This window comes from Eleutherodactylus coqui, chromosome 3, assembly GCF_035609145.1.
Source record: "Eleutherodactylus coqui strain aEleCoq1 chromosome 3, aEleCoq1.hap1, whole genome shotgun sequence".
In the NCBI taxonomy this organism is placed as follows: domain Eukaryota; kingdom Metazoa; phylum Chordata; class Amphibia; order Anura; family Eleutherodactylidae; genus Eleutherodactylus; species Eleutherodactylus coqui.
Window position 1 is genome coordinate 204,281,394 of NC_089839.1, and position 72,089 is coordinate 204,353,482.

Below are 72,089 nucleotides of genomic sequence, written 5' to 3' on the forward strand. Positions count from 1 at the left end.
GAATGCTTGTGCCAAATTTCACATTTGCACAACACCGGTAAGTTAGACAATGAGTGGCAAGTCAGTCAATCAGTCAGTCAGTGAGGGCTTTCACCCTTATATATATAGATGTAGAGCCCCCTATCTTATTTCCAGGGTTGCACAGAGCAAGCTCTTACACCATGTGCGTTACCGCTATTTCCTTTTATTCCGTAAGCTCTTGCCAGCTGGCCCTCATTCCTATTGTTGATACTGTATGTTGTATCTTATTTTGTGTGTGTTGTCTCTGACTTGTAAAATGTTGTGGATTACAATGGCGCTATATAAATAAATCATATTACTCTTGGCCACCCGGCCTGTGGGAAAAGGTTGGGGTGGCCTGGCCGTTTCACAGTCCTCAAGCCCGTTTCACCGTCCTCAAGCATCAGGCGAAGCGCTGCTAGTCAGACCTTATGTGCCCACCCAATGATAACATAGATCTCTGCTGTATTTATGTGCCACTAGATGCAGAGGCTTTGACCTTAGGGAGACGCATGTTTTATACTTACCAGAGGAGAATGGAAAAATATCTAAAATATCTACACAGAATGACTCACTCGCTGCTGAAGAGCCGAATCCCATAGAAAGGGCGAACTAAAATGAATTGTTAGGCGAATTTGATTGACAAGAAATTGCTGTTGGCACCAGCTCATTTGCATAGATTACTGAGCGAGTGCTGTGATTGGCCGACACTGTAGCTTAACGGTTAGTGCAGCACTTCCCATGAGGAGCCTTGTTATAGACATCTCAACATAGTCATAGAGTCCTTCCCTTCTTCCCCTCTGCTCTCTAGCCAGATTTTACCATTTCAACAAGGGAAGGGACACTACTATCAAAAATTACTTTATAACATCTCAACAAGCCTTGTCTAACAAGTAGTCAAAATAAATATATAATTCCTATGACATTGCCTGTTCTGTACAAGATTATACCCAGACCCAGAACAGACCGACATGACTGCTCATCTTCACCCCTTCGAGAGCTGAGCTCAGGGAGATGAAGCCTGCATTTATCACTAGTTTCCCCTCTGTGGGCTCCAAGTCATATAATGGCCAGATCTACTGTAATTACTCGTGCACACAGGATGGCATAGTGTATGACCGCTTTGGCAACATAATAACTAGTTTCTTCGTATGCCATCAGAAAATCTGCCAGCATGTATTGGAAATATCTATCTCTGTAAACCATCTCATAGACAATCATATGGGCTTTTATTTGGAGGAAGAGAGAAAATCATTACACTCCTCAAGCAGTTTGCAGATGTTGCAAAGTTGCGATTCATGGCCGATCTTAGACAGAGTGCGGAGATGGGCAAAATTATAAATGGGGCCCCAAATGCTCAATTATATTATCAACAACACTGTGATATACAGTTAATATAGAAGGTGGTACGATCAGATCGGTAGCACTAATTTCCAGCGCTTCCAGAAGTACTGAGGTTTAGTGGTACTGAATAAAGACCGCTGTGCAATGACAAATATTACCCTCATAAAGTGACCATGTAGCAGTAGATACCAGCTCTGACAGGTGCTCTGTAGACAGTCTAAGTGATTACAGTACCGCTATGTATTCAGAGATCGCAGGTGACGTCTGCAAACCCCAGATAGAGAACTGTGGATGAGTCGAGCTGCTTGGTTCATTCTAAGTTATCCTCCTATGACGTTGGACGCCTTTGAATTGTACAATCGTCACCACGTTGTGGGCTTTGACAGTGAACTGCGAAAAGCCAACAGATCAGGGTTGCATCTAGAATGGAGTTGCTCTTGCAGCGCCAACATATAAAATACAATCCCATAATGAAAAATACAGTCCCTTGTAAAAACCTCAATTCCCCTCCCTTTAGCTCTTTTATCATATCATCCCATGAAAAACTTTAGAGTCCTCTCTTGTTTCCCTCCAGGAGTCCCATTCCAGACACAAGGCAGTACTCCAGCAGTAGGTCACCCTGCCTATACTCTTCCATTGTAATATGGTGTTCATCAGCTGACTGCTCACTAGCTTCAATGAACAGGCAGCGGAATACCTGAAGTAGGAGCTTGGGGCAACTGCCCAGTTTACCCCCCCAACGCCCGGCCCTGGGTGGGATTCAGACCCACAACTCCAATGCTGTGCCAACTGCTGAGTTCCCACTCCCGGCTGCAAGATTTTTCCAGAGCTGCACCAGTTCTGTGCAATGTGCTAACCCAGAGAATCAGGTTTATTCCCAGCACCGAGCATACCCTAAAAACACATCTTTTTAGGGAGGCCTTCCGTCTTCCCCAATTTAACTCTTCTCCATTTACGTTACTTATTCACGCTCCTTTGGAAAGCTGACCCCCTTCCTCCCACTCTATCCCCCACACACCCTATTGCACCTCTCACCTGTATATACAGAGATATGGCTGGTGACTGCTTCATACAGCTTTATGTAGACACTAGCTGATATAGCCGGCTTTGCCCAAGTTAACTTATTACAGGTGTTTACGTCTTGTTCGCCCAGAAAATGTTATGAAGTCGTGATTACTTCAGAGGAACCAAGAATAAAATATGTATACGCACAGTGGAGCTTTAGATTCTCCTCAGGCTGCATGTACCGATGTCCCTCTGCAGAATGTGCCATCCCTCTCACTCTGCTCACTTTTTACCCTTAAATGTTAAGCCGCTTTTTATTCAGATTTAACCCCAGACTGGGGATTGCAGCCCTTTCTTAGCCTAAGAAGCCATGCTCCATCTATGCAGTCCGTGGCTGCTTCCCTAAATACTTTACAGCCTTTTAACATGCACACAGAGGTCAGTTAGATTGTCCTCAGTATATACAAATAGAGGAGAGATAGATTCTCCTCAGCATACAAATCATTTCCATAGGCTTTACGGTTTCTGAGAAAGCAACTATCCCATGTATAGCAGATTTTTGCAGTTTCTCACGCTTTGAATTGAATATTGAAGTTGTGACCCCTTTACTTTTCCTATTTAGGATGTAAAGAATGGTTGTGGCAAATTTCATGTTTGTGCGGTTCAGATGTGTGTTATTAGTTACATAACATAGGGGGTCACTTACTTCTGTACTAAGAATTGAACAAACAATTACAAACCTTTACTTTTCCTACGTGGCAACTAAAGAATGGTCATGCCAAATTTCAAGTTTGTACGACCCCAGGAAGTTAGAGATTTAGATTAGGTACATAAAATAGGGGGTCGCTCACTTTTGCTCTTAGAATCGAATGATCAAGTTGCGACCCCTTTACTTTTCCTAGTCAGTATTTAAAGAAAGGTCGTGCTAACTTTCACGTTTTTATGACACTGGGAAGTTACATAACACAGGGGGTCACTTAATTTTGCACATAGTATTGAATAGTCAAATTGTGACTGCTTTACTTTTCCTATTTACAACCTAAAGAATGCTCATACCAAATGTCACGTTTGTGCGGTACAGATGTGTGGTATTATTTACATTACATAGGGAGTCACATACGTTTGCAATTACAATTGAATAATCAAGTTGCAACCCTTTTACTTTTGCTCTGTGGGACCTTAAGATTGAGCGTGCCAAATTTCAAGTTTGTACGACACCAGGAAATTAGAGAATTAGATTAGGTACATAACATAGGGGTTCTCTTACTTTTGCACTTAGAATTGATAAATCATGTTGTGACCCCTTTACTTTTCCTATGTAGGACATAAAGAAAGCTTGTGCCGAATTCCACGTTTGTACGACACCGGGAAATTACATAACATAAGAGGTCACTTTTGCACTTAGAATTGAATATTGAAGTTGCGACCCCTTTACTCTTCCTATATAGGACCTTAAGAATGCTTGTGCCAAATTTCACATTTGCACAACACCGGTAAGTTAGACAATGAGTGGCAAGTCAGTCAATCAGTCAGTCAGTGAGGGCTTTCACCTTTATATATATATAGATGTAGAGCCCCCTATCTTATTTCCAGGGTTGCACAGAACAAGCTCTTACACCATGTGCGTTACCGCTATTTCCTTTTATTCCGTAAGCTCTTGCCAGCTGGCCCTCATTCCTATTGTTGATACGGTATGTTGTATCTTATTTTGTGTGTGTTGTCTCTGACTTGTAAAGTGTTGTGGATTACAATGGCGCTATATAAATAAATCATATTACTCTTGGCCACCCGGCCTGTGGGAAAAGGTTGGGGTGGCCTGGCTGTTTCACAGTACTCAAGCCCGTTTCACCATCCTCAAGCACCAGGCGAAGCGCTGCTAGTCAGACCTTATGTGCCCACCCAATGATAACATAGATCTCTGCTGTATTTATGCGCCACTAGATGCAGAGACTTTGACCTTAGGGAGACGCATGTTTTATACTTACCAGAGGAGAATGGAAAAATATCTAAAATATCTACACAGAATGACTCACTCGCTGCTGAAGAGCCAAATCCCATAGAAAGGGCGAACTAAAATGAATTGTTAGGCGAATTTGATTGACAAGAAATTGCTGTTGGCACCAGCTCATTTGCATAGATTACTGAGCGAGTGCTGTGATTGGCCGACACTGTAGCTTAACGGTTAGTGCAGCACTTCCCATGAGGAGCCTTGTTATAGACATCTCAACATAGTCATAGAGTCCTTCCCTTCTTCCCCTCTGCTCTCTAGCCAGATTTTACCATTTCAACAAGGGAAGGGACACTACTATCAAAAATTACTTTATAACATCTCAACAAGCCTTGTCTAACAAGTAGTCAAAATAAATATATAATTCCTATGACATTGCCTGTTCTGTACAAGATTATACCCAGACCCAGAACAGACCTACATGACTGCTCATCTTCACCCCTTCGAGAGCTGAGCTCAGGGAGATGAAGCCTGCATTTATCACTAGTTTCCCCTCTGTGGGCTCCAAGTCATATAATGGCCAGATCTACTGTAATTACTCGTGCACACAGGATGGCATAGTGTATGACCGCTTTGGCAACATAATAACTAGTTTCTTCGTATGCCATCAGAAAATCTGCCAGCATGTATTGGAAATATCTATCTCTGTAAACCATCTCATAGACAATCATATGGGCTTTTATTTGGAGGAAGAGAGAAAATCATTACACTCCTCAAGCAGTTTGCAGATGTTGCAAAGTTGCGATTCATGGCCGATCTTAGACAGAGTGCGGCGATGGGCAAAATTATAAATGGGGCCCCAAATGCTCAATTATATTATCAACAACACTGTGATATACAGTTAATATAGAAGGTGGTACGATCAGATCTGTAGCACTAATTTCCAGCGCTTCCAGAAGCACTGAGGTTTAGTGGTACTGAATAAAGACCGCTGTGCAATGACAAATATTACCCTCATAAAGTGACCATGTAGCAGTAGATACCAGCTCTGACAGGTGCTCTGTAGACAGTCTAAGTGATTACAGTACCGCTATGTATTCAGAGATCGCAGGTGACGTCTGCAAACCCCAGATAGAGAACTGTGGATGAGTCGGGCTGCTTGGTTCATTCTAAGTTATCCTCCTATGACGTTGGACGCCTTTGAATTGTACAATCGTCACCACGTTGTGGGCTTTGACAGTGAACTGCGAAAAGCCAACAGATCAGGGTTGCATCTAGAATGGAGTTGCTCTTGCAGCGCCAACATATAAAATACAATCCCATAACGAAAAATACAGTCCCTTGTAAAAACCTCAATTCCCCTCCCTTTAGCTCTTTTATCATATCATCCCATGAAAAACTTTAGAGTCCTCTCTTGTTTCCCTCCAGGAGTCCCATTCCAGACACGAGGCAGTACTCCAGCAGTAGGTCACCCTGCCTATACTCTTCCATTGTAATATGGTGTTCATCAGCTGACTGCTCACTAGCTTCAATGAACAGGCAGCGGAATACCTGAAGTAGGAGCTTGGGGCAACTGCCCAGTTTACCCCCCCAACGCCCGGCCCTGGGTGGGATTCAGACCCACAACTCCAATGCTGTGCCAACTGCTGAGTTCCCACTCCCGGCTGCAAGATTTTTCCAGAGCTGCACCAGTTCTGTGCAATGTGCTAACCCAGAGAATCAGGTTTATTCCCAGCACCCAGCATACCCTAAAAACACATCTTTTTAGGGAGGCCTTCCGTCTTCCCCAATTTAACTCTTCTCCATTTACGTTACTTATTCACGCTCCTTTGGAAAGCTGACCCCCTTCCTCCCACTCTATCCCCCACACACCCTATTGCACCTCTCACCTGTATATACAGAGATATGGCTGGTGACTGCTTCATACAGCTTTATGTAGACACTAGCTGATATAGCCGGCTTTGCCCAAGTTAACTTATTACAGGTGTTTACGTCTTGTTCGCCCAGAAAATGTTATGAAGTCGTGATTACTTCAGAGGAACCAAGAATAAAATATGTATACGCACAGTGGAGCTTTAGATTCTCCTCAGGCTGCATGTACCGATGTCCCTCTGCAGAATGTGCCATCCCTCTCACTCTGCTCACTTTTTACCCTTAAATGTTAAGCCGCTTTTTATTCAGATTTAACCCCAGACTGGGGATTGCAGCCCTTTCTTAGCCTAAGAAGCCATGCTCCATCTATGCAGTCCGTGGCTGCTTCCCTAAATACTTTACAGCCTTTTAACATGCACACAGAGGTCAGTTAGATTGTCCTCAGTATATACAAATAGAGGAGAGATAGATTCTCCTCAGCATACAAATCATTTCCATAGGCTTTACGGTTTCTGAGAAAGCAACTATCCCATGTATAGCAGATTTTTGCAGTTTCTCACGCTTTGAATTGAATATTGAAGTTGTGACCCCTTTACTTTTCCTATTTAGGATGTAAAGAATGGTTGTGGCAAATTTCATGTTTGTGCGGTTCAGATGTGTGTTATTAGTTACATAACATAGGGGGTCACTTACTTCTGTACTAAGAATTGAACAAACAATTACAAACCTTTACTTTTCCTATGTGGCAACTAAAGAATGGTCATGCCAAATTTCAAGTTTGTACGACCCCAGGAAGTTAGAGATTTAGATTAGGTACATAAAATAGGGGGTCGCTCACTTTTGCTCTTAGAATCGAATGATCAAGTTGCGACCCCTTTACTTTTCCTAGTCAGTATTTAAAGAAAGGTCGTGCTAACTTTCACGTTTTTATGACACTGGGAAGTTACATAACACAGGGGATCACTTAATTTTGCACATAGTATTGAATAGTCAAATTGTGACTGCTTTACTTTTCCTATTTACAACCTAAAGAATGCTCATACCAAATGTCACGTTTGTGCGGTACAGATGTGTGGTATTATTTACATTACACAGGGAGTCACATACGTTTGCAATTACAATTGAATAATCAAGTTGTAACCCTTTTACTTTTGCTCTGTGGGACCTAAAGATTGAGCGTGCCAAATTTCAAGTTTGTACGACACCAGGAAATTAGAGAATTAGATTAGGTACATAACATAGGGGTTCTCTTACTTTTGCACTTAGAATTGATAAATCATGTTGTGACCCCTTTACTTTTCCTATGTAGGACATAAAGAAAGCTTGTGCCGAATTCCACGTTTGTACGACACCAGGAAATTACATAACATAAGAGGTCACTTTTGCACTTAGAATTGAATATTGAAGTTGCGACCCCTTTACTCTTCCTATATAGGACCTTAAGAATGCTTGTGCCAAATTTCACATTTGCACAACACCGGTAAGTTAGACAATGAGTGGCAAGTCAGTCAATCAGTCAGTCAGTGAGGGCTTTCACCTTTATATATATAGATGTAGAGCCCCCTATCTTATTTCCAGGGTTGCACAGAACAAGCTCTTACACCATGTGCGTTACCGCTATTTCCTTTTATTCCGTAAGCTCTTGCCAGCTGGCCCTCATTCCTATTGTTGATACTGTATGTTGTATCTTATTTTGTGTGTGTTGTCTCTGACTTGTAAAATGTTGTGGATTACAATGGCGCTATATAAATAAATCATATTACTCTTGGCCACCCGGCCTGTGGGAAAAGGTTGGGGTGGCCTGGCCGTTTCACAGTCCTCAAGCCCGTTTCACCGTCCTCAAGCACCAGGCGAAGCGCTGCTAGTCAGACCTTATGTGCCCACCCAATGATAACATAGATCTCTGCTGTATTTATGCGCCACTAGATGCAGAGACTTTGACCTTAGGGAGACGCATGTTTTATACTTACCAGAGGAGAATGGAAAAATATCTAAAATATCTACACAGAATGACTCACTCGCTGCTGAAGAGCCGAATCCCATAGAAAGGGCGAACTAAAATGAATTGTTAGGCGAATTTGATTGACAAGAAATTGCTGTTGGCACCAGCTCATTTGCATAGATTACTGAGCGAGCGCTGTGATTGGCCGACACTGTAGCTTAACGGTTAGTGCAGCACTTCCCATGAGGAGCCTTGTTATAGACATCTCAACATAGTCATAGAGTCCTTCCCTTCTTCCCCTCTGCTCTCTAGCCAGATTTTACCATTTCAACAAGGGAAGGGACACTACTATCAAAAATTACTTTATAACATCTCAACAAGCCTTGTCTAACAAGTAGTCAAAATAAATATATAATTCCTATGACATTGCCTGTTCTGTACAAGATTATACCCAGACCCAGAACAGACCGACATGACTGCTCATCTTCACCCCTTCGAGAGCTGAGCTCAGGGAGATGAAGCCTGCATTTATCACTAGTTTCCCCTCTGTGGGCTCCAAGTCATATAATGGCCAGATCTACTGTAATTACTCGTGCACACAGGATGGCATAGTGTATGACCGCTTTGGCAACATAATAACTAGTTTCTTCGTATGCCATCAGAAAATCTGCCAGCATGTATTGGAAATATCTATCTCTGTAAACCATCTCATAGACAATCATATGGGCTTTTATTTGGAGGAAGAGAGAAAATCATTACACTCCTCAAGCAGTTTGCAGATGTTGCAAAGTTGCGATTCATGGCCGATCTTAGACAGAGTGCGGCGATGGGCAAAATTATAAATGGGGCCCCAAATGCTCAATTATATTATCAACAACACTGTGATATACAGTTAATATAGAAGGTGGTACGATCAGATCAGTAGCACTAATTTCCAGCGCTTCCAGAAGTACTGAGGTTTAGTGGTACTGAATAAAGACCGCTGTGCAATGACAAATATTACCCTCATAAAGTGACCATGTGGCAGTAGATACCAGCTCTGACAGGTGCTCTGTAGACAGTCTAAGTGATTACAGTACCGCTATGTATTCAGAGATCGCAGGTGACGTCTGCAAACCCCAGATAGAGAACTGTGGATGAGTCGGGCTGCTTGGTTCATTCTAAGTTATCCTCCTATGACGTTGGACGCCTTTGAATTGTACAATCGTCACCACGTTGTGGGCTTTGACAGTGAACTGCGAAAAGCCAACAGATCAGGGTTGCATCTAGAATGGAGTTGCTCTTGCAGCGCCAACATATAAAATACAATCCCATAACGAAAAATACAGTCCCTTGTAAAAACCTCAATTCCCCTCCCTTTAGCTCTTTTATCATATCATCCCATGAAAAACTTTAGAGTCCTCTCTTGTTTCCCTCCAGGAGTCCCATTCCAGACACAAGGCAGTACTCCAGCAGTAGGTCACCCTGCCTATACTCTTCCATTGTAATATGGTGTTCATCAGCTGACTGCTCACTAGCTTCAATGAACAGGCAGCGGAATACCTGAAGTAGGAGCTTGGGGCAACTGCCCAGTTTACCCCCCCAACGCCCGGCCCTGGGTAGGATTCAGACCCACAACTCCAATGCTGTGCCAACTGCTGAGTTCCCACTCCCGGCTGCAAGATTTTTCCAGAGCTGCACCAGTTCTGTGCAATGTGCTAACCCAGAGAATCAGGTTTATTCCCAGCACCCAGCATACCCTAAAAACACATCTTTTTAGGGAGGCCTTCCGTCTTCCCCAATTTAACTCTTCTCCATTTACGTTACTTATTCACGCTCCTTTGGAAAGCTGACCCCCTTCCTCCCACTCTATCCCCCACACACCCTATTGCACCTCTCACCTGTATATACAGAGATATGGCTGGTGACTGCTTCATACAGCTTTATGTAGACACTAGCTGATATAGCCGGCTTTGCCCAAGTTAACTTATTACAGGTGTTTACGTCTTGTTCGCACAGAAAATGTTATGAAGTCGTGATTACTTCAGAGGAACCAAGAATAAAATATGTATACGCACAGTGGAGCTTTAGATTCTCCTCAGGCTGCATGTACCGATGTCCCTCTGCAGAATGTGCCATCCCTCTCACTCTGCTCACTTTTTACCCTTAAATGTTAAGCCGCTTTTTATTCAGATTTAACCCCAGACTGGGGATTGCAGCCCTTTCTTAGCCTAAGAAGCCATGTTCCATCCATGCAGTCAGTGGCTGCTTCCCTAAATACTTTACAGCCTTTTAACATGCACACAGAGGTCAGTTAGATTGTCCTCAGTATATACAAATAGAGGAGAGATAGATTCTCCTCAGCATACAAATCATTTCCATAGGCTTTACGGTTTCTGAGAAAGCAACTATCCCATGTATAGCAGATTTTTGCAGTTTCTCACGCTTTGAATTGAATATTGAAGTTGTGACCCCTTTACTTTTCCTATTTAGGATGTAAAGAATGGTTGTGGCAAATTTCATGTTTGTGCGGTTCAGATGTGTGTTATTAGTTACATAACATAGGGGGTCACTTACTTCTGTACTAAGAATTGAACAAACAATTACAAACCTTTACTTTTCCTACGTGGCAACTAAAGAATGGTCATGCCAAATTTCAAGTTTGTACGACCCCAGGAAGTTAGAGATTTAGATTAGGTACATAAAATAGGGGGTCGCTCACTTTTGCTCTTAGAATCGAATGATCAAGTTGCGACCCCTTTACTTTTCCTAGTCAGTATTTAAAGAAAGGTCGTGCTAACTTTCACGTTTTTATGACACTGGGAAGTTACATAACACAGGGGGTCACTTAATTTTGCACATAGTATTGAATAGTCAAATTGTGACTGCTTTACTTTTCCTATTTACAACCTAAAGAATGCTCATACCAAATGTCACGTTTGTGCGGTACAGATGTGTGGTATTATTTACATTACATAGGGAGTCACATACGTTTGCAATTACAATTGAATAATCAAGTTGCAACCCTTTTACTTTTGCTCTGTGGGACCTTAAGATTGAGCGTGCCAAATTTCAAGTTTGTACGACACCAGGAAATTAGAGAATTAGATTAGGTACATAACATAGGGGTTCTCTTACTTTTGCACTTAGAATTGATAAATCATGTTGTGACCCCTTTACTTTTCCTATGTAGGACATAAAGAAAGCTTGTGCCGAATTCCACGTTTGTACGACACCGGGAAATTACATAACATAAGAGGTCACTTTTGCACTTAGAATTGAATATTGAAGTTGCGACCCCTTTACTCTTCCTATATAGGACCTTAAGAATGCTTGTGCCAAATTTCACATTTGCACAACACCGGTAAGTTAGACAATGAGTGGCAAGTCAGTCAATCAGTCAGTCAGTGAGGGCTTTCACCTTTATATATATATAGATGTAGAGCCCCCTATCTTATTTCCAGGGTTGCACAGAACAAGCTCTTACACCATGTGCGTTACCGCTATTTCCTTTTATTCCGTAAGCTCTTGCCAGCTGGCCCTCATTCCTATTGTTGATACTGTATGTTGTATCTTATTTTGTGTATGTTGTCTCTGACTTGTAAAGTGTTGTGGATTACAATGGCGCTATATAAATAAATCATATTACTCTTGGCCACCCGGCCTGTGGGAAAAGGTTGGGGTGGCCTGGCTGTTTCACAGTACTCAAGCCCGTTTCACCATCCTCAAGCACCAGGCGAAGCGCTGCTAGTCAGACCTTATGTGCCCACCCAATGATAACATAGATCTCTGCTGTATTTATGCGCCACTAGATGCAGAGACTTTGACCTTAGGGAGACGCATGTTTTATACTTACCAGAGGAGAATGGAAAAATATCTAAAATATCTACACAGAATGACTCACTCGCTGCTGAAGAGCCAAATCCCATAGAAAGGGCGAACTAAAATGAATTGTTAGGCGAATTTGATTGACAAGAAATTGCTGTTGGCACCAGCTCATTTGCATAGATTACTGAGCGAGTGCTGTGATTGGCCGACACTGTAGCTTAACGGTTAGTGCAGCACTTCCCATGAGGAGCCTTGTTATAGACATCTCAACATAGTCATAGAGTCCTTCCCTTCTTCCCCTCTGCTCTCTAGCCAGATTTTACCATTTCAACAAGGGAAGGGACACTACTATCAAAAATTACTTTATAACATCTCAACAAGCCTTGTCTAACAAGTAGTCAAAATAAATATATAATTCCTATGACATTGCCTGTTCTGTACAAGATTATACCCAGACCCAGAACAGACCGACATGACTGCTCATCTTCACCCCTTCGAGAGCTGAGCTCAGGGAGATGAAGCCTGCATTTATCACTAGTTTCCCCTCTGTGGGCTCCAAGTCATATAATGGCCAGATCTACTGTAATTACTCGTGCACACAGGATGGCATAGTGTATGACCGCTTTGGCAACATAATAACTAGTTTCTTCGTATGCCATCAGAAAATCTGCCAGCATGTATTGGAAATATCTATCTCTGTAAACCATCTCATAGACAATCATATGGGCTTTTATTTGGAGGAAGAGAGAAAATCATTACACTCCTCAAGCAGTTTGCAGATGTTGCAAAGTTGCGATTCATGGCCGATCTTAGACAGAGTGCGGCGATGGGCAAAATTATAAATGGGGCCCCAAATGCTCAATTATAGTATCAACAACACTGTGATATACAGTTAATATAGAAGGTGGTACGATCAGATCTGTAGCACTAATTTCCAGCGCTTCCAGAAGCACTGAGGTTTAGTGGTACTGAATAAAGACCGCTGTGCAATGACAAATATTACCCTCATAAAGTGACCATGTAGCAGTAGATACCAGCTCTGACAGGTGCTCTGTAGACAGTCTAAGTGATTACAGTACCGCTATGTATTCAGAGATCGCAGGTGACGTCTGCAAACCCCAGATAGAGAACTGTGGATGAGTCGGGCTGCTTGGTTCATTCTAAGTTATCCTCCTATGACGTTGGACGCCTTTGAATTGTACAATCGTCACCACGTTGTGGGCTTTGACAGTGAACTGCGAAAAGCCAACAGATCAGGGTTGCATCTAGAATGGAGTTGCTCTTGCAGCGCCAACATATAAAATACAATCCCATAACGAAAAATACAGTCCCTTGTAAAAACCTCAATTCCCCTCCCTTTAGCTCTTTTATCATATCATCCCATGAAAAACTTTAGAGTCCTCTCTTGTTTCCCTCCAGGAGTCCCATTCCAGACACGAGGCAGTACTCCAGCAGTAGGTCACCCTGCCTATACTCTTCCATTGTAATATGGTGTTCATCAGCTGACTGCTCACTAGCTTCAATGAACAGGCAGCGGAATACCTGAAGTAGGAGCTTGGGGCAACTGCCCAGTTTACCCCCCCAACGCCCGGCCCTGGGTGGGATTCAGACCCACAACTCCAATGCTGTGCCAACTGCTGAGTTCCCACTCCCGGCTGCAAGATTTTTCCAGAGCTGCACCAGTTCTGTGCAATGTGCTAACCCAGAGAATCAGGTTTATTCCCAGCACCCAGCATACCCTAAAAACACATCTTTTTAGGGAGGCCTTCCGTCTTCCCCAATTTAACTCTTCTCCATTTACGTTACTTATTCACGCTCCTTTGGAAAGCTGACCCCCTTCCTCCCACTCTATCCCCCACACACCCTATTGCACCTCTCACCTGTATATACAGAGATATGGCTGGTGACTGCTTCATACAGCTTTATGTAGACACTAGCTGATATAGCCGGCTTTGCCCAAGTTAACTTATTACAGGTGTTTACGTCTTGTTCGCCCAGAAAATGTTATGAAGTCGTGATTACTTCAGAGGAACCAAGAATAAAATATGTATACGCACAGTGGAGCTTTAGATTCTCCTCAGGCTGCATGTACCGATGTCGCTCTGCAGAATGTGCCATCCCTCTCACTCTGCTCACTTTTTACCCTTAAATGTTAAGCCGCTTTTTATTCAGATTTAACCCCAGACTGGGGATTGCAGCCCTTTCTTAGCCTAAGAAGCCATGCTCCATCTATGCAGTCCGTGGCTGCTTCCCTAAATACTTTACAGCCTTTTAACATGCACACAGAGGTCAGTTAGATTGTCCTCAGTATATACAAATAGAGGAGAGATAGATTCTCCTCAGCATACAAATCATTTCCATAGGCTTTACGGTTTCTGAGAAAGCAACTATCCCATGTATAGCAGATTTTTGCAGTTTCTCACGCTTTGAATTGAATATTGAAGTTGTGACCCCTTTACTTTTCCTATTTAGGATGTAAAGAATGGTTGTGGCAAATTTCATGTTTGTGCGGTTCAGATGTGTGTTATTAGTTACATAACATAGGGGGTCACTTACTTCTGTACTAAGAATTGAACAAACAATTACAAACCTTTACTTTTCCTACGTGGCAACTAAAGAATGGTCATGCCAAATTTCAAGTTTGTACGACCCCAGGAAGTTAGAGATTTAGATTAGGTACATAAAATAGGGGGTCGCTCACTTTTGCTCTTAGAATCGAATGATCAAGTTGCGACCCCTTTACTTTTCCTAGTCAGTATTTAAAGAAAGGTCGTGCTAACTTTCACGTTTTTATGACACTGGGAAGTTACATAACACAGGGGGTCACTTAATTTTGCACATAGTATTGAATAGTCAAATTGTGACTGCTTTACTTTTCCTATTTACAACCTAAAGAATGCTCATACCAAATGTCACGTTTGTGCGGTACAGATGTGTGGTATTATTTACATTACATAGGGAGTCACATACGTTTGCAATTACAATTGAATAATCAAGTTGCAACCCTTTTACTTTTGCTCTGTGGGACCTTAAGATTGAGCGTGCCAAATTTCAAGTTTGTACGACACCAGGAAATTAGAGAATTAGATTAGGTACATAACATAGGGGTTCTCTTACTTTTGCACTTAGAATTGATAAATCATGTTGTGACCCCTTTACTTTTCCTATGTAGGACATAAAGAAAGCTTGTGCCGAATTCCACGTTTGTACGACACCGGGAAATTACATAACATAAGAGGTCACTTTTGCACTTAGAATTGAATATTGAAGTTGCGACCCCTTTACTCTTCCTATATAGGACCTTAAGAATGCTTGTGCCAAATTTCACATTTGCACAACACCGGTAAGTTAGACAATGAGTGGCAAGTCAGTCAATCAGTCAGTCAGTGAGGGCTTTCACCTTTATATATATATAGATGTAGAGCCCCCTATCTTATTTCCAGGGTTGCACAGAACAAGCTCTTACACCATGTGCGTTACCGCTATTTCCTTTTATTCCGTAAGCTCTTGCCAGCTGGCCCTCATTCCTATTGTTGATACTGTATGTTGTATCTTATTTTGTGTATGTTGTCTCTGACTTGTAAAGTGTTGTGGATTACAATGGCGCTATATAAATAAATCATATTACTCTTGGCCACCCGGCCTGTGGGAAAAGGTTGGGGTGGCCTGGCTGTTTCACAGTACTCAAGCCCGTTTCACCATCCTCAAGCACCAGGCGAAGCGCTGCTAGTCAGACCTTATGTGCCCACCCAATGATAACATAGATCTCTGCTGTATTTATGCGCCACTAGATGCAGAGACTTTGACCTTAGGGAGACGCATGTTTTATACTTACCAGAGGAGAATGGAAAAATATCTAAAATATCTACACAGAATGACTCACTCGCTGCTGAAGAGCCAAATCCCATAGAAAGGGCGAACTAAAATGAATTGTTAGGCGAATTTGATTGACAAGAAATTGCTGTTGGCACCAGCTCATTTGCATAGATTACTGAGCGAGTGCTGTGATTGGCCGACACTGTAGCTTAACGGTTAGTGCAGCACTTCCCATGAGGAGCCTTGTTATAGACATCTCAACATAGTCATAGAGTCCTTCCCTTCTTCCCCTCTGCTCTCTAGCCAGATTTTACCATTTCAACAAGGGAAGGGACACTACTATCAAAAATTACTTTATAACATCTCAACAAGCCTTGTCTAACAAGTAGTCAAAATAAATATATAATTCCTATGACATTGCCTGTTCTGTACAAGATTATACCCAGACCCAGAACAGACCGACATGACTGCTCATCTTCACCCCTTCGAGAGCTGAGCTCAGGGAGATGAAGCCTGCATTTATCACTAGTTTCCCCTCTGTGGGCTCCAAGTCATATAATGGCCAGATCTACTGTAATTACTCGTGCACACAGGATGGCATAGTGTATGACCGCTTTGGCAACATAATAACTAGTTTCTTCGTATGCCATCAGAAAATCTGCCAGCATGTATTGGAAATATCTATCTCTGTAAACCATCTCATAGACAATCATATGGGCTTTTATTTGGAGGAAGAGAGAAAATCATTACACTCCTCAAGCAGTTTGCAGATGTTGCAAAGTTGCGATTCATGGCCGATCTTAGACAGAGTGCGGCGATGGGCAAAATTATAAATGGGGCCCCAAATGCTCAATTATAGTATCAACAACACTGTGATATACAGTTAATATAGAAGGTGGTACGATCAGATCTGTAGCACTAATTTCCAGCGCTTCCAGAAGCACTGAGGTTTAGTGGTACTGAATAAAGACCGCTGTGCAATGACAAATATTACCCTCATAAAGTGACCATGTAGCAGTAGATACCAGCTCTGACAGGTGCTCTGTAGACAGTCTAAGTGATTACAGTACCGCTATGTATTCAGAGATCGCAGGTGACGTCTGCAAACCCCAGATAGAGAACTGTGGATGAGTCGGGCTGCTTGGTTCATTCTAAGTTATCCTCCTATGACGTTGGACGCCTTTGAATTGTACAATCGTCACCACGTTGTGGGCTTTGACAGTGAACTGCGAAAAGCCAACAGATCAGGGTTGCATCTAGAATGGAGTTGCTCTTGCAGCGCCAACATATAAAATACAATCCCATAACGAAAAATACAGTCCCTTGTAAAAACCTCAATTCCCCTCCCTTTAGCTCTTTTATCATATCATCCCATGAAAAACTTTAGAGTCCTCTCTTGTTTCCCTCCAGGAGTCCCATTCCAGACACGAGGCAGTACTCCAGCAGTAGGTCACCCTGCCTATACTCTTCCATTGTAATATGGTGTTCATCAGCTGACTGCTCACTAGCTTCAATGAACAGGCAGCGGAATACCTGAAGTAGGAGCTTGGGGCAACTGCCCAGTTTACCCCCCCAACGCCCGGCCCTGGGTGGGATTCAGACCCACAACTCCAATGCTGTGCCAACTGCTGAGTTCCCACTCCCGGCTGCAAGATTTTTCCAGAGCTGCACCAGTTCTGTGCAATGTGCTAACCCAGAGAATCAGGTTTATTCCCAGCACCCAGCATACCCTAAAAACACATCTTTTTAGGGAGGCCTTCCGTCTTCCCCAATTTAACTCTTCTCCATTTACGTTACTTATTCACGCTCCTTTGGAAAGCTGACCCCCTTCCTCCCACTCTATCCCCCACACACCCTATTGCACCTCTCACCTGTATATACAGAGATATGGCTGGTGACTGCTTCATACAGCTTTATGTAGACACTAGCTGATATAGCCGGCTTTGCCCAAGTTAACTTATTACAGGTGTTTACGTCTTGTTCGCCCAGAAAATGTTATGAAGTCGTGATTACTTCAGAGGAACCAAGAATAAAATATGTATACGCACAGTGGAGCTTTAGATTCTCCTCAGGCTGCATGTACCGATGTCGCTCTGCAGAATGTGCCATCCCTCTCACTCTGCTCACTTTTTACCCTTAAATGTTAAGCCGCTTTTTATTCAGATTTAACCCCAGACTGGGGATTGCAGCCCTTTCTTAGCCTAAGAAGCCATGCTCCATCTATGCAGTCCGTGGCTGCTTCCCTAAATACTTTACAGCCTTTTAACATGCACACAGAGGTCAGTTAGATTGTCCTCAGTATATACAAATAGAGGAGAGATAGATTCTCCTCAGCATACAAATCATTTCCATAGGCTTTACGGTTTCTGAGAAAGCAACTATCCCATGTATAGCAGATTTTTGCAGTTTCTCACGCTTTGAATTGAATATTGAAGTTGTGACCCCTTTACTTTTCCTATTTAGGATGTAAAGAATGGTTGTGGCAAATTTCATGTTTGTGCGGTTCAGATGTGTGTTATTAGTTACATAACATAGGGGGTCACTTACTTCTGTACTAAGAATTGAACAAACAATTACAAACCTTTACTTTTCCTATGTGGCAACTAAAGAATGGTCATGCCAAATTTCAAGTTTGTACGACCCCAGGAAGTTAGAGATTTAGATTAGGTACATAAAATAGGGGGTCGCTCACTTTTGCTCTTAGAATCGAATGATCAAGTTGCGACCCCTTTACTTTTCCTAGTCAGTATTTAAAGAAAGGTCGTGCTAACTTTCACGTTTTTATGACACTGGGAAGTTACATAACACAGGGGGTCACTTAATTTTGCACATAGTATTGAATAGTCAAATTGTGACTGCTTTACTTTTCCTATTTACAACCTAAAGAATGCTCATACCAAATGTCACGTTTGTGCGGTACAGATGTGTGGTATTATTTACATTACACAGGGAGTCACATACGTTTGCAATTACAATTGAATAATCAAGTTGTAACCCTTTTACTTTTGCTCTGTGGGACCTAAAGATTGAGCGTGCCAAATTTCAAGTTTGTACGACACCAGGAAATTAGAGAATTAGATTAGGTACATAACATAGGGGTTCTCTTACTTTTGCACTTAGAATTGATAAATCATGTTGTGACCCCTTTACTTTTCCTATGTAGGACATAAAGAAAGCTTGTGCCGAATTCCACGTTTGTACGACACCGGGAAATTACATAACATAAGAGGTCACTTTTGCACTTAGAATTGAATATTGAAGTTGCGACCCCTTTACTCTTCCTATATAGGACCTTAAGAATGCTTGTGCCAAATTTCACATTTGCACAACACCGGTAAGTTAGACAATGAGTGGCAAGTCAGTCAATCAGTCAGTCAGTGAGGGCTTTCACCTTTATATATATAGATGTAGAGCCCCCTATCTTATTTCCAGGGTTGCACAGAACAAGCTCTTACACCATGTGCGTTACCGCTATTTCCTTTTATTCCGTAAGCTCTTGCCAGCTGGCCCTCATTCCTATTGTTGATACTGTATGTTGTATCTTATTTTGTGTGTGTTGTCTCTGACTTGTAAAATGTTGTGGATTACAATGGCGCTATATAAATAAATCATATTACTCTTGGCCACCCGGCCTGTGGGAAAAGGTTGGGGTGGCCTGGCCGTTTCACAGTCCTCAAGCCCGTTTCACCGTCCTCAAGCACCAGGCGAAGCGCTGCTAGTCAGACCTTATGTGCCCACCCAATGATAACATAGATCTCTGCTGTATTTATGCGCCACTAGATGCAGAGACTTTGACCTTAGGGAGACGCATGTTTTATACTTACCAGAGGAGAATGGAAAAATATCTAAAATATCTACACAGAATGACTCACTCGCTGCTGAAGAGCCGAATCCCATAGAAAGGGCGAACTAAAATGAATTGTTAGGCGAATTTGATTGACAAGAAATTGCTGTTGGCACCAGCTCATTTGCATAGATTACTGAGCGAGCGCTGTGATTGGCCGACACTGTAGCTTAACGGTTAGTGCAGCACTTCCCATGAGGAGCCTTGTTATAGACATCTCAACATAGTCATAGAGTCCTTCCCTTCTTCCCCTCTGCTCTCTAGCCAGATTTTACCATTTCAACAAGGGAAGGGACACTACTATCAAAAATTACTTTATAACATCTCAACAAGCCTTGTCTAACAAGTAGTCAAAATAAATATATAATTCCTATGACATTGCCTGTTCTGTACAAGATTATACCCAGACCCAGAACAGACCGACATGACTGCTCATCTTCACCCCTTCGAGAGCTGAGCTCAGGGAGATGAAGCCTGCATTTATCACTAGTTTCCCCTCTGTGGGCTCCAAGTCATATAATGGCCAGATCTACTGTAATTACTCGTGCACACAGGATGGCATAGTGTATGACCGCTTTGGCAACATAATAACTAGTTTCTTCGTATGCCATCAGAAAATCTGCCAGCATGTATTGGAAATATCTATCTCTGTAAACCATCTCATAGACAATCATATGGGCTTTTATTTGGAGGAAGAGAGAAAATCATTACACTCCTCAAGCAGTTTGCAGATGTTGCAAAGTTGCGATTCATGGCCGATCTTAGACAGAGTGCGGCGATGGGCAAAATTATAAATGGGGCCCCAAATGCTCAATTATATTATCAACAACACTGTGATATACAGTTAATATAGAAGGTGGTACGATCAGATCGGTAGCACTAATTTCCAGCGCTTCCAGAAGTACTGAGGTTTAGTGGTACTGAATAAAGACCGCTGTGCAATGACAAATATTACCCTCATAAAGTGACCATGTAGCAGTAGATACCAGCTCTGACAGGTGCTCTGTAGACAGTCTAAGTGATTACAGTACCGCTATGTATTCAGAGATCGCAGGTGACGTCTGCAAACCCCAGATAGAGAACTGTGGATGAGTCGGGCTGCTTGGTTCATTCTAAGTTATCCTCCTATGACGTTGGACGCCTTTGAATTGTACAATCGTCACCACGTTGTGGGCTTTGACAGTGAACTGCGAAAAGCCAACAGATCAGGGTTGCATCTAGAATGGAGTTGCTCTTGCAGCGCCAACATATAAAATACAATCCCATAACGAAAAATACAGTCCCTTGTAAAAACCTCAATTCCCCTCCCTTTAGCTCTTTTATCATATCATCCCATGAAAAACTTTAGAGTCCTCTCTTGTTTCCCTCCAGGAGTCCCATTCCAGACACAAGGCAGTACTCCAGCAGTAGGTCACCCTGCCTATACTCTTCCATTGTAATATGGTGTTCATCAGCTGACTGCTCACTAGCTTCAATGAACAGGCAGCGGAATACCTGAAGTAGGAGCTTGGGGCAACTGCCCAGTTTACCCCCCCAACGCCCGGCCCTGGGTGGGATTCAGACCCACAACTCCAATGCTGTGCCAACTGCTGAGTTCCCACTCCCGGCTGCAAGATTTTTCCAGAGCTGCACCAGTTCTGTGCAATGTGCTAACCCAGATAATCAGGTTTATTCCCAGCACCCAGCATACCCTAAAAACACATCTTTTTAGGGAGGCCTTCCGTCTTCCCCAATTTAACTCTTCTCCATTTACGTTACTTATTCACGCTCCTTTGGAAAGCTGACCCCCTTCCTCCCACTCTATCCCCCACACACCCTATTGCACCTCTCACCTGTATATACAGAGATATGGCTGGTGACTGCTTCATACAGCTTTATGTAGACACTAGCTGATATAGCCGGCTTTGCCCAAGTTAACTTATTACAGGTGTTTACGTCTTGTTCGCCCAGAAAATGTTATGAAGTCGTGATTACTTCAGAGGAACCAAGAATAAAATATGTATACGCACAGTGGAGCTTTAGATTCTCCTCAGGCTGCATGTACCGATGTCCCTCTGCAGAATGTGCCATCCCTCTCACTCTGCTCACTTTTTACCCTTAAATGTTAAGCCGCTTTTTATTCAGATTTAACCCCAGACTGGGGATTGCAGCCCTTTCTTAGCCTAAGAAGCCATGCTCCATCTATGCAGTCCGTGGCTGCTTCCCTAAATACTTTACAGCCTTTTAACATGCACACAGAGGTCAGTTAGATTGTCCTCAGTATATACAAATAGAGGAGAGATAGATTCTCCTCAGCATACAAATCATTTCCATAGGCTTTACGGTTTCTGAGAAAGCAACTATCCCATGTATAGCAGATTTTTGCAGTTTCTCACGCTTTGAATTGAATATTGAAGTTGTGACCCCTTTACTTTTCCTATTTAGGATGTAAAGAATGGTTGTGGCAAATTTCATGTTTGTGCGGTTCAGATGTGTGTTATTAGTTACATAACATAGGGGGTCACTTACTTCTGTACTAAGAATTGAACAAACAATTACAAACCTTTACTTTTCCTATGTGGCAACTAAAGAATGGTCATGCCAAATTTCAAGTTTGTACGACCCCAGGAAGTTAGAGATTTAGATTAGGTACATAAAATAGGGGGTCGCTCACTTTTGCTCTTAGAATCGAATGATCAACTTGCGACCCCTTTACTTTTCCTAGTCAGTATTTAAAGAAAGGTCGTGCTAACTTTCACGTTTTTATGACACTGGGAAGTTACATAACACTGGGGGTCACTTAATTTTGCACATAGTATTGAATAGTCAAATTGTGACTGCTTTACTTTTCCTATTTACAACCTAAAGAATGCTCATACCAAATGTCATGTTTGTGCGGTACAGATGTGTGGTATTATTTACATTACATAGGGAGTCACATACGTTTGCAATTACAATTGAATAATCAAGTTGCAACCCTTTTACTTTTGCTCTGTGGGACCTAAAGATTGAGCGTGCCAAATTTCAAGTTTGTACGACACCAGGAAATTAGAGAATTAGATAAGGTACATAACATAGGGGTTCTCTTACTTTTGCACTTAGAATTGATAACCCATGTTGTGACCCCTTTACTTTTCCTATGTAGGACATAAAGAAAGCTTGTGCCGAATTCCACGTTTGTACGACACCGGGAAATTACATAACATAAGAGGTCACTTTTGCACTTAGAATTGAATATTGAAGTTGCGACCCCTTTACTCTTCCTATATAGGACCTTAAGAAGGCTTGTGCCAAATTTCACATTTGCACAACACCAGTAAGTTAGACAATGAGTGGCAAGTCAGTCAATCAGTCAGTCAGTGAGGGCTTTCACCTTTATATATATAGATGTAGAGCCCCCTATCTTATTTCCAGGGTTGCACAGAACAAGCTCTTACACCATGTGCGTTACCGCTATTTCCTTTTATTCCGTAAGCTCTTGCCAGCTGGCCCTCATTCCTATTGTTGATACTGTATGTTGTATCTTATTTTGTGTATGTTGTCTCTGACTTGTAAAGTGTTGTGGATTACAATGGCGCTATATAAATAAATCATATTACTCTTGGCCACCCGGCCTGTGGGAAAAGGTTGGGGTGGCCTGGCCGTTTCACAGTCCTCAAGCCCGTTTCACCGTCCTCAAGCACCAGGCGAAGCGCTGCTAGTCAGACCTTATGTGCCCACCCAATGATAACATAGATCTCTGCTGTATTTATGCGCCACTAGATGCAGAGACTTTGACCTTAGGGAGACGCATGTTTTATACTTACCAGAGGAGAATGGAAAAATATCTAAAATATCTACACAGAATGACTCACTCGCTGCTGAAGAGCCGAATCCCATAGAAAGGGCGAATTAAAATGAATTGTTAGGCGAATTTGATTGACAAGAAATTGCTGTTGGCACCAGCTCATTTGCATAGATTACTGAGCGAGTGCTGTGATTGGCCGACACTGTAGCTTAACGGTTAGTGCAGCACTTCCCATGAGGAGCCTTGTTATAGACATCTCAACATAGTCATTATGCGCCACTAGATGCAGAGACTTTGACCTTAGGGAGACGCATGTTTTATACTTACCAGAGGAGAATGGAAATATATCTAAAACTAGCGTACCCGTCGCGCGTTTCTGCGAAGACAGACATACATACATACATTCGTTTTTATATATCTAGCCGTTGTATGGAACATCCAATTCATCCGGCTGCTGTGGCTTCTTGGGAAGATAGCCTAGTACATGTTTGTCCACTTCCAACTCCAATGGAGACTGACTGTAAATGGCTGGCGTGCTCTAGTATTTATGGTTTCAAGCTGTACGTGTCATTGCATACAGTCTATCTATCTATCTATCTATCTATCTATCTATCTATCTATCTATCTAGGTTATTGCATACAGTCTATCTATCTATGACATCAGGAAATGAGAGAATTAGATTCCGTACATAAAATTTGAATGCTAATTCTTTGGCGTTTTGAATTGAATAATCGAGTTGGGACCCATTAACTTTTCCTATTTATGACATAATCAATGCTCGTGCCAAATTTCAAGTTTCTATGACATTGGGAAGTGAGAGAATTAAATTCCGTACATAAAATTTGGACGCTAATTCTTTTGCGCTTAGAATTGAATAATCGAGTTGGGATGAGACATAAGGCCTTGCCCATAAGCATTCCCCAACTTCCAAGAACTGAACCTACCTACCTGAATGAGATTTTGTAGGCCGCTGCTTCACCCTTGCGGGCTGCAGCGATTGTCCTTGTGCTCTGTTGATGGTCATTGCAAAAGCGAGTCGCACCGGAAACGGTAAACGTTTGAATTCAAATGGCATATCTGTTGAGATAATTGGAATCCGTGGCAACAGGACATCTTCCCCTTGAATTTCCCATTCAGAATTGTAGCTTCGATGACATTGTTCATCATCTTTTTCACTGAAAGTCTTGTACCGTTGCAAAGTCGTGGTGGATGGATGTTTCGGAGAAGAATGATAGGCACGCCTATTTTCAATGTTAAAATATGCGGTGGCATACCTGGAAAATCGAGTGAATTCAAGAATTCCGTTGGGTAATTGACAGCTTCATCTTGATTCATCACAGTATCGATGGACTTATACGTTGTCGCTTCGCCTGGTATTCCGTTTTGAATGCTGAAATTGATGGCATTGACATCGTTGTTGGTAGCTGCTAATATAGCTCGTGCGCTGAGCCACTGATGATTTTGGTAATTCCACGCAATATTTGGGAACACCTTTTGGATCAATTCGTCTTTGGTTGATGTCATCTTTCCAAAGTTTGTTGGCAATGTGATACATTGTGTAGATCTGTCGATAGGCATTTTCCCATTTCCAATATCCAGCAATTGTTTTGCGAAGCGTTCGGCGGATGCATCATTTTGTAGTTGAACACGCATATTGGTTTTCAAAGTCAATTTCTTTACATGTCGCCATAGAACTGACAGCCTTAATGACATCACAATGCAGCTTTATAGAACATGTTGGGGCATGTTCAAGGGCGTCTGATGTTGATGACATCAGTGATGACATCACAATAGCAGGTGGCTTACTTATTCGATCTACGTGGGGGGGTGGTAACTTTCGACGACGCTCGCGCGCGCGCCATTTGTCGTAGGATAGTTTTACTATGCCTATAATCTTCCCAGGAGTGTACTCAACAACTTCCCAAAGTTTCATGGCGATCGGATGAATGGTGTAGTAGCGCATAAAGGACAAACAGACAGACACGCAGACAGACAGACACGCACGCACGCAGACAGACATACATTCAATTTTATATATATAGACTAGCGTACCCGTCGCGCGTTGCTGCGAAGACAGCTTCCCCCTTGCGGGCTGAATAAAATAGCCGTTGGGTGGAACATACAATTTATCCGGCTGCTGCGGCTTCTTAGGAAGATATCCTAGTACTTGTTTACCCACTTCCAACTCCAATGGTAATTGGCTGGCGTGCTCTAGTGGTTCCAAGCTGTACGTGTCATAATAGAGCCTTAATGACATCACAGTGCAGCTTTATAGAACATGTTGGGGCATGTTCAAGGGCGTCCGATGTTGATGACATCAGTGATGACATCACAATAGCAGGTGGCTTACTTATTCGATCTACGTGGGGGGGGGCGTAACTTTCGACGACGCTCGCGCGCCATTTATCGTAGGATATTTGTACTATGCCTATAATCTTCCCAGGAGTGTACTTAACAACTTCCCAAAGTTTCATGGCGATCGGATGAATGGTGTAGTAGCGCATAAAGGACAAACAGACACGCACGCAGACACGCAGACACGCACGCACGCACGCAGACAGACATACATTCAATTTTATATATATAGATATCTACACAGAATGACTCACTCGCTGCTGAAGAGCCGAATCCCATAGAAAGGGCGAACTAAAATGAATTGTTAGGCGAATTTGATTGACAAGAAATTGCTGTTGGCACCAGCTCATTTGCATAGATTACTGAGCGAGTGCTGTGATTGGCCGACACTGTAGCTTAACGGTTAGTGCAGCACTTCCCATGAGGAGCCTTGTTATAGACATCTCAACATAGTCATAGAGTCCTTCCCTTCTTCCCCTCTGCTCTCTAGCCAGATTTTACCATTTCAACAAGGGAAGGGACACTACTATCAAAAATTATTTTATAACATCTCAACAAGCCTTGTCTAACAAGTAGTCAAAATAAATATATAATTCCTATGACATTGCCTGTTCTGTACAAGATTATACCCAGACCCAGAACAGACCGACATGACTGCTCATCTTCACCCCTTCGAGAGCTGAGCTCAGGGAGATGAAGCCTGCATTTATCACTAGTTTCCCCTCTGTGGGCTCCAAGTCATATAATGGCCAGATCTACTGTAATTACTCGTGCACACAGGATGGCATAGTGTATGACCGCTTTGGCAACATAATAACTAGTTTCTTCGTATGCCATCAGAAAATCTGCCAGCATGTATTGGAAATATCTATCTCTGTAAACCATCTCATAGACAATCATATGGGCTTTTATTTGGAGGAAGAGAGAAAATCATTACACTCCTCAAGCAGTTTGCAGATGTTGCAAAGTTGCGATTCATGGCCGATCTTAGACAGAGTGCGGCGATGGGCAAAATTATAAATGGGGCCCCAAATGCTCAATTATATTATCAACAACACTGTGATATACAGTTAATATAGAAGGTGGTACGATCAGATCTGTAGCACTAATTTCCAGCGCTTCCAGAAGTACTGAGGTTTAGTGGTACTGAATAAAGACCGCTGTGCAATGACAAATATTACCCTCATAAAGTGACCATGTAGCAGTAGATAACAGCTCTGACAGGTGCTCTGTAGACAGTCTAAGTGATTACAGTACCGCTATGTATTCAGAGATCGCAGGTGACGTCTGCAAACCCCAGATAGAGAACTGTGGATGAGTCGGGCTGCTTAGTTCATTCTAAGTTATCCTCCTATGACGTTGGACGCCTTTGAATTGTACAATCGTCACCACGTTGTGGGCTTTGACAGTGAACTGCGAAAAGCCAACAGATCAGGGTTGCATCTAGAATGGAGTTGCTCTTGCAGCGCCAACATATAAAATACAATCCCATAACGAAAAATACAGTCCCTTGTAAAAACCTCAATTCCCCTCCCTTTAGCTCTTTTATCATATCATCCCATGAAAAACTTTAGAGTCCTCTCTTGTTTCCCTCCAGGAGTCCCATTCCAGACACAAGGCAGTACTCCAGCAGTAGGTCACCCTGCCTATACTCTTCCATTGTAATATGGTGTTCATCAGCTGACTGCTCACTAGCTTCAATGAACAGGCAGCGGAATACCTGAAGTAGGAGCTTGGGGCAACTGCCCAGTTTACCCCCCCAACGCCCGGCCCTGGTTGGGATTCAGACCCACAACTCCAATGCTGTGCCAACTGCTGAATTCCCACTCCCGGCTGCAAGATTTTTCCAGAGCTGCACCAGTTCTGTGCAATGTGCTAACCCAGAGAATCAGGTTTATTCCCAGCACCCAGCATACCCTAAAAACACATCTTTTTAGGGAGGCCTTCCGTCTTCCCCAATTTAACTCTTCTCCATTTACGTTACTTATTCACGCTCCTTTGGAAAGCTGACCCCCTTCTTCTCACTCTATCCCCCACACACCCTATTGCACCTCTCACCTGTATATACAGAGATATGGCTGGTGACTGCTTCATACAGCTTTATGTAGACACTAGCTGATATAGCCGGCTTTGCCCAAGTTAACTTATTACAGGTGTTTACGTCTTGTTCGCCCAGAAAATGTTATGAAGTTGTGATTACTTCAGAGGAACCAAGAATAAAATATGTATACACACAGTGGAGCTTTAGATTCTCCTCAGGCTGCATGTACCGATGTCCCTCTGCAGAATGTGCCATCCCTCTCACTCTGCTCACTTTTTACCCTTAAATGTTAAGCCGCTTTTTATTCAGATTTAACCCCAGACTGGGGATTGCAGCCCTTTCTTAGCCTAAGAAGCCATGCTCCATCCATGCAGTCCGTGGCTGCTTCCCTAAATACTTTACAGCCTTTTAACATGCACACAGAGGTCAGTTAGATTGTCCTCAGTATATACAAATAGAGGAGAGATAGATTCTCCTCAGCATACAAATCATTTCCATAGGCTTTACGGTTTCTGAGAAAGCAACTATCCCATGTATAGCAGATTTTTGCAGTTTCTCACGCTTTGAATTGAATATTGAAGTTGTGACCCCTTTACTTTTCCTATTTAGGATGTAAAGAATGGTTGTGGCAAATTTCATGTTTGTGCGGTTCAGATGTGTGTTATTAGTTACATAACATAGGGGGTCACTTACTTCTGTACTAAGAATTGAACAAACAATTACAAACCTTTACTTTTCCTATGTGGCAACTAAAGAATGGTCATGCCAAATTTCAAGTTTGTACGACCCCAGGAAGTTAGAGATTTAGATTAGGTACATAAAATAGGGGGTCGCTCACTTTTGCTCTTAGAATCGAATGATCAAGTTGCGACCCCTTTACTTTTCCTAGTCAGTATTTAAAGAAAGGTCGTGCTAACTTTCACGTTTTTATGACACTGGGAAGTTACATAACACAGGGGGTCACTTAATTTTGCACATAGTATTGAATAGTCAAATTGTGACTGCTTTACTTTTCCTATTTACAACCTAAAGAATGCTCATACCAAATGTCACGTTTGTGCGGTACAGATGTGTGGTATTATTTACATTACATAGGGAGTCACATACGTTTGCAATTACAATTGAATAATCAAGTTGCGGGCGGAGCCTGGACGCCGAGCGTGATGGCTGCTTGAGAGAAGCGCTCCTCTGATCAAGCACCCACGCTGGCCCCAAACAGCTTCTATCAGACGGAATAATGGGCAAACAGACAGGAGAGAGGAACGCTGACCTGCAGGGAGCACCTCGGGCGGTTAAAAGGCAAGTGGATATGCAGCGCTTCTTTAGAGAAAGACCGGCCTGGTCCCCGCGCCCCCCCTCTAAGATGGCGCCGGCAAGGGAACTCATTGCTGCTCACAGCAAGGGGGAAGAGGAGGAGACATGTTCCGAGGATAAAGGTGAAGAGATTATCTCCAAATCCTTCATGAGGGATCTAATTACACATGCCCTGCGTCCCATAAGCGCTGATCTTGCTGAGATTAAGGGTGACTTGAGACAAATGGGACACAGGGTAGAAGAGCTGGAGACTGCAGTGTCGGCCACTACTTCCCACTCCCTACAGCTAGAGCGGGCCTTAAAGGAGCAGCACACCTATCTTAACAGAACCCTCCTAATGCAGGAGGATCTCGAAAATAGGAACCGCCGCAATAATGTGCGCATCAAGGGACTGCCCGAATCCCACACCGCTGAGAATCTACAGAAGGTCGCTAAAGAAATCTTCGCCTCACTTTTGGGGACTGACAGAGCCAGTTCTATCCGTGTCGAGAGGATCCACAGAGCACTTAGACCTCCGCCAAGTGAGGCTGAGCCGCCCCGCGATGTCATCTGCAAGGTGCTCTCCTTTCCCGACGCGGCCGCCATTTTGAGAGCCGCAAGATCCATCAGAGAGGTACACTTCGCCGAATCCTCAATACAAATCTATCAGGACCTTGCCCCCTCAACCTTGGCGAAGCGTCGTGCTCTCCGCCCGCTCCTGGAAACGCTCAAATCCATGGACATAAAATACTCGTGGCTCTTCCCGTTTGGGTTGAGCTGCTCCCACAAGGGCAGGAGAATTAACGTCCGCACTAACGAGGACCTGCAAAATCTGTGGAAAACCCTGGAGATTGATCCAATTGAGTTGCCTAATTGGCAGCCCCTACCGGACCCTCCCCAATTCCACCAGCTGGAGGTCCCTGAGGCATGGCTGGTCGCAGGTAGCTCTAAATCCCCAAGAGGGGGAAAGAAAAAGAAGCCAAAGGATGATGCGACCTGATTGCCCACTGAAGAGCATCCTGAATCTCCTATAGATTTACGAACTCATCTAACAATCGGTCGATTAAGGTTACCAGTGCCTCGTTCTTTATTTCTCGTTCTTCCTTATTCCTCCTCTTGTCTCGGCTAGGAACACCGCAGCGAAAGAACTGGCGTGTTATCGTTTTGTCTCTCGACTCAGGAGCAATATATCGGATGGTGTTCCACGAGAGAAATGAGACGTCATTCATTATCAGACTGAGTATTACCACTGTTTTTCTGATAACCATCGGCTGTTTGTAACTGTGTTTACAGAAATGTTTTTGTTCGTAGTTTAAAATTCCGTCGAATATGATATCTTTAATTATAATGTACTGGTCTGTTGACCCAGTGACTAATCCTATCAACCTATCTCTTTAGGGGCCATGGGTTGCTGGTCCGTCCAGGCTGTACTTAATTCTCTGAACTCTCGTTGTGGTTTCGACCCTACGAGACTTCAGTAGCCGCCCAATTGTGAGCCAGAGGATTGGGTGACCTTGGTTACCCCCCCTCTCCGCCTACTTTAAAGCTTTAAGTCAATTACATAAGGTTTTATTGTATTTTGCGCTATATTCACAACACTCTATTGTTGTGTGTTGTTCTCCCATCCCGTCCCTCTTTGACCTTCCTGCCTATCCTCCCCCCTCATTCCTCGTATATCTTTCCTGCCTCCCCCCTCCCAGTCTGGGGCCTCGGACATCTGGACATCCGCCCCATTGGACTCTCTCAAAGGGCCGAGCCGCCGCCGTCCTCTCCGCCTCTTGGTGCCTGCTCGGGTCCCCTATCTGTCTATTTGTTTCTCATTTGTCTTCTTTCTCCTGCTATAGCCTGAAACCGTAGTCATGGTAGGACTCCACATTACCTCCTTCAATATCAGAGGCCTCAACGCCCCCTTCAAGAGACATAACCTCGCTCTCCTCATCAAAAGGTACGACAGTAAAATACTTTTCCTACAAGAAACACACTACAAGGGTCCCAAATGCTTCTCTCTCCCAGGCAAACATTTTCCACAAGCGTTCCACAGCACTCATCCCTCCTCGGCCTCAAAGGGGGTCTCGACCCTTTTTCATAAGACAATCAATTTTGTTGAAGAGGCCCAATACAGAGACAGCAAGGGAAGAGTCCTGTACATAAGGGGTACATTAAACAATGTCAAAATGACTTTCGCCAACATATACGCCCCTAATGTAGACCAAGTGTCCTGGCTACTACAGCAATTAAACATTTTAAAACAATTCGCAGTGGGACAGATAGTCCTGGCAGGGGACTTTAATGTTACGTTCAATCCGTCCTTGGACTCCTCCTCTGGTAGATCTCAGATCTCCCAAAAGAGACTGAGAAAACTAAGCAAATGCTTACAGGAGCTAGGAGTGATAGACTCCTGGCGTACTCTGAACCCCTCTACCAGGGACTATTCGCATTTCTCGTCAATCCACAAGTCATACCAGAGACTTGACTATGTCTTGGTCTCCTCCGACCTCCTCACTTCTATGATCCATGCCGAAATTGACTCCGTGACAATCTCTGACCATGCCCCCGTTCATTTGATTTTAAGAGATCCTCACTCAGTTGCAAGGGAGTGGAGGTGGACTCTCAATGCGTCATTACTAGATCCCATTGAAGAGAGAGATCAACTCTCCAAAGCTTTGGAGGAATACTTTAATATCAACTCCTCTGGTGACCCAAAAATCCCAATTGTGTGGGAGGCACATAAGGCGTTCATCCGGGGTCTTTTAATAGCCTTGGGCGCCCGCGTCAAAAAACGCGCACAAAACGAAATAGACGAGAAGCTCTCACAGATAGCAAAGGTGGAGCTAGCTGCGAAACTTTCCCAGTCGAAACAAAACCTAGACAACCTCATCTCTTTAAGGGCAGACCTGAAACACATGTTGGAATCTAAATTTAACAAAAAACAACTTCATTGAAAACATCTGGTCTACGCCCAAGGTAACAGAGGAAGTAGATTTATGTCCGCATTAATCAAAAAAGCACGGACAAAAAATCATATTAACGCCATAAAAACCTCTACCAACGAAACTTGTACTTCGACTCCCGAGATAGCAAAGGAGTTCCAGAGGTACTACTCCAAACTCTATAATTTGAGAGACCCCCTCACCTCCGACCTACCCCTGGACCCATCGGTCGCGATAAATAACTTCCTTAACCAACTGGACATCCCTAGAATTAACCCTACAGACGCCTTGACCCTGTTGGCTCCGGTTACTGAGTCGGAGGTTGAGGAATTGATTGCGTCATGCCCACCCAACAAAAGCCCGGGTCCTGATGGACTACCAATTCTATATTACAAATACTTCCTCCCCATCTTAAAACCCAAACTAACAGAGCTGTTCAACAGCTTGATGAGGGGGGACCCCCTGCCGAGACAGTCCCAAGAGGCCCATATTACTTTGATCCATAAGGATGGCAAAGACCCGGAGTCATGTGGTAGCTACCGCCCGATCTCCCTCATAAATCAGGACATGAAATTGTGGGCTAAGCTACTCGCAAAAAGGATGGAGCCCTTCATGGCTTCTTTGATAGACGGGGAGCAGTCGGGCTTTGTGTGTGGAAGGGAGGGGAGAGACAACTGCATAAGATTGCTACATGCTGCCCGCTACGCACAACGCCATAGAATACCCTTAGCCTTAGTAAGTACAGATGCAGAAAAGGCATTCGATAGGGTAGACTGGCGTTATATAGAAGAGGTCTTGCACTCCTTTGGTTTTCCATTGGAGTTCATACAGGCTATCCTCTCTCTTTACAAATGCCCTCATGCAAGACTTAGGATCAATGATACGCTCTCTCCTCCCTTCGACATTAAAAATGGCACTCGGCAGGGGTGTCCCCTCTCCCCCTCCCTGTTTGTGCTGGCCTTGGAGCCGCTGCTTCTTAGGGTTAGACAAGACCTGGGAATCGGAGGTCTACAGCTCAGTGAACGGGTGTTCTCGTCAGCAGCGTTCGCTGACGACATAGTCTTTTTAATAACTGATCCCCAAAGGAGCCTGCCCAGGCTAACGGAAGTAATCGAGGGATTCGGCCTTGCTTCCAATTTCAAAATCAACTACACAAAATCAACTATTTTAAATGTCTCCATACCAAGGGTACAGTCTGACTCGTTGAGAGCCAAATCTCCATTCATATGGTCGGACTCCTCGATTGACTACTTGGGCATCATACTGTCACGGAAAGCCGAAGACCTATATAGGGAAAATTTTATACCACTGCTAAACCAGGTCAAATGTCTCCTGAAGAAATATGACATTCCATTTGTGTCATGGTTCGGCAGAAAAAACATTATTAAATCATACATATTACCCTCTATTCTCTACAAAATCAGAATGCTCCCGATTCATTTGCCGGCCAGCTTCTTCAAAACACTACGTACTGCGTTCACTGGATTCATTTGGAGACGGAGGAGGCCAAGACTGGCCTACTGTCTGATGACTAGGAGGAGATCTGAAGGAGGGATTGACCTTCCAAACCTGCTGGACTTCTACCGCGCTGCACATCTTCGCTACTGGGTGGACCTAACCCAACCGCATAGAGACAGCTTGCTGACCACATTAGTAAAGGGCTATAATAGTGACCAACTGCTAGAGGACCTCTGGCTCCCCACCGGAAGCAGATACAAAGCTAAAGGCTTCAACCCTTTACTTAAAGGCCCCTGCACAGTCTGGGATGAACTAAACAAAGAATTAGCTCCGCCCCCCTCTCCCTTGCTACCATTGTGCATTATCACTAAGACACTCGGCCTACCTACAGACCCAAGCTCGTCCTCAATGTGGAAAAGGCTCTCGCCCTTGAAATTACTGGATCTTTATCCACTAGCACACTTGCCTCCGACCTCAATACTGCAGAAGCTCCTTCCCGAGAGTAGATTTTCTTTCTTACATCAAGCACAACTGGAAGGGACTTTAAAGACCTTCCTCACAAGATTTAAATCCACTAGATCATTATCCCCATTTGAGAAAGCACTTCAGAATAACAAACCCCATGTAAGTAAAATCTCTTACCTAAAAAAGAACTTTATCGTCCCTAGTCTCCCTTACAAACCTGCTTTCTTGAGCTCCTGGGAGAGAGATTTAGGAATCACACTATCTTCAAGCGAAGTAAAAGCAATTTTAAAAACCTCTTTTGGCCTATCCCCCTGTGTTCTCGCACAAGAAGCACATTATAAGTTGCTCTCTCGGTGGTACCGGACACCACAGTGGCTACTTGATCACAAGCTTTCCGCGGATGGTTCCTGCTGGAGATGCGGAAACCACCTTGGCACCTACCTACATCTCTGATGGACTTGCCCGACATTGTCTCCCTTCTGGAGAGGAGTGGAGAAGATAATACACTTGATCTCACCAAACATAAAAATAACACCTGAATTGGTACTCCTCTGGAAGCCTTCCAAATTCTTCCACCCTCAGAGAAATAAGATGATAGCCCTGATACTTGACACAGCCAAATCCCTTATACCGTCCCTTTGGAAACAACAAACGGCCCCTACATTGAGACAGTGTAGGGAGAGAGTGGACAACCTCTACAATGTAGAGGAATTGTACAGCTGGTCCAAAAACTCACATGACAAATTCAGTCAGGTATGGTACATGTGGTGGACAGTGAGAGGCTCACCAATTTGGAATGAGTGAGGAGATGGCTACGGCTCTCGACACCTCCCCCCCTCTACCCCACCCTTACTTTCCCCACACCCCTCCCCCACCCACAGTTGTCGTGATTTTAGGTGCAGAAGGCAGCCCCATGCGGATGCTCGCGGGGAATGATACTATATTTTACACCTATACGAGATAGAGGCAATAGGAGTTATCTTCTTTACACTAAATTCTCATTCCATCCAGGTCCAATGATAGATGTTTTTTGTGTGAGATAGAGATGCTGCCGAACCCATTTATTATTGGTACTCAATGTCGTATTTCTGCAGTTATTCTATTTTATGTCGCGTCCCAAATTCGTTGGACTCCCTATGATCGTCGATGTTTTATGTACTCTGCACCGTGTAATTGTAATTGCAATTGTTGTCCTGTTATTACCTAAAAACCTCAATAAAATTTGATTTTCAAAGAATAATCAAGTTGCAACCCTTTTACTTTTGCTATGTGGGAACTAAAGATTGGGCGTGCCAAATTTCAAGTTTGTACGACACCAGGAAATTAGACAATTAGATTAGGTACATAACATAGGGGTTCTCTTACTTTTGCACTTAGAATTGATAAATCATGTTGTGACCCCTTTACTTTTCCGATGTAGGACATAAAGAAAGCTTGTGCCGAATTCCACGTTTGTACGACACCGGGAAATTACATAACATAAGAGGTCACTTTTGCACTTAGAATTGAATATTGAAGTTGCGACCCCTTTACTCTTCCTATATAGGACCTTAAGAATGCTTGTGCCAAATTTCACATTTGCACAACACCGGTAAGTTAGACAATGAGTGGCAAGTCAGTCAATCAGTCAGTCAGTGAGGGCTTTCACCTTTATATATATAGATGTAGAGCCCCCTATCTTATTTCCAGGGTTGCACAGAACAAGCTCTTACACCATGTGCGTTACCGCTATTTCCTTTTATTCCGTAAGCTCTTGCCAGCTGGCCCTCATTCCTATTGTTGATACTGTATGTTGTATCTTATTTTGTGTATGTTGTCTCTGACTTGTAAAGTGTTGTGGATTACAATGGCGCTATATAAATAAATCATATTACTCTTGGCCACCCGGCCTGTGGGAAAAGGTTGGGGTGGCCTGGCCGTTTCACAGTCCTCAAGCCCGTTTCACCGTCCTCAAGCACCAGGCAAAGCGCTGCTAGTCAGACCTTATGTGCCCACCCAATGATAACATAGATCTCTGCTGTATTTATGCGCCACTAGATGCAGAGACTTTGACCTTAGGGAGACGCATGTTTTATACTTACCAGAGGAGAATGGAAAAATATCTAAAATATCTACACAGAATGACTCACTCGCTGCTGAAGAGCCGAATCCCATAGAAAAGGCGAACTAAAATGAATTGTTAGGCGAATTTGATTGTCAAGAAATTTCTGTTGGCACCAGCTGATTTGCATAGATTACTGAGCGAGTGCTGTGATTGGCCGACACTGTAGCTTAAGTGCAGCACTTCCCATGAGGAGCCTTGTTATAGATATCTCAACATAGTCATAGAGTCCTTCCCTTCTTCCCCTCTGCTCTCTAGCCAGATTTTACCATTTCAACAAGGGAAGGGACACTACTATCAAAAATTACTTTATAGCATCTCAACAAGCCTTGTCTAACAAGTAGTCAAAATAAATATATAATTCCTATGACATTGCCTGTTCTGTACAAGATTATACCCAGACCCAGAACAGACCGACATGACTGCTCATCTTCACCCCTTCGAGAGCTGAGCTCAGGGAGATGAAGCCTGCATTTATCACTAGTTTCCCCTCTGTGGGCTCCAAGTCATATAATGGCCAGATCTACTGTAATTACTCGTGCACACAGGATGGCATAGTGTATGACCGCTTTGGCAACATAATAACTAGTTTCTTCGTATGCCATCAGAAAATCTGCCAGCATGTATTGGAAATATCTATCTCTGTAAACCATCTCATAGACAATCATATGGGCTTTTATTTGGAGGAAGAGAGAAAATCATTACACTCCTCAAGCAGTTTGCAGATGTTGCAAAGTTGCGATTCATGGCCGATCTTAGACAGAGTGCGGCGATGGGCAAAATTATAAATGGGGCCCCAAATGCTCAATTATATTATCAACAACACTGTGATATACAGTTAATATAGAAGGTGGTACGATCAGATCTGTAGCATTAATTTCCAGCGCTTCCAGAAGTACTGAGGTTTAGTGGTACTGAATAAAGACCGCTGTGCAATGACAAATATTACCCTCATAAAGTGACCATGTAGCAGTAGATACCAGCTCTGACAGGTGCTCTGTAGACAGTCTAAGTGATTACAGTACCGCTATGTATTCAGAGATCGCAGGTGACGTCTGCAAACCCCAGATAGAGAACTGTGGATGAGTCGGGCTGCTTGGTTCATTCTAAGTTATCCTCCTATGACGTTGGACGCCTTTGAATTGTACAATCGTCACCACGTTGTGGGCTTTGACAGTGAACTGCGAAAAGCCAACAGATCAGGGTTGCATCTAGAATGGAGTTGCTCTTGCAGCGCCAACATATAAAATACAATCCCATAACGAAAAATACAGTCCCTTGTAAAAACCTCAATTCCCCTCCCTTAAGCTCTTTTATCATATCATCCCATGAAAAACTTTAGAGTCCTCTCTTGTTTCCCTCCAGGAGTCCCATTCCAGACACAAGGCAGTACTCCAGCAGTAGGTCACCCTGCCTATACTCTTCCATTGTAATATGGTGTTCATCAGCTGACTGCTCACTAGCTTCAATGAACAGGCAGCGGAATACCTGAAGTAGGAGCTTGGGGCAACTGCCCAGTTTACCCCCCCAACGCCCGGCCCTGGGTGGGATTCAGACCCACAACTCCAATGCTGTGCCAACTGCTGAGTTCCCACTCCCGGCTGCAAGATTTTTCCAGAGCTGCACCAGTTCTGTGCAATGTGCTAACCCAGAGAATCAGGTTTATTCCCAGCACCCAGCATACCCTAAAAACACATCTTTTTAGGGAGGCCTTCCGTCTTCCCCAATTTAACTCTTCTCCATTTACGTTACTTATTCACGCTCCTTTGGAAATCTGACCCCCTTCTTTCCACTCTATCCCCCACACACCCTATTGCACCTCTCACCTGTATATACAGAGATATGGCTGGTGACTGCTTCATACAGCTTTATGTAGACACTAGCTGATATAGCCGGCTTTGCCCAAGTTAATTTATTACAGGTGTTTACGTCTTGTTCGCCCAGAAAATGTTATGAAGTCGTGATTACTTCAGAGGAACCAAGAATAAAATATGTATACGCACAGTGGAGCTTTAGATTCTCCTCAGGCTGCATGTACCGATGTCCCTCTGCAGAATGTGCCATCCCTCTCACTCTGCTCACTTTTTACCCTTAAATGTTAAGCCGCTTTTTATTCAGATTTAACCCCAGACTGGGGATTGCAGCCCTTTCTTAGCCTAAGAAGCCATGCTCCATCCATGCAGTCCGTGGCTGCTTCCCTAAATACTTTACAGCCTTTTAACATGCACACAGAGGTCAGTTAGATTGTCCTCAGTATATACAAATAGAGGAGAGATAGATTCTCCTCAGCATACAAATCATTTCCATAGGCTTTACGGTTTCTGAGAAAGCAACTATACCATGTATAGCAGATTTTTGCAGTTTCTCACGCTTTGAATTGAATATTGAAGTTGTGACCCCTTTACTTTTCCTATTTAGGATGTAAAGAATGGTTGTGGCAAATTTCATGTTTGTGCGGTTCAGATGTGTGTTATTAGTTACATAACATAGGGGGTCACTTACTTCTGTACTAAGAATTGAACAAACAATTACAAACCTTTACTTTTCCTATGTGGCAACTAAAGAATGGTCATGCCAAATTTCAAGTTTGTACGACCCCAGGAAGTTAGAGATTTAGATTAGGTACATAAAATAGGGGGTCGCTCACTTTTGCTCTTAGAATCGAATGATCAAGTTGCGACCCCTTTACTTTTCCTAGTCAGTATTTAAAGAAAGGTCGTGCTAACTTTCACGTTTTTATGACACTGGGAAGTTACATAACACAGGGGGTCACTTAATTTTGCACATAGTATTGAATAGTCAAATTGTGACTGCTTTACTTTTCCTATTTACAACCTAAAGAATGCTCATACCAAATGTCACGTTTGTGCGGTACAGATGTGTGGTATTATTTACATTACATAGGGAGTCACATACGTTTGCAATTACAATTGAATAATCAAGTTGCAACCCTTTTACTTTTGCTCTGTGGGACCTTAAGATTGAGCGTGCCAAATTTCAAGTTTGTACGACACCAGGAAATTAGAGAATTAGATTAGGTACATAACATAGGGGTTCTCTTACTTTTGCACTTAGAATTGATAAATCATGTTGTGACCCCTTTACTTTTCCTATGTAGGACATAAAGAAAGCTTGTGCCGAATTCCACGTTTGTACGACACCGGGAAATTACATAACATAAGAGGTCACTTTTGCACTTAGAATTGAATATTGAAGTTGCGACCCCTTTACACTTCCTATATAGGACCTTAAGAATGCTTGTGCCAAATTTCACATTTGCACAACACCTTGGTAAGTTAGACAATGAGTGGCAAGTCAGTCAATCAGTCAGTCAGTGGGGGCTTTCACCTTTATATATATAGATGTAGAGCCCCCTATCTTATTTCCAGGGTTGCACAGAACAAGCTCTTACACCATGTGCGTTACCGCTATTTCCTTTTATTCCGTAAGCTCTTGCCAGCTGGCCCTCATTCCTATTGTTGATACTGTATGTTGTATCTTATTTTGTGTGTGTTGTCTCTGACTTGTAAAATGTTGTGGATTACAATGGCGCTATATAAATAAATCATATTACTCTTGGCCACCCGGCCTGTGGGAAAAGGTTGGGGTGGCCTGGCCGTTTCACAGTCCTCAAGCCCGTTTCACCGTCCTCAAGCACCAGGCGAAGCGCTGCTAGTCAGACCTTATGTGCCCACCCAATGATAACATAGATCTCTGCTGTATTTATGTGCCACTAGATGCAGAGACTTTGACCTTAGGGAGACGCATGTTTTATACTTACCAGAGGAGAATGGAAAAATATCTAAAATATCTACACAGAATGACTCACTCGCTGCTGAAGAGCCGAATCCCATAGAAAGGGCGAACTAAAATGAATTGTTAGGCGAATTTGATTGACAAGAAATTGCTGTTGGCACCAGCTCATTTGCATAGATTACTGAGCGAGCGCTGTGATTGGCCGACACTGTAGCTTAACGGTTAGTGCAGCACTTCCCATGAGGAGCCTTGTTATAGACATCTCAACATAGTCATAGAGTCCTTCCCTTCTTCCCCTCTGCTCTCTAGCCAGATTTTACCATTTCAACAAGGGAAGGGACACTACTATCAAAAATTACTTTATAACATCTCAACAAGCCTTGTCTAACAAGTAGTCAAAATAAATATATAATTCCTATGACATTGCCTGTTCTGTACAAGATTATACCCAGACCCAGAACAGACCGACATGACTGCTCATCTTCACCCCTTCGAGAGCTGAGCTCAGGGAGATGAAGCCTGCATTTATCACTAGTTTCCCCTCTGTGGGCTCCAAGTCATATAATGGCCAGATCTACTGTAATTACTCGTGCACACAGGATGGCATAGTGTATGACCGCTTTGGCAACATAATAACTAGTTTCTTCGTATGCCATCAGAAAATCTGCCAGCATGTATTGGAAATATCTATCTCTGTAAACCATCTCATAGACAATCATATGGGCTTTTATTTGGAGGAAGAGAGAAAATCATTACACTCCTCAAGCAGTTTGCAGATGTTGCAAAGTTGCGATTCATGGCCGATCTTAGACAGAGTGCGGCGATGGGCAAAATTATAAATGGGGCCCCAAATGCTCAATTATATTATCAACAACACTGTGATATACAGTTAATATAGAAGGTGGTACGATCAGATCGGTAGCACTAATTTCCAGCGCTTCCAGAAGTACTGAGGTTTAGTGGTACTGAATAAAGACCGCTGTGCAATGACAAATATTACCCTCATAAAGTGACCATGTAGCAGTAGATACCAGCTCTGACAGGTGCTCTGTAGACAGTCTAAGTGATTACAGTACCGCTATGTATTCAGAGATCGCAGGTGACGTCTGCAAACCCCAGATAGAGAACTGTGGATGAGTCGGGCTGCTTGGTTCATTCTAAGTTATCCTCCTATGACGTTGGACGCCTTTGAATTGTACAATCGTCACCACGTTGTGGGCTTTGACAGTGAACTGCGAAAAGCCAACAGATCAGGGTTGCATCTAGAATGGAGTTGCTCTTGCAGCGCCAACATATAAAATACAATCCCATAACGAAAAATACAGTCCCTTGTAAAAACCTCAATTCCCCTCCCTTTAGCTCTTTTATCATATCATCCCATGAAAAACTTTAGAGTCCTCTCTTGTTTCCCTCCAGGAGTCCCATTCCAGACACAAGGCAGTACTCCAGCAGTAGGTCACCCTGCCTATACTCTTCCATTGTTATATGGTGTTCATCAGCTGACTGCTCACTAGCTTCAATGAACAGGCAGCGGAATACCTGAAGTAGGAGCTTGGGGCAACTGCCCAGTTTACCCTCCCAACGCCCGGCCCTGGGTGGGATTCAGACCCACAACTCCAATGCTGTGCCAACTGCTGAGTTCCCACTCCCGGCTGCAAGATTTTTCCAGAGCTGCACCAGTTCTGTGCAATGTGCTAACCCAGAGAATCAGGTTTATTCCCAGCACCCAGCATACCCTAAAAACACATCTTTTTAGGGAGGCCTTCCGTCTTCCCCAATTTAACTCTTCTCCATTTACGTTACTTATTCACGCTCCTTTGGAAAGCTGACCCCCTTCTTCCCACTCTATCCCCCACACACCCTATTGCACCTCTCACCTGTATATACAGAGATATGGCTGGTGACTGCTTCATACAGCTTTATGTAGACACTAGCTGATCTAGCCGGCTTTGCCCAAGTTAACTTATTACAGGTGTTTACGTCTTGTTCGCCCAGAAAATGTTATGAAGTCGTGATTACTTCAGAGGAACCAAGAATAAAATATGTATACGCACAGTGGAGCTTTAGATTCTCCTCAGGCTGCATGTACCGATGTCCCTCTGCAGAATGTGCCATCCCTCTCACTCTGCTCACTTTTTACCCTTAAATGTTAAGCCGCTTTTTATTCAGATTTAACCCCAGACTGGGGATTGCAGCCCTTTCTTAGCCTAAGAAGCCATGCTCCATCTATGCAGTCCGTGGCTGCTTCCCTAAATACTTTACAGCCTTTTAACATGCACACAGAGGTCAGTTAGATTGTCCTCAGTATATACAAATAGAGGAGAGATAGATTCTCCTCAGCATACAAATCATTTCCATAGGCTTTACGGTTTCTGAGAAAGCAACTATCCCATGTATAGCAGATTTTTGCAGTTTCTCACGCTTTGAATTGAATATTGAAGTTGTGACCCCTTTACTTTTCCTATTTAGGATGTAAAGAATGGTTGTGGCAAATTTCATGTTTGTGCGGTTCAGATGTGTGTTATTAGTTACATAACATAGGGGGTCACTTACTTCTGTACTAAGAATTGAACAAACAATTACAAACCTTTACTTTTCCTATGTGGCAACTAAAGAATGGTCATGCCAAATTTCAAGTTTGTACGACCCCAGGAAGTTAGAGATTTAGATTAGGTACATAAAATAGGGGGTCGCTCACTTTTGCTCTTAGAATCGAATGATCAAGTTGCGACCCCTTTACTTTTCCTAGTCAGTATTTAAAGAAAGGTCGTGCTAACTTTCACGTTTTTATGACACTGGGAAGTTACATAACACAGGGGGTCACTTAATTTTGCACATAGTATTGAATAGTCAAATTGTGACTGCTTTACTTTTCCTATTTACAACCTAAAGAATGCTCATACCAAATGTCACGTTTGTGCGGTACAGATGTGTGGTATTATTTACATTACATAGGGAGTCACATACGTTTGCAATTACAATTGAATAATCAAGTTGCAACCCTTTTACTTTTGCTCTGTGGGACCTAAAGATTGAGCGTGCCAAATTTCAAGTTTGTACGACACCAGGAAATTAGAGAATTAGATTAGGTACATAACATAGGGGTTCTCTTACTTTTACACTTAGAATTGATAACCCATGTTGTGACCCCTTTACTTTTCCTATGTAGGACATAAAGAAAGCTTGTGCCGAATTCCACGTTTGTACGACACCGGGAAATTACATAACATAAGAGGTCACTTTTGCACTTAGAATTGAATATTGAAGTTGCGACCCCTTTACTCTTCCTATATAGGACCTTAAGAATGCTTGTGCCAAATTTCACATTTGCACAACACCGGTAAGTTAGACAATGAGTGGCAAGTCAGTCAATCAGTCAGTCAGTGAGGGCTTTCACCTTTATATATATATAGATGTAGAGCCCCCTATCTTATTTCCAGGGTTGCACAGAACAAGCTCTTACAGCATGTGCGTTACCGCTATTTCCTTTTATTCCGTAAGCTCTTGCCAGCTGGCCCTCATTCCTATTGTTGATATGTTGTATCTTATTTTGTGTATGTTGTCTCTGACTTGTAAAGTGTTGTGGATTACAATGGCGCTATATAAATAAATCATATTACTCTTGGCCTCCCGGCCTGTGGGAAAAGGTTGGGGTGGCCTGGCCGTTTCACAGTCCTCAAGCCCGTTTCACCGTCCTCAAGCACCAGGCGAAGCACTGCTAGTCAGACCTTATGTGCCCACCCAATGATAACATAGATCTCTGCTGTATTTATGCGCCACTAGATGCAGAGACTTTGACCTTAGGGAGACGCATGTTTTATACTTACCAGAGGAGAATGGAAAAATATCTAAAATATCTACACAGAATGACTCACTCGCTGCTGAAGAGCCGAATCCCATAGAAAGGGCGAACTAAAATGAATTGTTAGGCGAATTTGATTGACAAGAAATTGCTGTTGGCACCAGCTCATTTGCATAGATTACTGAGCGAGTGCTGTGATTGGCCGACACTGTAGCTTAACGGTTAGTGCAGCACTTCCCATGAGGAGCCTTGTTATAGACATCTCAACATAGTCATAGAGTCCTTCCCTTCTTCCCCTCTGCTCTCTAGCCAGATTTTACCATTTCAACAAGGGAAGGGACACTACTATCAAAAATTACTTTATAACATCTCAACAAGCCTTGTCTAACAAGTAGTCAAAATAAATATATAATTCCGGGGGGCGTGGCCTGGAGTGAGACAGGGACGGCAGCGCTTGTGTAACCTCCGCTCGGCGGTGACTCCTAGCGACTAACACAGCAGTCGGTGGGGAAAAAAAAGCTTACCCTTGGCTAGGGGAACGATCCAGGACTATGGCGGCAGCTAAAAGAAAGACTTCAAGAGCGGTCCCGGCGCGCCTGGAGGAGTTCTTTGCTCCGCGCGGCTCATCTTCTGAAATGGCGGCGGAGGGAGCTCCGGAGTCGGCAGCGGGAACTCCGGTAAGAGACCTCCGCAAATCCCTGATCCCCAGACCCACTAGCAGAGAAGAAGAAGATAGAGGTCAGGAGGAGATAGTGGGGGCAAGACAGGAGGAGAAAGGAACTGCAACGGGGAATAAACAGAAATCCGGGGCCCCCACAAGCCGCAGTACAAAAAACAAAATGGCGCCGACGGCAGCGCAGGGAGCCTGTTCTGCCTCAAACAGCCCTGCCAAACACAGGCAAAAAATGTCAGACGTAGCAGACGGAGAAATTTCTGAAATATCCATCTCCCAATTATCAACAGAAGGCGAGATCGATAACCTCGCTGCATCTGACAAACCAGCCTCTGAATCGTATATCAAAGAGGCGATACTAGCTTTGAGAAACACCATACAGGTCGACTTGAGGGGGCTGTCCCAACATGTAGATGCATCAGTCCTGGAAGTTACTAACAGACTAAACAACACTGAAAATAAAATGGAAGAAATCGTAAAATCGCATAATGCGCTTATCGACTCCCATTACGACCTGGAAGGGACTGTTACTGCGTTACAAAAAAAGCTAATTGATATGGAGGACAGAAATAGACGAAATAACGTCAAGATCCGGGGAGTCCCTGAAAATATATCTAACGCGGAGATCCCCGACTTTGTCACGCGTCTGATCCAGAAGGTACTCCCAGGTCTTCCTGATCACGAGGGGAAGATCGATAGAGCGCATCGGCTCCCCCTCCCGAAATTTTTAAAAGAAGGCACCCCAAGAGATATCATCGTGCGGCTCCATTACTTTAGCACGAAAGACGCCCTCATGACCGCGGCGAGGAAATTGAAGACCTTGCCTAGTCCTTTCGCAGATATTCGCCTGTACATCGATCCTTCTCAGGCTACTATGACAGCGAGGCGAAATTTTGCAAGCGTAACTTCTGCCCTGAGAGAGGCGAATATCCCATACAGGTGCGGTTTCCCCACGAAGATCATTGCCTTTAAAGACAACATGCCACACGTGTTTCTAGATCCTGCTTCCGCCAAATCCTCCCTAAACGTATGGGGTCTGAAGACGGTGGACCCCCTCCCGGCTCGCTCGGGAGAATCATCGAACGGTCCTCGAGACAGAAGACTACAGCCAAGACTTTCTTAACGTCCCAAAGGAGAGTCTCCCCTTCCATTCCAACCTGACAGGTTCCACCGGCACAAGAAAGACGACATTTGAGAGTCCGGCCAGTCACTCTCACGAACTCTTCTTTCTTCCCCCCCAAATGTTTCAGCAAGCTACAGCTTGCCACTTCCTTTTCTTCCTACTATATTGTTTCTCTCTTGTCTATAACAAGGTTTCGTTACAAGATTTAGCAATGTATATCTATTTAACTTGCTGCATAACAATCTGTTGTTGTTTTTTGCTCAGTTATGTTTTTCTAGGCATCACCTTTTTTTTGGAACTCCGGTCTCTTAGCTCCAGAATGCTCGCTTCAAGGATATGGCCTTGAGAATTCTGTCACTGAATGTCAACGGGATTAATCTCCCACAGAAAAGAAGTTTCACATGGAAAGAAGCCCTTCACCACAACATCGATATAGTATGTATCCAGGAGACGCACCTACTAGATACAGACACACACCGCATGTTTCATAGAAAATTTCCACACACTGTATTTGCCTGCGCCCCAAAGAAACGAGCTGGGGTCATGGTGGCTTTCCGGGACTCCATTTCTTTTTCTCTCACAAAACAACTATGCGACCCAGATGGCCGTTACATAGTTCTGGTAGGAGAGCTGAAAGGCTCCCCAATTACTTTAGTCAACGCTTATGTCCCGAACAACAAACAAATAAACTTTCTAAACAAACTTATGAAAAAAGTTAAAAAAATAGCGATGGGGCCACTACTCCTATGCGGAGACTTTAACTTGTGCCCCGAAAAATCTATTGACTCCACCCAACATTCAAAAAAAACAACTGGCGCTGGTTTAAATCACTGGCTGCGTAAATACTCGCTCTTTGATACCTACCGTTGTTTAAACGCCACGTCTAGGGAATATACATTCTACTCTTCCCGCCACAAAACGTTCTCCCGCATCGACTTATGTCTGGTGGATAAACAGCTCATAACAGCAGTAGTGAAGGCAGAAGTAAGCACGGCTACGTGGTCTGACCATGCCCCAATAGTGACATCAATAGCACTGGGCAGGTCTAGGCAACCAACTAGATTGTGGAGAAATAACGTGTATTTAATGAAAATCGCTGAATACAGAACTGAAATCACAAAGAGCATAGAGGAGTTCTTCACAATAAACGACTCTCCAGACATAGATCCCGGTACTCTGTGGAATGCTCATAAAGCGTTCATGCGAGGGGTGCTTATTAAGTTAGGGGCCAGATTCAAAAGGAAAAAGCTAGAAAAAACTGACTCTCTGGTGCGGCAGATACAGCGTCTGGAAGACGAGATGCATAAAAACCCCCTCCCAGCCTCCCATAACGAGCTATTTAAACTAAGACTCGAACTTCGTAAATTATTACATAGCGACTTCGACAAAGAAACCACAGCTCGGAGAGCTAACGTCTATTCCTCGCTGAATAAACCATCTAGATGGATGGCCAATCTAGTTAAAAGAAAGTCGGTTAAAGCCACGATTCCATTCTTGTGGAATTCAAAGCATAAGGAATTCAAAATAACCCACCCAAAGCAGGTAGCAGACAAATTTTGCTCTTACTATAGCGAACTATACAATTTAAAAGACGACTCGTCTGTCACACAACCAAACAAAAATGCGATAGACAAATTCTTAAATAACCTAAATCTCCCTAGCATTACCAGTGTACAAGCGAAGGAATTAGACAGGGAGATATCCGGTCCTGAAATCACTGAGACAATCTTAAATATGAAGAATCATAAGGCCCCCGGTCCTGATGGATACTCGTCAGAGTATTATAAACTATTCTCGTCCTTTCTGTCCCCATATTTAGTTAACTATTTCAATTCCGCTATGAGACGGGGCGCCTTTCCAGAAGAGGCTCTGCAGGCCATCATTGTAGTCTTGCCCAAAGCGGGCAAACCCCCAGACGACCCATCTAACTTTCGGCCAATATCGCTGTTAAATACGGATATAAAAATTTACTCCAAAACATTAGCGACTCGGCTGCTTGGAATCCTTCCCGAGATCATACATTCCGACCAGGTCGGATTTGTGAGGGGGAGGCAGGCCCCGGATGGCACCCGCAAAGTCCTGAACCTTCTACATTCTTTAAAAACATCTCACACTCCGGCAGTCATGTTGGCCCTTGATGCTGAAAAAGCTTTTGACCGGGTCCATTGGGATTATGCATTCCAAACGTTAGCCAGGTTTGGCTTGGGGGAGGGGCTGCGGAGTGCCATCCGGGCTCTGTATTCTGTTCCGTTGGCGAGGACACTGGTGGATGGCACGCTTTCCGACTCGTTTAAAATATCGAACGGAACGAGGCAGGGCTGCCCCCTTTCCCCGATTCTATATGTTCTCGCCATAGAACCCCTTGCAGAAGCCATTAGGTCGTCCCTTGAAGTAAGAGGTATCCCATTAAACTTCCGCCAATACAGGATTGGGTTATTCGCGGATGATGTCATTCTAACCTTGACGCATCCCCTCAACTCCCTCAGGGCAGCCCAACAAATCCTACACTCATTCAGCAGAGTGTCATACTATAAACTCAATACAAATAAATCAATAATCTTGGGGATCAATACTCCTATAGAACTAAAAAACGCAATAAAGAAAGAGTTCCCATACGAATGGAGGGACACAGACCTACCGTACCTGGGTATTCATTTAACACCTAATATAAATGACCTCGAGAAAACAAATTTCCCTCCACTGATAGAAGGGGTGCAGAAAGAAATAGATCGTATGTCACGACTTAACTTGTCATGGTATGGCAGAATCATGTCATATAAAATGAAACTCTTACCCACGATTCTTTATGTCTTCAGAGTCCTACCAATTATTCTATCCAAAACCATATTAGCTAAACTTCAAAGACAAGTATCAGATTTTGTTTGGGGTGGTAGGAAATCCCGCCTGGCGTTGTCTATTCTAGCTATGCGCAGACTTAAAGGAGGTGCTGACTTGCCTGACATAGAAAAATACTACAAAGCCTCCCTCTTAAACCAAACGAGACATTTATTCCAGAGAGATGACGCAATGAGCTGGGTGAGCATGGAAAAAGGCTTTGCCAATCTTACAACAGGAGGCAATTTACTACTAGCGACATCACTAGAAACTATGTCAAAGTCGACAGATTTGAAACCAAATATTAAAATAAACTCTGACCCACTAGCCCCTACCACACTAGCTTCACTTGCGGCTTGGAGAGATTTAACAAAAAAGGTCGCACAACGAGACACCTTGGTAGTTCCTATTGTACCTCTCGAGACTCTACCCTTATTCATTCCAGACCTAGAGGTGAAAGGTTGGCTGGAGAGAGGTCTGCGGTTGGTGTCCGACCTGGAATCAGGGGGAGTCTTAAAAACGTTTAACGAGCTCCGCTCTAGATACGACTTGAATATCCAGGATATCTATAAATTCACCAGAGTTAATTACTTCCTAACCAGGTCCAAAATGCATACAACAAAGATCCCCCAGACTATTGCAAACAAAATCAATTCAACACCTAACCTAAAGAAATCGGATACCAGGCATTTTTATGACATACTGACTGGTAACGATTCCCTCTCCAAGAAAGTCCATATGTTAAACTGGGAGAGAGAGCTGGAGGTGGTTATTTCATTAGACTCCTGGAGGACTGCCTTCGGATTAGCGGGGAGGTCAACCAAGGGGCTAGGAATTTTAGAAGTTCAAACGAAGATTTTTACGAGATGGTGCTACTCCCCTGTCCTACTACATAGTAGGCTGGGGAGGGGAGACGGCCTATGCTGGAGAGGATGTGGCCACAGGGGTACCCTCTCACACATGTTTTACTCCTGCCCCAAGCTGGCTACTTATTGGGGGAATGTGTTGGACTCTTTAGATGTAACCTTAAAAGCCCGGGTCCCAAGAGGGGCAACACACATTTTGCTGCTTGTGGGCTTAGAGGAACTTCCCCCACCAGCCAGACACCTGGCAAGCCATGCTCTGATGACGGCAAAAACTCTCATAGCACAACATTGGAGAGGCCCAGACCCCCCACATTTCAACGAATTTAAAAATAAGATGGCGGAGCAGAAACTATTTGAAAGATGGTTGGCATTCAGAGAAAATACACCTCAATTCCCCTCCCTTTAGCTCTTTTATCATATCATCCCATGAAAAACTTTAGAGTCCTCTCTTGTTTCCCTCCAGGAGTCCCATTCCAGACACAAGGCAGTACTCCAGCAGTAGGTCACCCTGCCTATACTCTTCCATTGTAATATGGTGTTCATCAGCTGACTGCTCACTAGCTTCAATGAACAGGCAGCGGAATACCTGAAGTAGGAGCTTGGGGCAACTGCCCAGTTTACCCCCCCAACGCCCGGCCCTGGGTGGGATTCAGACCCACAACTCCAATGCTGTGCCAACTGCTGAGTTCCCACTCCCGGCTGCAAGATTTTTCCAGAGCTGCACCAGTTCTGTGCAATGTGCTAACCCAGAGAATCAGGTTTATTCCCAGCACCCAGCATACCCTAAAAACACATCTTTTTAGGGAGGCCTTCCGTCTTCCCCAATTTAACTCTTCTTCATTTACCTTACTTATTCACGCTCCTTTGGAAAGCTGACCCCCTTCTTTCCACTCTATCCCCCACACACCCTATTGCACCTCTCACCTGTATATACAGAGATATGGCTGGTGACTGCTTCATACAGCTTTATGCAGACACTAGCTGATATAGCCGGCTTTGCCCAAGTTAACTTATTACAGGTGTTTACGTCTTGTTCGCCCAGAAAATGTTATGAAGTCGTGATTACTTCAGAGGAACCAAGAATAAAATATGTATACGCACAGTGGAGCTTTAGATTCTCCTCAGGCTGCATGTACCGATGTCCCTCTGCAGAATGTGCCATCCCTCTCACTCTGCTCACTTTTTACCCTTAAATGTTAAGCCGCTTTTTATTCAGATTTAACCCCAGACTGGGGATTGCAGCCCTTTCTTAGCCTAAGAAGCCATGCTCCATCCACGCAGTCCGTGGCTGCTTCCCTAAATACTTTACAGCCTTTTAACATGCACACAGAGGTCAGTTAGATTGTCCTCAGTATATACAAATAGAGGAGAGATAGATTCTCCTCAGCATACAAATCATTTCCATAGGCTTTACGGTTTCTGAGAAAGCAACTATCCCATGTATAGCAGATTTTTGCAGTTTCTCACGCTTTGATTGGAATATTGAAGTTGTGACCCCTTTACTTTTCCTATTTAGGATGTACAGAATGGTTGTGGCAAATTTCATGTTTGTGCGGTTCAGATGTGTGTTATTAGTTACATAACATAGGGGGTCACTTACTTCTGTACTAAGAATTGAACAAACAATTACAAACCTTTACTTTTCCTATGTGGCAACTAAAGAATGGTCATGCCAAATTTCAAGTTTGTACGACCCCAGGAAGTTAGAGATTTAGATTAGGTACATAAAATAGGGGGTCGCTCACTTTTGCTCTTAGAATCGAATGATCAAGTTGCGACCCCTTTACTTTTCCTAGTCAGTATTTAAAGAAAGGTAGTGCTAACTTTCACGTTTTTATGACACTGGGAAGTTACATAACACAGGGGGTCACTTAATTTTGCACATAGTATTGAATAGTCAAATTGTGACTGCTTTACTTTTCCTATTTACAACCTAAAGAATGCTCATACCAAATGTCACGTTTGTGCGGTACAGATGTGTGGTATTATTTACATTACATAGGGAGTCACATACGTTTGCAATTACAATTGAATAATCAAGTTGCAACCCTTTTACTTTTGCTCTGTGGGACCTAAAGATTGAGCGTGCCAAATTTCAAGTTTGTACGACACCAGGAAATTAGACAATTAGATTAGGTACATAACATAGGGGTTCTCTTACTTTTGCACTTAGAATTGATAAATCATGTTGTGACCCCTTTACTTTTCCTATGTAGGACATAAAGAAAGCTTGTGCCGAATTCCACGTTTGTACGACACCGGGAAATTACATAACATAAGAGGTGACTTTTGCACTTAGAATTGAATATTGAAGTTGCGACCCCTTTACTCTTCCTATATAGGACCTTAAGAATGCTTGTGCCAAATTTCACATTTGCACAACAGCGGTAAGTTAGACAATGAGTGGCAAGTCAGTCAATCAGTCAGTCAGTGAGGGCTTTCACCTTTATATATATAGATGTAGAGCCCCCTATCTTATTTCCAGGGTTGCACAGAACAAGCTCTTACACCATGTGCGTTACCGCTATTTCCTTTTATTCCGTAAGCTCTTGCCAGCTGGCCCTCATTCCTATTGTTGATACTGTATGTTGTATCTTATTTTGTGTATGTTGTCTCTGACTTGTAAAGTGTTGTGGATTACAATGGCGCTATATAAATAAATCATATTACTCTTGGCCACCCGGCCTGTGGGAAAAGGTTGGGGTGGCCTGGCCGTTTCACAGTCCTCAAGCCCGTTTCACTGTCCTCAAGCACCAGGCGAAGCGCTGCTAGTCAGACCTTATGTGCCCACCCAATGATAACATAGATCTCTGCTGTATTTATGCGCCACTAGATGCAGAGACTTTGACCTTAGGGAGACGCATGTTTTATACTTACCAGAGGAGAATGGAAAAATATCTAAAATATCTATACAGAATGACTCACTCGCTGCTGAAGAGCCGAATCCCATAGAAAGGGCGAACTAAAATGAATTGTTAGGCGAATTTGATTGACAAGAAATTGCTGTTGGCACCAGCTCATTTGCATAGATTACTGAGCGAGTGCTGTGATTGGCCGACACTGTAGCTTAACGGTTAGTGCAGCACTTCCCATGAGGAGCCTTGTTATAGACATCTCAACATAGTCATAGAGTTCTTCCCTTCTTCCCCTCTGCTCTCTAGCCAGATTTTACCATTTCAACAAGGGAAGGGACGCTACTATCAAAAATTACTTTATAACATCTCAACAAGCCTTGTCTAACAAGTAGTCAAAATAAATATATAATTCCTATGACATTGCCTGTTCTGTACAAGATTATACCCAGACCCAGAACAGACCGACATGACTGCTCATCTGCACCCCTTCGAGAGCTGAGCTCAGGGAGATGAAGCCTGCATTTATCACTAGTTTCCCCTCTGTGGGCTCCAAGTCATATAATGGCCAGATCTACTGTAATTACTCGTGCACACAGCATGGCATAGTGTATGACCGCTTTGGCAACATAATAACTAGTTTCTTCGTATGCCATTAGAAAATCTGCCAGCATGTATTGGAAATATCTATCTCTGTAAACCATCTCATAGACAATCATATGGGCTTTTATTTGGAGGAAGAGAGAAAATCATTACACTCCTCAAGCAGTTTGCAGATGTTGCAAAGTTGCGATTCATGGCCGATCTTAGACAGAGTGCGGCGATGGGCAAAATTATAAATGGGGCCCCAAATGCTCAATTATATTATCAACAACACTGTGATATTCAGTTAATATAGAAGGTGGTACGATCAGATCTGTAGCACTAATTTCCAGCGCTTCCAGAAGTACTGAGGTTTAGTGGTACTGAATAAAGACCGCTGTGCAATGACAAATATTACCCTCATAAAGTGACCATGTAGCAGTAGATACCAGCTCTGACAGGTGCTCTGTAGACAGTCTAAGTGATTACAGTACCGCTATGTATTCAGAGATCGCAGGTGACCTCTGCAAACCCCAGATAGAGAACTGTGGATGAGTCGGGCTGCTTGGTTCATTCTAAGTTATCCTCCTATGACGTTGGACGCCTTTGAATTGTACAATCGTCACCACGTTGTGGGCTTTGACAGTGAACTGCGAAAAGCCAACAGATCAGGGTTGCATCTAGAATGGAGTTGCTCTTGCAGCGCCAACATATAAAATACAATCCCATAACGAAAAATACAGTCCCTTGTAAAAACCTCAATTCCCCTCCCTTTAGCTCTTTTATCATATCATCCCATGAAAAACTTTAGAGTCCTCTCTTGTTTCCCTCCAGGAGTCCCATTCCAGACACAAGGCAGTACTCCAGCAGTAGGTCACCCTGCCTATACTCTTCCATTGTTATATGGTGTTCATCAGCTGACTGCTCACTAGCTTCAATGAACAGGCAGCGGAATACCTGAAGTAGGAGCTTGGGGCAACTGCCCAGTTTACCCCCCCAACGCCCGGCCCTGGGTGGGATTCAGACCCACAACTCCAATGCTGTGCCAACTGCTGAGTTCCCACTCCCGGCTGCAAGATTTTTCCAGAGCTGCACCAGTTCTGTGCAATGTGCTAACCCAGAGAATCAGGTTTATTCCCAGCACCCAGCATACCCTAAAAACACATCTTTTTAGGGAGGCCTTCCGTCTTCCCCAATTTAACTCTTCTCCATTTACGTTACTTATTCACGCTCCTTTGGAAAGCTGACCCCTTTCTTCCCACTCTATCCCCCACACACCCTATTGCACCTCTCACCTGTATATACAGAGATATGGCTGGTGACTGCTTCATACAGCTTTATGTAGACACTAGCTGATATAGCCGGCTTTGCCCAAGTTAACTTATTACAGGTGTTTACGTCTTGTTCGCCCAGAAAATGTTATGAAGTCGTGATTACTTCAGAGGAACCAAGAATAAAATATGTATACGCACAGTGGAGCTTTAGATTCTCCTCAGGCTGCATGTACCGATGTCCCTCTGCAGAATGTGCCATCCCTCTCACTCTGCTCACTTTTTACCCTTAAATGTTAAGCCGCTTTTTATTCAGATTTAACCCCAGACTGGGGATTGCAGCCCTTTCTTAGCCTAAGAAGCCATGCTCCATCCATGCAGTCCGTGGCTGCTTCCCTAAATACTTTACAGCCTTTTAACATGCACACAGAGGTCAGTTAGATTGTCCTCAGTATATACAAATAGAGGAGAGATAGATTCTCCTCAGCATACAAATCATTTCCATAGGCTTTACGGTTTCTGAGAAAGCAACTATCCCATGTATAGCAGATTTTTGCAGTTTCTCACGCTTTGAATTGAATATTGAAGTTGTGACCCCTTTACTTTTCCTATTTAGGATGTAAAGAATGGTTGTGGCAAATTTCATGTTTGTGCGGTTCAGATGTGTGTTATTAGTTACATAACATAGGGGGTCACTTACTTCTGTACTAAGAATTGAACAAACAATTACAAACCTTTACTTTTCCTATGTGGCAACTAAAGAATGGTCATGCCAAATTTCAAGTTTGTACGACCCCAGGAAGTTAGAGATTTAGATTAGGTACATAAAATAGGGGGTCGCTCACTTTTGCTCTTAGAATCGAATGATCAAGTTGCGACCCCTTTACTTTTCCTAGTCAGTATTTAAAGAAAGGTCGTGCTAACTTTCACGTTTTTATGACACTGGGAAGTTACATAACACAGGGGGTCACTTAATTTTGCACATAGTATTGAATAGTCAAATTGTGACTGCTTTACTTTTCCTATTTACAACCTAAAGAATGCTCATACCAAATGTCACGTTTGTGCGGTACAGATGTGTGGTATTATTTACATTACATAGGGAGTCACATACGTTTGCAATTACAATTGAATAATCAAGTTGCAACCCTTTTACTTTTGTTCTGTGGGACCTTAAGATTGAGCGTGCCAAATTTCAAGTTTGTACGACACCAGGAAATTAGAGAATTAGATTAGGTACATAACATAGGGGTTCTCTTACTTTTACACTTAGAATTGATAACCCATGTTGTGACCCCTTTACTTTTCCTATGTAGGACATAAAGAAAGCTTGTGCCGAATTCCACGTTTGAACGACACCGGGAAATTACATAACATAAGAGGTCACTTTTGCACTTAGAATTGAATATTGAAGTTGCGACCCCTTTACTCTTCCTATGTAGGACCTTAAGAATGCTTGTGCCAAATTTCACATTTGCACAACACCGATAAGTTAGACAATGAGTGGCAAGTCAGTCAATCAGTCAGTCAGTGAGGGCTTTCACCTTTATATATATAGATGTAGAGCCCCCTATCTTATTTCTAGGGTTGCACAGAACAAGCTCTTACACCATGTGCGTTACCGCTATTTCCTTTTATTCCGTAAGCTCTTGCCAGCTGGCCCTCATTCCTATTGTTGATACTGTATGTTGTATCTTATTTTGTGTGTGTTGTCTCTGACTTGTAAAGTGTTGTGGATTACAATGGCGCTATATAAATAAATCATATTACTCTTGGCCACCCGGCCTGTGGGAAAAGGTTGGGGTGGCCTGGCCGTTTCACAGTCCTCAAGCCCGTTTCACCATCCTCAAGCACCAGGCGAAGCGCTGCTAGTCAGACCTTATGTGCCCACCCAATGATAACATAGATCTCTGCTGTATTTATGCGCCACTAGATGCAGAGACTTTGACCTTAGGGAGACGCATGTTTTATACTTACCAGAGGAGAATGGAAAAATATCTAAAATATCTACACAGAATGACTCACTCGCTGCTGAAGAGCCGAATCCCATAGAAAGGGCGAACTAAAATGAATTGTTAGGCGAATTTGATTGACAAGAAATTGCTGTTGGCACCAGCTCATTTGCATAGATTACTGAGCGAGTGCTGTGATTGGCCGACACTGTAGCTTAACGGTTAGTGCAGCACTTCCCATGAGGAGCCTTGTTATAGACATCTCAACATAGTCATAGAGTCCTTCCCTTCTTCCCCTCTGCTCTCTAGCCAGATTTTACCATTTCAACAAGGGAAGGGACACTACTATCAAAAATTACTTTATAACATCTCAACAAGCCTTGTCTAACAAGTAGTCAAAATAAATATATAATTCCTATGACATTGCCTGTTCTGTACAAGATTATACCCAGATACAGAACAGACCGACATGACTGCTCATCTTCACCCCTTCGAGAGCTGAGCTCAGGGAGATGAAGCCTGCATTTATCACTAGTTTCCCCTCTGTGGGCTCCAAGTCATATAATGGCCAGATCTACTGTTATTACTCGTGCACACAGGATGGCATAGTGTATGACCGCTTTGGCAACATAATAACTAGTTTCTTCGTATGCCATCAGAAAATCTGCCAGCATGTATTGGAAATATCTATCTCTGTAAACCATCTCATAGACAATCATATGGGCTTTTATTTGGAGGAAGAGAGAAAATCATTACACTCCTCAAGCAGTTTGCAGATGTTGCAAAGTTGCGATTCATGGCCGATCTTAGACAGAGTGCGGCGATGGGCAAAATTATAAATGGGGCCCCAAATGGTCAATTATAGTATCAACAACACTGTGATATACAGTTAATATAGAAGGTGGTACGATCAGATCGGTAGCACTAATTTCCAGCGCTTCCAGAAGTACTGAGGTTTAGTGGTACTGAATAAAGACCGCTGTGCAATGACAAATATTACCCTCATAAAGTGACCATGTAGCAGTAGATACCAGCTCTGACAGGTGCTCTGTAGACAGTCTAAGTGATTACAGTACCGCTATGTATTCAGAGATCGCAGGTGACGTCTGCAAACCCCAGATAGAGAACTGTGGATGAGTCGGGCTGCTTGGTTCATTCTAAGTTATCCTCCTATGACGTTGGACGCCTTTGAATTGTACAATCGTCACCACGTTGTGGGCTTTGACAGTGAACTGCGAAAAGCCAACAGATCAGGGTTGCATCTAGAATGGAGTTGCTCTTGCAGCGCCAACATATAAAATACAATCCCATAACGAAAAATACAGTCCCTTGTAAAAACCTCAATTCCCCTCCCTTTAGCTCTTTTATCATATCATCCCATGAAAAACTTTAGAGTCCTCTCTTGTTTCCCTCCAGGAGTCCCATTCCAGACACAAGGCAGTACTCCAGCAGTAGGTCACCCTGCCTATACTCTTCCATTGTAATATGGTGTTCATCAGCTGACTGCTCACTAGCTTCAATGAACAGGCAGCGGAATACCTGAAGTAGGAGCTTGGGGCAACTGCCCAGTTTACCCCCCCAACGCCCGGCCCTGGGTGGGATTCAGACCCACAACTCCAATGCTGTGCCAACTGCTGAGTTCCCACTCCCGGCTGCAAGATTTTTCCAGAGCTGCACCAGTTCTGTGCAATGTGCTAACCCAGAGAATCAGGTTTATTCCCAGCACCCAGCATACCCTAAAAACACATCTTTTTAGGGAGGCCTTCCGTCTTCCCCAATTTAACTCTTCTTCATTTACCTTACTTATTCACGCTCCTTTGGAAAGCTGACCCCCTTCTTCCCACTCTATCCCCCACACACCCTATTGCACCTCTCACCTGTATATACAGAGATATGGCTGGTGACTGCTTCATACAGCTTTATGCAGACACTAGCTGATATAGCCGGCTTTGCCCAAGTTAACTTATTACAGGTGTTTACGTCTTGTTCGCCCAGAAAATGTTATGAAGTCGTGATTACTTCAGAGGAACCAAGAATAAAATATGTATACGCACAGTGGAGCTTTAGATTCTCCTCAGGCTGCATGTACCGATGTCCCTCTGCAGAATGTGCCATCCCTCTCACTCTGCTCACTTTTTCCCCTTTAATGTTAAGCCGCTTTTTATTCAGATTTAACCCCAGACTGGGGATTGCAGCCCTTTCTTAGCCTAAGAAGCCATGCTCCATCCACGCAGTCCGTGGCTGCTTCCCTAAATACTTTACAGCCTTTTAACATGCACACAGAGGTCAGTTAGATTGTCCTCAGTATATACAAATAGAGGAGAGATAGATTCTCCTCAGCATACAAATCATTTCCATAGGCTTTACGGTTTCTGAGAAAGCAACTATCCCATGTATAGCAGATTTTTGCAGTTTCTCACGCTTTGATTGGAATATTGAAGTTGTGACCCCTTTACTTTTCCTATTTAGGATGTACAGAATGGTTGTGGCAAATTTCATGTTTGTGCGGTTCAGATGTGTGTTATTAGTTACATAACATAGGGGGTCACTTACTTCTGTACTAAGAATTGAACAAACAATTACAAACCTTTACTTTTCCTATGTGGCAACTAAAGAATGGTCATGCCAAATTTCAAGTTTGTACGACCCCAGGAAGTTAGAGATTTAGATTAGGTACATAAAATAGGGGGTCGCTCACTTTTGCTCTTAGAATCGAATGATCAAGTTGCGACCCCTTTACTTTTCCTAGTCAGTATTTAAAGAAAGGTAGTGCTAACTTTCACGTTTTTATGACACTGGGAAGTTACATAACACAGGGGGTCACTTAATTTTGCACATAGTATTGAATAGTCAAATTGTGACTGCTTTACTTTTCCTATTTACAACCTAAAGAATGCTCATACCAAATGTCACGTTTGTGCGGTACAGATGTGTGGTATTATTTACATTACATAGGGAGTCACATACGTTTGCAATTACAATTGAATAATCAAGTTGCAACCCTTTTACTTTTGCTCTGTGGGACCTAAAGATTGAGCGTGCCAAATTTCAAGTTTGTACGACACCAGGAAATTAGACAATTAGATTAGGTACATAACATAGGGGTTCTCTTACTTTTGCACTTAGAATTGATAAATCATGTTGTGACCCCTTTACTTTTCCTATGTAGGACATAAAGAAAGCTCGTGCCGAATTCCACGTTTGTACGACACCGGGAAATTACATAACATAAGAGGTGACTTTTGCACTTAGAATTGAATATTGAAGTTGCGACCCCTTTACTCTTCCTATATAGGACCTTAAGAATGCTTGTGCCAAATTTCACATTTGCACAACAGCGGTAAGTTAGACAATGAGTGGCAAGTCAGTCAATCAGTCAGTCAGTGAGGGCTTTCACCTTTATATATATAGATGTAGAGCCCCCTATCTTATTTCCAGGGTTGCACAGAACAAGCTCTTACACCATGTGCGTTACCGCTATTTCCTTTTATTCCGTAAGCTCTTGCCAGCTGGCCCTCATTCCTATTGTTGATACTGTATGTTGTATCTTATTTTGTGTATGTTGTCTCTGACTTGTAAAGTGTTGTGGATTACAATGGCGCTATATAAATAAATCATATTACTCTTGGCCACCCGGCCTGTGGGAAAAGGTTGGGGTGGCCTGGCCGTTTCACAGTCCTCAAGCCCGTTTCACTGTCCTCAAGCACCAGGCGAAGCGCTGCTAGTCAGACCTTATGTGCCCACCCAATGATAACATAGATCTCTGCTGTATTTATGCGCCACTAGATGCAGAGACTTTGACCTTAGGGAGACGCATGTTTTATACTTACCAGAGGAGAATGGAAAAATATCTAAAATATCTATACAGAATGACTCACTCGCTGCTGAAGAGCCGAATCCCATAGAAAGGGCGAACTAAAATGAATTGTTAGGCGAATTTGATTGACAAGAAATTGCTGTTGGCACCAGCTCATTTGCATAGATTACTGAGCGAGTGCTGTGATTGGCCGACACTGTAGCTTAACGGTTAGTGCAGCACTTCCCATGAGGAGCCTTGTTATAGACATCTCAACATAGTCATAGAGTTCTTCCCTTCTTCCCCTCTGCTCTCTAGCCAGATTTTACCATTTCAACAAGGGAAGGGACACTACTATCAAAAATTACTTTATAACATCTCAACAAGCCTTGTCTAACAAGTAGTCAAAATAAATATATAATTCCTATGACATTGCCTGTTCTGTACAAGATTATACCCAGACCCAGAACAGACCGACATGACTGCTCATCTGCACCCCTTCGAGAGCTGAGCTCAGGGAGATGAAGCCTGCATTTATCACTAGTTTCCCCTCTGTGGGCTCCAAGTCATATAATGGCCAGATCTACTGTAATTACTCGTGCACACAGGATGGCATAGTGTATGACCGCTTTGGCAACATAATAACTAGTTTCTTCGTATGCCATCAGAAAATCTGCCAGCATGTATTGGAAATATCTATCTCTGTAAACCATCTCATAGACAATCATATGGGCTTTTATTTGGAGGAAGAGAGAAAATCATTACACTCCTCAAGGAGTTTGCAGATGTTGCAAAGTTGCGATTCATGGCCGATCTTAGACAGAGTGCGGCGATGGGCAAAATTATAAATGGGGCCCCAAATGCTCAATTATATTATCAACAACACTGTGATATTCAGTTAATATAGAAGGTGGTACGATCAGATCTGTAGCACTAATTTCCAGCGCTTCCAGAAGTACTGAGGTTTAGTGGTACTGAATAAAGACCGCTGTGCAATGACAAATATTACCCTCATAAAGTGACCATGTAGCAGTAGATACCAGCTCTGACAGGTGCTCTGTAGACAGTCTAAGTAATTACAGTACCGCTATGTATTCAGAGATCGCAGGTGACCTCTGCAAACCCCAGATAGAGAACTGTGGATGAGTCGGGCTGCTTGGTTCATTCTAAGTTATCCTCCTATGACGTTGGACGCCTTTGAATTGTACAATCGTCACCACGTTGTGGGCTTTGACAGTGAACTGCGAAAAGCCAACAGATCAGGGTTGCATCTAGAATGGAGTTGCTCTTGCAGCGCCAACATATAAAATACAATCCCATAACGAAAAATACAGTCCCTTGTAAAAACCTCAATTCCCCTCCCTTTAGCTCTTTTATCATATCATCCCATGAAAAACTTTAGAGTCCTCTCTTGTTTCCCTCCAGGAGTCCCATTCCAGACACAAGGCAGTACTCCAGCAGTAGGTCACCCTGCCTATACTCTTCCATTGTTATATGGTGTTCATCAGCTGACTGCTCACTAGCTTCAATGAACAGGCAGCGGAATACCTGAAGTAGGAGCTTGGGGCAACTGCCCAGTTTACCCCCCCAACGCCCGGCCCTGGGTGGGATTCAGACCCACAACTCCAATGCTGTGCCAACTGCTGAGTTCCCACTCCCGGCTGCAAGATTTTTCCAGAGCTGCACCAGTTCTGTGCAATGTGCTAACCCAGAGAATCAGGTTTATTCCCAGCACCCAGCATACCCTAAAAACACATCTTTTTAGGGAGGCCTTCCGTCTTCCCCAATTTAACTCTTCTCCATTTACGTTACTTATTCACGCTCCTTTGGAAAGCTGACCCCTTTCTTCCCACTCTATCCCCCACACACCCTATTGCACCTCTCACCTGTATATACAGAGATATGGCTGGTGACTGCTTCATACAGCTTTATGTAGACACTAGCTGATATAGCCGGCTTTGCCCAAGTTAACTTATTACAGGTGTTTACGTCTTGTTCGCCCAGAAAATGTTATGAAGTCGTGATTACTTCAGAGGAACCAAGAATAAAATATGTATACGCACAGTGGAGCTTTAGATTCTCCTCAGGCTGCATGTACCGATGTCCCTCTGCAGAATGTGCCATCCCTCTCACTCTGCTCACTTTTTACCCTTAAATGTTAAGCCGCTTTTTATTCAGATTTAACCCCAGACTGGGGATTGCAGCCCTTTCTTAGCCTAAGAAGCCATGCTCCATCCATGCAGTCCGTGGCTGCTTCCCTAAATACTTTACAGCCTTTTAACATGCACTCAGAGGTCAGTTAGATTGTCCTCAGTATATACAAATAGAGGAGAGATAGATTCTCCTCAGCATACAAATCATTTCCATAGGCTTTACGGTTTCTGAGAAAGCAACTATCCCATGTATAGCAGATTTTTGCAGTTTCTCACGCTTTGAATTGAATATTGAAGTTGTGACCCCTTTACTTTTCCTATTTAGGATGTAAAGAATGGTTGTGGCAAATTTCATGTTTGTGCGGTTCAGATGTGTGTTATTAGTTACATAACATAGGGGGTCACTTACTTCTGTACTAAGAATTGAACAAACAATTACAAACCTTTACTTTTCCTATGTGGCAACTAAAGAATGGTCATGCCAAATTTCAAGTTTGTACGACCCCAGGAAGTTAGAGATTTAGATTAGGTACATAAAATAGGGGGTCGCTCACTTTTGCTCTTAGAATCGAATGATCAAGTTGCGACCCCTTTACTTTTCCTAGTCAGTATTTAAAGAAAGGTCGTGCTAACTTTCACGTTTTTATGACACTGGGAAGTTACATAACACAGGGGGTCACTTAATTTTGCACATAGTATTGAATAGTCAAATTGTGACTGCTTTACTTTTCCTATTTACAACCTAAAGAATGCTCATACCAAATGTCACGTTTGTGCGGTACAGATGTGTGGTATTATTTACATTACATAGGGAGTCACATACGTTTGCAATTACAATTGAATAATCAAGTTGCAACCCTTTTACTTTTGCTCTGTGGGACCTAAAGATTGAGCGTGCCAAATTTCAAGTTTGTACGACACCAGGAAATTAGAGAATTAGATTAGGTACATAACATAGGGGTTCTCTTACTTTTACACTTAGAATTGATAACCCATGTTGTGACCCCTTTACTTTTCCTATGTAGGACATAAAGAAAGCTTGTGCCGAATTCCACGTTTGTACGACACCGGGAAATTACATAACATAAGAGGTCACTTTTGCACTTAGAATTGAATATTGAAGTTGCGACCCCTTTACTCTTCCTATATAGGACCTTAAGAATGCTTGTGCCAAATTTCACATTTGCACAACACCGGTAAGTTAGACAATGAGTGGCAAGTCAGTCAATCAGTCAGTCAGTGAGGGCTTTCACCTTTATATATATATAGATGTAGAGCCCCCTATCTTATTTCCAGGGTTGCACAGAACAAGCTCTTACACCATGTGCGTTACCGCTATTTCCTTTTATTCCGTAAGCTCTTGCCAGCTGGCCCTCATTCCTATTGTTGATACTGTATGTTGTATCTTATTTTGTGTATGTTGTCTCTGACTTGTAAAGTGTTGTGGATTACAATGGCGCTATATAAATAAATCATATTACTCTTGGCCACCCGGCCTGTGGGAAAAGGTTGGGGTGGCCTGGCCGTTTCACAGTCCTCAAGCCCGTTGCACCGTCCTCAAGCACCAGGCGAAGCGCTGCTAGTCAGACCTTATGTGCCCACCCAATGATAACATAGATCTCTGCTGTATTTATGTGCCACTAGATGCAGAGACTTTGACCTTAGGGAGACGCATGTTTTATACTTACCAGAGGAGAATGGAAAAATATCTAAAATATCTACACAGAATGACTCACTCGCTGCTGAAGAGCCGAATCCCATAGAAAGGGCGAACTAAAATGAATTGTTAGGCGAATTTGATTGACAAGAAATTGCTGTTGGCACCAGCTCATTTGCATAGATTACTGAGCGAGCGCTGTGATTGGCCGACACTGTAGCTTAACGGTTAGTGCAGCACTTCCCATGAGGAGCCTTGTTATAGACATCTCAACATAGTCATAGAGTCCTTCCCTTCTTCCCCTCTGCTCTCTAGCCAGATTTTACCATTTCAACAAGGGAAGGGACACTACTATCAAAAATTACTTTATAACATCTCAACAAGCCTTGTCTAACAAGTAGTCAAAATAAATATATAATTCCTATGACATTGCCTGTTCTGTACAAGATTATACCCAGACCCAGAACAGACCGACATGACTGCTCAGCTTCACCCCTTCGAGAGCTGAGCTCAGGGAGATGAAGCCTGCATTTATCACTAGTTTCCCCTCTGTGGGCTCCAAGTCATATAATGGCCAGATCTACTGTAATTACTCGTGCACACAGGATGGCATAGTGTATGACCGCTTTGGCAACATAATAACTAGTTTCTTCGTATGCCATCAGAAAATCAGCCAGCATGTATTGGAAATATCTATCTCTGTAAACCATCTCATAGACAATCATATGGGCTTTTATTTGGAGGAAGAGAGAAAATCATTACACTCCTCAAGCAGTTTGCAGATGTTGCAAAGTTGCGATTCATGGCCGATCTTAGACAGAGTGCGGCGATGGGCAAAATTATAAATGGGGCCCCAAATGCTCAATTATATTATCAACAACACTGTGATATACAGTTAATATAGAAGGTGGTACGATCAGATCTGTAGCACTAATTTCCAGCGCTTCCAGAAGTACTGAGGTTTAGTGGTACTGAATAAAGACCGCTGTGCAATGACAAATATTACCCTCATAAAGTGACCATGTAGCAGTAGATACCAGCTCTGACAGGTGCTCTGTAGACAGTCTAAGTGATTACAGTACCGCTATGTATTCAGAGATCGCAGGTGACGTCTGCAAACCCCAGATAGAGAACTGTGGATGAGTCGGGCTGCTTGGTTCATTCTAAGTTATCCTCCTATGACGTTGGACGCCTTTGAATTGTACAATCGTCACCACGTTGTGGGCTTTGACAGTGAACTGCGAAAAGCCAACAGATCAGGGTTGCATCTAGAATGGAGTTGCTCTTGCAGCGCCAACATATAAAATACAATCCCATAACGAAAAATACAGTCCCTTGTAAAAAAACTCAATTCCCCTCCCTTTAGCTCTTTTATCATATCATCCCATGAAAAACTTTAGAGTCCTCTCTTGTTTCCCTCCAGGAGTCCCATTCCAGACACAAGGCAGTACTCCAGCAGTAGGTCACCCTGCCTATACTCTTCCATTGTAATATGGTGTTCATCAGCTGACTGCTCACTAGCTTCAATGAACAGGCAGCGGAATACCTGAAGTAGGAGCTTGGGGCAACTGCCCAGTTTACCCCCCCAACGCCCGGCCCTGGGTGGGATTCAGACCCCCAACTCCAATGCTGTGCCAACTGCTGAGTTCCCACTCCCGGCTGCAAGATTTTTCCAGAGCTGCACCAGTTCTGTGCAATGTGCTAACCCAGAGAATCAGGTTTATTCCCAGCACCCAGCATACCCTAAAAACACATCTTTTTAGGGAGGCCTTCCGTCTTCCCCAATTTAACTCTTCTCCATTTACGTTACTTATTCACGCTCCTTTGGAAAGCTGACCCCCTTCTTCCCACTCTATCCCCCACACACCCTATTGCACCTCTCACCTGTATATACAGAGATATGGCTGGTGACTGCTTCATACAGCTTTATGTAGACACTAGCTGATATAGCCGGCTTTGCCCAAGTTAACTTATTACAGGTGTTTACGTCTTGTTCGCCCAGAAAATGTTATGAAGTCGTGATTACTTCAGAGGAACCAAGAATAAAATATGTATACGCACAGTGGAGCTTTAGATTCTCCTCAGGCTGCATGTACCGATGTCCCTCTGCAGAATGTGCCATCCCTCTCACTCTGCTCACTTTTTACCCTTAAATGTTAAGCCGCTTTTTATTCAGATTTAACCCCAGACTGGGGATTGCAGCCCTTTCTTAGCCTAAGAAGCCATGCTCCATCCATGCAGTCAGTGGCTGCTTCCCTAAATACTTTACAGCCTTTTTTTTTTTTAAAGGAATTTTTTTTAGCCAGGAATAAACAAGCATATAAATACAAATAATTGGCACCACAGGTGTCAGGTTCAGCAGGTAATCCATTGCATGAAAACAGGGTAGAGGCGATCTTCGGCTGCGCACACAGAGATATTTCTTCTTAGTATGCTATTTCTGGCTAGTACTTTTTTATTTCTTTTATCCCCCCCCCCTTTTAAACTCTAACTTTATTGATTATTACTGAACAACAGTTTAACCTTTGGATAGATCAATTGTAATCAATCAGAAAAAAACAAACAAACAAAGACTTAAACTTAGACCCCCCCAACCCCCTGGCGCGACTCTCTTAAAGAAGAAAAGAGAAAATAAGATTTATTTTTGTGTGTGGGAATAGCGGAGAAAAAAAGAAATAGTTTCCTGAGCATTGGGTTTTAACGTAAATTGAGCAGGTGTCTCTCTTTTTGTCCTTCTCTCTCTCTCACTCCCCCCCTACCACCTGGTTTGACTCTCCCGACGCCGTCGCTGAGCAACTCACCCAGCCACCCCAGATCTTGTCGAATTTTTCAGGGCACCCCCTGGCCATATACGTCAGCTTGTACATTGGGATTTCGGCGTTAACGACCCTGACCCATGCGCTCCTAGTCGGCTTCCCGGGGTGTTTCCAGTTAAGTAGAATCACTTTTTTTGCATAGTAGAGAAGCAGCTTGTACAGTGTACGTGTTGCCGCGGACACCGGCAGGTCTCCCACGAGCCCAAAAAGGCACGTTCCAGGATGCATGATCCTTGGTGCCCCTAGGTGAGTTTCCATAAAGACAAGCACCTCTCACCAGTATTCCTGTAGGACCGCGCACTCCCAAAACATATGCATAACCGTCCCATCCGCCACCATACATCGCGGGCACGCTGCAGTAGGGAGTAGGCCCATTGTGCACAACCTGGAGGGGGTGTAGTATATGCGGTGTAGAAACTTGACTTGGATGAGCTTGTCTCTAGCACTAACCAGGGGGGGACCAGATCCATCCAATATATCCTCATCCTCCCCTGAAGTCAGATCAGGAATGTCCACCTCCCATCTCTGTACGGCCCTCTCGCCCAGTGGGGCCAGGTGTCGCGCTGTATGAGCATAGAAACTCGACAGCGGCCTGACAAGGCTGCACATCTGCGCCAGGCCCTCCAGTCGCGTCATGGATAGTGGGACAGACGAGCCCCCAAACTGAGCCTTGGCCGCATCTCGCAATTGGTAATATCTAAAGTAAGAATTTTCGGGCAGACCGTGGGCAACCCGCAACTGCATAAAGGTGCAAAGCTTGCCCTCGCTGACTATGTCAGAGAGGACGTTGACGCCCCGGCGTCTCCAGAAGGCAGACTCCGGGAAACGCTGGAAGTGTGGCAATTTGGGGTTATTCCAGAGGGGAGTGTGTGGGGATCGCGCTGTCTCCTCTGCAGCGGACAGTCTCGTGACCCGCTGCCAGATCTCCAGCGTCACCAGCATGGGCGTGGGCAGGGGGCCGACCGAGGATGAGGGGCCGCTCAGTAGCAGCCCCCGAAGGTTCTGCGTAGGGTCCACCATTCTACGTTCCAGGCCCACCGCTGGGTTGTAGTTTGACGAGCATATCCACCATCCCGCGTATACCAGTTGGCTAGCCAGGTAGTAGTAATAAAAGTGCGGTAGAGCCAGTCCCCCTCCGTTCGACGGGAGACACAGGGTCTCCAACTTAATTCTGGGTGTAGTGTCCCTCCACAGTATGCGCAGCACAATCCCACGAAGCTTGGTAAAGAATTTTTTTGGGACTAGCATAGGGGAATTATGCAATATGTACAGGAATTTTGGTAGCAGTTTCATTTTTAGCAGGTTTATTCTGCCCACCAGGGTAAGCGGGAGAGAAGCCCAGCGTATCGCCACCTCTTCGGCCCAGGCCAGGAGGGGGACCAGGTTGGAGTTGTAAAAGGCGGATAATTCCGCTGAGACCTTTACTCCCAAGTAGGTGGTCTGGGTTGTCCAACTCAGCGGGGCGGGCAGAGGGAGCTCGGCGGCCCCAGGGTCCACCGCCAACAAATGGGTTTTGTCCCAGTTGACCTTGATGCCAGAGTGTGCGCCGAATGTGCTAAATATAGCCAGAGCTGCATCTAGAGACGCCCCCGGGGCTTGAAGGAAGAGGAGGGTGTCATCTGCATAAAGCGCTATGCGCTCTTCGTAATTGTTTAGTTTAAATCCATTCACTATTGGTGACGTTCGAATTTGGATTGCCAGGGGCTCTATGGCGAGGGCAAACAGGGCGGGGGACAGAGGGCAGCCCTGCCTTGTGCCTCTGCTTAAGGAAAACTGAGCAGAAACATGTATATTAGTTTTAATGTTGGCCACCGGGGAGTCGTATAGAATCTCGATCCATTTAATGAAGGTTGGCCCGAATCCGAACCGCCGCATCACCGCCCATAAGTACTTCCACTCTACTGAGTCGAAGGCCTTTGCCTGGTCTATAAATACCAGAGTACGCTTCCCGCAGTTAGTGTGCTTGTATGATAAGTGATCAAAAAGTCTTCTTAGGTTCATGTCCGTGCTCTTGCCAGGCATAAAGCCGGACTGGTCCGCGTGTATGATCTCTTTCAGCACTGAGTTTATACGCGTCGCCAGAATTTTTGCAATTATTTTTACGTCGTTGTTAAGAAGAGAAATGGGGCGGTAAGAGCCGCAGTCCGTGGGGTCCTTCCCGGTTTTGGGGATCATTATTATAAGGGCTTTACGCATTGTGTCCGGTAATGTCCCTTCTCGCATGATAGAATTATATAATGTGAGGAGTCGCGGGGCCAGGGTTTCCACATTCTTTTTGTACCATTCCCCAGGGAGCCTGTCCACACCTGGTGATTTCCTATTGGGAAGTGCCTTAATGGCTTCCGTTATTTCTTCTATACTTAGGTCGCTATCCAGGTGGGCCGCGCTGTCTCCACTCAGTGTGGGGAAGGGAATGTCCTCTAGGTACGCCAGGAGCTGTGTTTCAGTACAGCTCAGCCTGGAGGTATATAAATCACCATAGAATTGGGCGAACGTTTGGTTAATTAATTTGGGATCGCTTACTAGGGTACCCGTGCCATCACACACCGCCGTAATCGGTGGCAGTGTCTGGTCCTCTCTAGTCAGGTAGGCCAGTAAGTGGCCATTCTTGTCTCCCTGATCAAAGATCCGGTGACGGGAATACAGGAGTTTCTTCTTGGTGTATTCAATGAGCAGTAGTCTATATTCCCGTCGCAGGGCACCCAGAGTTGTAGTAGTTTCCGGGGAGGGGTCTGCTATGTGTCTAGTCTCTGCTAAATCAAGGCGCCGTTCCAGATCCAAGCAGCGGGCCCCTAGGGATCTTCTATGCTCGGCAATAGCCGAGGTAAAGGATCCCCTGGTAAAGGCTTTGAATGCGTCCCATACCACCAGTTCCGAGGCTGTCCCCTCGTTGACCTCCCAGTACAGTTCAGCCTCTTGTTCTGCGTACTCGTGTACTTCTCTCTGTTCCAACCACAGCGGGCTCAGTCTCCACGCAGGGCGGCTTCCCTCGACTCCCAGGTCAAGCACCAGCTGGAGTGGGGAGTGATCTGAAATGCCCCTGGGCAGATAGGATATATCACAAACCATGCGGAGGCAGTCCGGGGAGCCGAAACAGAGATCTATGCGCGAGAAGGCATTGTAGGTCGGGGTATGACACGAGTAAGCTCTATCATGTGGGTGTCTCGCACGCCATATTTCCTGCAGTGAGTAGGAGACGGTCCAACCAGGGAGCCGGGTCTGCGCGGAGGCGGCTGGAGTGAGGCGGTCCCGCGCCGGGTCCAAGATCAGGTTAAAGTCTCCCATGATTACTATCGGGGCCGCCTCCAGGAGGACCACTCGTGCCATCACCTCGTGAAGTATTTCAATGTTAGCAGGTTGTGGTAGATAAACAGTTATTATCGTACTTTACAGCCTTTTAACATGCACACAGAGGTCAGTTAGATTGTCCTCAGTATATACAAATAGAGGAGAGATAGATTCTCCTCAGCATACAAATCATTTCCATAGGCTTTACGGTTTCTGAGAAAGCAACTATCCCATGTATAGCAGATTTTTGCAGTTTCTCATGCTTTGAATTGAATATTGAAGTTGTGACCCCTTTACTTTTCCTATTTAGGATGTAAACAATAGTTGTGGCAAATTTCATGTTTGTGCGGTTCAGATGTGTGTTATTAGTTACATAACATAGGGGGTCACTTACTTCTGTACTAAGAATTGAACAAACAATTACAAACCTTTACTTTTCCTATGTGGCAACTAAAGAATGGTCATGCCAAATTTCAAGTTTGTACGACCCCAGGAAGTTAGAGATTTAGATTAGGTACATAAAATAGGGGGTCGCTCACTTTTGCTCTTAGAATCGAATGATCAAGTTGCGACCCCTTTACTTTTCCTAGTCAGTATTTAAAGAAAGGTAGTGCTAACTTTCACGTTTTTATGACACTGGGAAGTTACATAACACAGGGGGTCACTTAATTTTGCACATAGTATTGAATAGTCAAATTGTGACTGCTTTACTTTTCCTATTTACAACCTAAAGAATGCTCATACCAAATGTCACGTTTGTGCGGTACAGATGTGTGGTATTATTTACATTACATAGGGAGTCACATACGTTTGCAATTACAATTGAATAATCAAGTTGCAACCCTTTTACTTTTGCTCTGTGGGACCTAAAGATTGAGCGTGCCAAATTTCAAGTTTGTACGACACCAGGAAATTAGACAATTAGATTAGGTACATAACATAGGGGTTCTCTTACTTTTGCACTTAGAATTGATAAATCATGTTGTGACCCCTTTACTTTTCCTATGTAGGACATAAAGAAAGCTTGTGCCGAATTCCACGTTTGTACGACACCGGGAAATTACATAACATAAGAGGTGACTTTTGCACTTAGAATTGAATATTGAAGTTGCGACCCCTTTACTCTTCCTATATAGGACCTTAAGAATGCTTGTGCCAAATTTCACATTTGCACAACAGCGGTAAGTTAGACAATGAGTGGCAAGTCAGTCAATCAGTCAGTCAGTGAGGGCTTTCACCTTTATATATATAGATGTAGAGCCCCCTATCTTATTTCCAGGGTTGCACAGAACAAGCTCTTACACCATGTGCGTTACCGCTATTTCCTTTTATTCCGTAAGCTCTTGCCAGCTGGCCCTCATTCCTATTGTTGATACTGTATGTTGTATCTTATTTTGTGTGTGTTGTCTCTGACTTGTAAAGTGTTGTGGATTACAATGGCGCTATATAAATAAATCATATTACTCTTGGCCACCCGGCCTGTGGGAAAAGGTTGGGGTGGCCTGGCCGTTTCACAGTCCTCAAGCCCGTTTCACTGTCCTCAAGCACCAGGCGAAGCGCTGCTAGTCAGACCTTATGTGCCCACCCAATGATAACATAGATCTCTGCTGTATTTATGCGCCACTAGATGCAGAGACTTTGACCTTAGGGAGACGCATGTTTTATACTTACCAGAGGAGAATGGAAAAATATCTAAAATATCTATACAGAATGACTCACTCGCTGCTGAAGAGCCGAATCCCATAGAAAGGGCGAACTAAAATGAATTGTTAGGCGAATTTGATTGACAAGAAATTGCTGTTGGCACCAGCTCATTTGCATAGATTACTGAGCGAGTGCTGTGATTGGCCGACACTGTAGCTTAACGGTTAGTGCAGCACTTCCCATGAGGAGCCTTGTTATAGACATCTCAACATAGTCATAGAGTTCTTCCCTTCTTCCCCTCTGCTCTCTAGCCAGATTTTACCATTTCAACAAGGGAAGGGACACTACTATCAAAAATTACTTTATAACATCTCAACAAGCCTTGTCTAACAAGTAGTCAAAATAAATATATAATTCCTATGACATTGCCTGTTCTGTACAAGATTATACCCAGACCCAGAACAGACCGACATGACTGCTCATCTGCACCCCTTCGAGAGCTGAGCTCAGGGAGATGAAGCCTGCATTTATCACTAGTTTCCCCTCTGTGGGCTCCAAGTCATATAATGGCCAGATCTACTGTAATTACTCGTGCACACAGGATGGCATAGTGTATGACCGCTTTGGCAACATAATAACTAGTTTCTTCGTATGCCATTAGAAAATCTGCCAGCATGTATTGGAAATATCTATCTCTGTAAACCATCTCATAGACAATCATATGGGCTTTTATTTGGAGGAAGAGAGAAAATCATTACACTCCTCAAGCAGTTTGCAGATGTTGCAAAGTTGCGATTCATGGCCGATCTTAGACAGAGTGCGGCGATGGGCAAAATTATAAATGGGGCCCCAAATGCTCAATTATATTATCAACAACACTGTGATATTCAGTTAATATAGAAGGTGGTACGATCAGATCTGTAGCACTAATTTCCAGCGCTTCCAGAAGTACTGAGGTTTAGTGGTACTGAATAAAGACCGCTGTGCAATGACAAATATTACCCTCATAAAGTGACCATGTAGCAGTAGATACCA